The sequence below is a fragment of the Neofelis nebulosa genome, chromosome 1 (assembly GCF_028018385.1).
Source record: "Neofelis nebulosa isolate mNeoNeb1 chromosome 1, mNeoNeb1.pri, whole genome shotgun sequence".
In the NCBI taxonomy this organism is placed as follows: domain Eukaryota; kingdom Metazoa; phylum Chordata; class Mammalia; order Carnivora; family Felidae; genus Neofelis; species Neofelis nebulosa.
The window spans coordinates 66555000-66612415 of NC_080782.1; the positions used below are offsets into that span (position 1 = coordinate 66555000).

At 46.6% G+C, this 57416-nt stretch overlaps 2 protein-coding genes across 10 annotated transcripts; both read left to right on the forward strand.

Annotated features, from left to right (window-relative positions):
- Positions 1 to 490: 490 nt before the first annotated feature.
- ZNF346 (zinc finger protein 346) lies at positions 491 to 31935 on the forward strand. 6 transcript variants are annotated; one of them, XR_009260242.1, is made up of 8 exons: positions 491 to 712; positions 12799 to 12902; positions 13468 to 13560; positions 15313 to 15457; positions 19304 to 19537; positions 25152 to 25242; positions 26246 to 26339; positions 28794 to 28869. XR_009260242.1 is itself a non-coding variant. In XM_058724241.1 (7 exons), exons 1-7 carry the CDS (start codon positions 538 to 540, stop codon positions 28879 to 28881), a joined length of 933 nt encoding a protein of 310 aa, XP_058580224.1. In that variant the 5' UTR covers positions 491 to 537; the 3' UTR covers positions 28882 to 31935. The 6 variants fall into 6 exon arrangements, 5 of the variants coding, with proteins under 5 accessions (XP_058580224.1, XP_058580232.1, XP_058580241.1 ...); XM_058724241.1 differs by lacking the exon at positions 25152 to 25242 and having other exon boundaries at positions 28794 to 31935; XM_058724249.1 differs by lacking the exon at positions 25152 to 25242 and having other exon boundaries at positions 19352 to 19537; positions 28794 to 31935.
- A 13186-nt stretch (positions 31936 to 45121) lies between these two features.
- Positions 45122 to 55626, forward strand: FGFR4 (fibroblast growth factor receptor 4). Of its 4 annotated transcripts, none has more exons than XM_058724287.1 (18): positions 45129 to 45304; positions 47316 to 47847; positions 48532 to 48795; positions 48887 to 48967; positions 49091 to 49257; positions 49825 to 49948; positions 50452 to 50642; positions 50775 to 50913; positions 51237 to 51430; positions 51539 to 51684; positions 51771 to 51892; positions 53059 to 53169; positions 53256 to 53446; positions 53845 to 53967; positions 54057 to 54127; positions 54351 to 54488; positions 54737 to 54842; positions 54941 to 55626. In XM_058724287.1, exons 2-18 carry the CDS (start codon positions 47670 to 47672, stop codon positions 55085 to 55087), a joined length of 2493 nt encoding a protein of 830 aa, XP_058580270.1. In that variant the 5' UTR covers positions 45129 to 45304; positions 47316 to 47669; the 3' UTR covers positions 55088 to 55626. The 4 variants fall into 4 exon arrangements, with proteins under 4 accessions (XP_058580298.1, XP_058580290.1, XP_058580270.1 ...); XM_058724297.1 differs by having other exon boundaries at positions 47704 to 47847; XM_058724315.1 differs by having other exon boundaries at positions 45122 to 47847; positions 51237 to 51276; positions 51539 to 51634.
- Positions 55627 to 57416: the final 1790 nt, after the last annotated feature.

Consider the following 57416-nt stretch of genomic DNA (forward strand, 5'->3'; position numbering starts at 1 on the left):
GGGGATGGAAGATAAAATTTCAGGTTGGACAGTTGCATTGAGAGTTTAAGGGGTGGGGGTGGGGGGGGGGGGTGGGGTCTGGGCTAGGAGTTAGAAGTTGAAACTCAACTGGTATTTATTACGGAGATGGAGTCCTGGCTCTACTACATTCTGGTGGCAAACTTGAGTAAACTATTTTTAGGTTCTAGGCCTCAGTTTCCCTAACAGTAAAACGGAGAAAATATTCCCACGTAACAGGGCCTTCAAGGTAACTATTTCTAAGTGTCAAAGGCTGATGGTGAGCAAGGTGAGAACCTGCACGAACCTGTATCAGAGTAAGGGGGCTACTGTGAAACCAGCGACTAACTTTCAGTTCCACGGAACACGCTCCGAGGCTCACCAGCGATCAAAGGGAAGCACCAAGGCCCGCATTGCAACGCTGGCTGCAGCTCCCAAACCTCGCGAGACTTGTTGGCCCGGCAAAGTCACCCTCCCACCCACATCTCGCGAGACCAAGGTTTATGAGCGGCTATCTGCCGGTTACGGCTTGCAGGAAAGATGGAGTATACTGCGTTGGGCACCGTGGAGGCCGCGGACAGCGGAGGGGCCCTGCCATACAACAGCTCGGAGGAGCGAGAAGGCCGGGAACCGGACGGACTGCGCTTCGACCGCGAGAGGGCGCGCCGCCTGTGGGAAGCAGTGTCCGGGGCCCAACCAGTGGGGAGGGAGGAAGGTGAGTCCGAGGACCTCAGAGGCAGTAAGTCCCTCGCCCACCCGCTCGTTTCGCTGGGAGCGGAGGAAGCGTGGGTTGGGAACGCGGACCAGCCCCCGGGTCTCCGGTCACACCCCCTGGCGCCCGGCCCGCCCCCTTGCGTGACGCGCCCGGGACTCCTTGACTCGTGCAGCCCAGCAGGGCCTGGGTACCGTGGGCCAGCTCCACGGAAAATTGAGGCCGCCGCACCCAGCGAATCAGGTCTCCGCTCTCCAGTAGTCAAGGGCCTTCTCATGCTCACACCGTTGGGGGTGGGGGTTCCCCCGCCTTTCTCATCCACCAGAGCGCAGCTCTTCCCTAAACTCGAGGACTGTAATTCCTATTCGTGCCTTCTCGGAGACCCACAGAACCTTCTCCGCCAGACTTCTATCTCCCCACCATTTTCCCCTGACTCTCCATTGTCCCAGTCTCCAAGTTCCCCCACCCCTAGTGTATCTTGCCTCCCTTCTCTCATGCCCCACACTTCCAAGAACTCCAGAAGGCCTTCTTACCCCATGTTCTTCCTGGCCTTGGTGACTAACCTGGTTTACCCCTGTTTCTATTTGTCGAGTCTCTACTACCTGGGTCCTTTTTATGCGATGGGGGCCAGGAGCCTGAAAAACTGGCCAGGGTATACTTTGGTCCAACTTCTTTGTATCGTAGGCTTGTCCCGAAGTTGTGAAGAACAGGGTACACTGGGGGGCACTTCTGGGCTGAAGCTTCCTAGCTTGCTCTGCATTTGACCTGGCACTGGGTAAGATGGAGATAGAGGAGGATGGAAAGGGCTGGCCTGACCTGGTTGTGTGACTCCCTTCATGGTCCTTACCACTAGCTGCTTAACTCCAGTCCGGAAGTACAAGAACCGTCTGGCCTTCTGTGCTAATCCTGTCAAGTAATCTGCTCGGAAATCAGGTTGGTTTGTTTGCTGAGCAGACTAATCATGGAAAGTTTAATATGTTGCTTGTGAACTGATTGTCCTGGGATAAAATGGACTTTTTGACCACATCCAAAGAAGATATGTTTAAATTTGGGGTCTGTGGTACACAGACCTATACCCTTGTGTGTACTTCTCCAGTTTGAAAACTAGTCTAGTCTGACTCCTACTAAATTAATATGGGCCTTCTGTCTCCCTCATAATTTCAAACTTGTTTGGTACAAATCCCCCCAAACGCACCCCAATTTTCCTTTCACTAATTTGACAATCATTGATGTATGCTCAGTTCCTAGGACTGGCTGGGCATCAGAGCTACAGAGATGAGGAAGATACTGTCCTTCCCCCTGGGAGGGTTTATAGTCTAATCCAGGAAGCAGACACCAAAACAGTTTCAGTATAATGTAATGGGTGCAGTAAAGAGGAATGCGTAAGAATTGGTTGTGCACAAAGAGGAAGTGACCTTTGTCCTTGAGGGACAGGGAAGGCATCTGCTGGACCTTGAAGCAGAGAACACAGCAGCTTTGCTCTAAAAAGTGAATTGCTTATGTATGTGTGAATGTACAATGTCACTTAGGACCCAGTTCATTTCCCTACTGTCCTCACTTTCCAGTATTTATATGAGGTCTAGATAGATACCTGTAACACCAGGTTCTACTCATCTTGGTTTTTGTTTTGTTTTTCTCTTAGCACTTTTATTGAGTTATAATTTATATACCATAAAATTCACCCATTCTAACTGTACAATGCAGTGATTTTTTGCTAAAAGTATAGAGTTGTGTAGCCACAATTCTGTTTTAGAATATTTCCGTCACTCCAGTTAGTTCCTTTCTGCTTCTTTACATTAAATCTCCACTCTTACCTCCTGCCCTGGGCTACCACTGTCTCTAAAATTTGCCTTTTCTGAACATTTCATATAAATAAAATCATACAATATGAATGCATTTGGCTTCTCTCAGCATGTTTTTGAGGTTCAGCCACGTTGTACCGTGCATTCATTATGGGCTTCATTATGTTTTGTTGCTAATAGAATCCCATTGTATAGATCTTGCTTTTTATCCTTTGACAGTCTCTGGCTTTTGAGTGGGCTGTTTAGACTGTTTGCATTTAATTTAATTATTGATAATGGCTAGATTTACATTTTCTATTTTGCTATTTATCTCCTTTTCATTTTGTTCTTCCTTTTCTCCTTTACTGACTTCCTTTGTGGTTAGTATTTTTTAGTGGACCATTTTACTTCCTCTGTCAATTTTTTATACTTTTTTTTTTTTTAATGTATTTATTTTTGAGAAAGAGAGCACAAGCAGAGAAGGGGCAGAGTGAGAGGGAGACAGGATCTGAAGCAGGCTTTGTGCTGATAGCAGAGCCCGATGTGGAGCTCAAATCCATGAACCGTGAGATTGTGACCTAAAAGCTGAAGTCAGACTCTCAACCAAGACACCCAGGTGCCCTTTTTTTTTTTTTTTTTTTTTACTTTTTAATTGTATTTTCTTAGTGCTCGAGGGACTATATGATGCATCTTAACTCATCACAGTCTACTTCAAATTAATACTAACTTAAATCTGATAAAATGTATAAAAACATTCCTCTAATAGTGCTCCATTCCTCACCCTCCTTTGTACTATTATTGTCATATTTGTTACATTGATATATGTTATAAACCTAATTATTCAGTGTCATCATTATTGATTTATACAATATCTCTTCTAAAGAAGCGAAGAGAAGTTATTTAAAAAAGTATATTTATGGGGCACCTGGGTGGCTCAGTCAGTTAACCCTCCGACTTCAGCTCAGGTCATGATCTCACACTTTGTGGATTTGAGTGCCTCATCTGGCTCTGTGCTGACAGCTCAGAGCCTGGAGCCTGCTTTGGATTCTGTGTCTCCCTCTTTGTCTACCCCTCCCCTACTCACACTCTGTCTCTCTCTCTCTTTCAAAAAAAATACCAAAAAATTTTTTGGGGTGGGCGCCTGGGTGGCTCAGTCGGTTAAGCATCCAACTTCAGCTCAGGTCACGAACTCACGTTTCGTGAGTTCAAGCGCCGTGTTGGACTCTGTGCTGACAGCCAGAGCCTGGAGCCTGCTTCAGATTCTGTGTCTCCGTCTGTCTCTGCCCCTACCCTTCCCCTATACTCTGTCTCTCTCTTTCTTAAAAGTAAATAAAGATTAAAAATTTTTTTATTGATTTATTTATTGATTTTATTTAAAGATTAAAAAAATATTAAAAAATATTTATAATGTCTTTTATATTGGCATACATATTTACCATTTCTGGTGTTCTTTTTTCTTCCTCTGGATTCATTACCACTTAGTACCACTTCCTTTCAGCTAGCAGGGCTTTCTTTAGTATTTCTTGCAAGGCAAACCTGCTAACAGTGAATTCTCTCAGTCTTTATCTGGGAATGTCTTTATTGTGTTTTCAGTCTTAAAGTATATATATATATATTTTTTTTTTTTATTAAAAAAATTTTTTTTAATGTTTATTTATTTTTGAGAGAGGGGGAGAGACAGAGTGTGAGCAGGGGAGGGGCAGAGAGAGAGGGAGACACAGAATCTGAAGCAGGCTCCAGGCTCTGAGCTGTCAGCACAGACCCCGACGCCAGACTCAAACTCACGAACCACGAGATCATGACCTGAGCCAAAGTCGGACGCTCAGCCAACTGAGCCACCCAGGCTCCCCAAAGTATATATTTTTTAAAATAACATCTTTATTGATACATAATTCATATACCATAAAATGCACCTTTGTAAAATATATAAGTTAGTGGTTTTTAGTATATTCACAGAATTGTACAACCATCACCACTATCTAATTTTAGAACATTTTCATCACCCCAGAAAGAAACCCTACACCCATTAGCAGTCACCTCTGACAATTGTTTATCTCCTTTCTGTTCCTATAGATTTGCTTATTCTGGATGTTTCATGTAAATTGAATTGTATAATATGTGGCCTTTTGTGACTGGCTTCTGTCACTTAGCATACTGTTTGAAGGATAGTTTTACTGGACATGGAATTATTAGTTGACAGTGTTGATCTTTCTCACTAATTTGAATATGTTATTCCACTGATCTCTGGCTTTCATTGTTACAGATAAGAAGTAAGTCATTAATCAAATTATTCCACTGTACACGATGAGTCATCTTTCTCTTGCTGCTTTAAAGAGTTTCTATCTTTCAGTAGTTTGACTATGATGTATCTAGGTGTAGATCTCTTGGTATTTATCATATTTTGAGTACCTTGAGGCTTTTAGCTGTATGGATTAATGTTTTTCTTTGATCAAATATGGGAAGTTTTCAGACATTGTTTCTTCAAATATGTGGGTTTTTTTCCCATTCCTTTCTCTTCTGAGATTCCCCATATATATGTTTGGTATGTATTTGTTTGGTATGCTTGATGTATCCCACATGTATCTGTGGCTCTGTTCATTATCAATTTTCTTTTTCTCTTTTCTTCAGTTTGAGTATTTCTGTTGATCTATCTGCAAGTTCACTGATTCTTCTGCCACTTAGAAACTGATACTGATTTTTTCTAGTGGTTTTTTCATTTCATTTATTGTGCTTTCAGCTCAACTCTGTGTTATACGTATTTTAAGTAGAAAACTTTTTAACACCACATCATCAATGCCATTACATTTGTTTTCTTCATGACTTTTTTGTATAATAAAATTTGAGTTTTTACACACCATCAACAGTATGGATTCACAAAATAGAAGTGCTGAAGCTAAATAACCTTAACGGGGCTAATGTCCAATTCATTCTTGTAGACCACCCTGCCTGTTAGACTACACTGCCTAAACAGTCTGACCCACTGGTAGATTATGTCCAGCTTGCTTTTACTAGGATCTTTTGTTGTTTACTGCTTTCTAACTATAGCTGTACCTAGAAATCCACTACCTCCTAATAAGCAATAAGAAGCAGGGTTCTAAATAGGTTATATCTATCCCTGAGAACCAACTTCAGACAACTGATGAATTTCTGTGGAGCTGAGTTGAGATTCTAAGGCCCAAGCAATAGTAAGTCATGGGGCGCCTGGGTGGCTCATTTGGTTAAGTGTCGACTCTGTGTTTCAACTCAGGTCACGATCTCACAGTTTGTGGGTTTGAGCCCCACGTTGAGCTCCTTGCTGGAAGTGTGGAACCTGCTTGGGATTCTCTCTCTCTCCCTCTCCCTCTCCCTCTCCCTCTCCCTCCCTCCCTCCCTCCCTCCCTCCCTCTTTCTACCCCTCTCTAGCTTGCTCTCTCTCTGTCAAAGTACATAAATAAACTTAAAAAAAAAAAAGGAATAGTAAGTCATTATAGATTAGCGGTGTTCACCATTAATTGGAATATTGGAGATGGTTTAGTCATGCCAGCTATTCTGGCCCTAAGTATCCTAAGGCAACTTAAGGCACATTAAGTCACCCAAAGACAATTGTAACTTGAATTGAGGTGTCACGATAATTTTCTCCCCCAAATACTACTTTCCCTAGATTCCTTAAGTTTATGAATTATCTTGCTTCTCTACACCAGCTGTCTCTGTCCATACTTCACTGACCCTGTGAAAATCAGCCCTATGCCAGATCTCAGTCTCTTCCCCATACATCTAGTTGGCTACAGTATGGATACAAATTAAATCCTGCCAATCATGTCTTATCATAATATAGGGAAGACACAAATGCAGTGAAGACCATATTCGTATGGCTGTTGGCTATTGTTATGGTCAATAAAGGTCATGGAGGGGTGCCTGGATGACTCAGTCGGTTGAGCGGCTGACCCTTTGGCTCAGGTCATGATCCCAGCATCATGGGATCAAGCCCCATGTCAGGCTTTGTGCTGAGTATGGAGCCTATTAAGATATTCTCTCTCTCCCTCCCTCCCTCCCTCCCTCCCTCCCTCCCTCCCTCCCTCCCTCCCTCTTCCCCTCCCTCCCTCTGATCCTCTCCCCCACTCATGCTCTCTCTCCCTCTCTCTAAAATAGGGGGGGAAAAAAGAAAGAAAGAAAAGAAAGAAAGAAAGATCATTGGATTATGAGATCATCCTACATCAGTGTTTCAGCATCAGCATCCTTTATCCAGCTTTATGGGCTGAGATGTAGGGTCATTGACAATGGAAGCTTCTTACTTCCAGCAAGGCTGTGATGGAAGCCTCAGACACTATAGATCTTCTGTTGAAACAGTCATATATTGTTCCTAGAGACATTTGTGGAGGCCCAACCTAGTACCTTCAGCCTGTCCAATGTTGTTGTTGTTTTTTTTTTTAAGTTTACTTATTTTGAGAGAGAGAGAGAGAGAGAGAAATCATGAGTGGGGGAGGGACAGAGAAAGAGGAGAGAGAGAATCCCAAGTAGACTCCATGCTGTCAGCATAGAGCCCAATGCAAAGCTTGAACTACCAACTGTGAGATCATGACCTGAAGTTGGACACTTAACCAACTGAGCTACCCAGGCACCCCTCCAATGATTTTTCTAAGCATCAGATTTCTTATATCAAATCTGACCAATTTTGGAGAGGTAGTAGTGTTATGTGTGGATATCAGGGCAACCGAGATCCACATTCAGGCCACCTTCTCAAAATTCTGATAATTTATGAAGTTCTTTTTCCCAATGTGGATCTTAGCTTCCTCCAACCTTGTGAACCTTTCATGGTTTTTATGGGTCAGGAATTTAGGAAAGGCTTAGCTGGACAGTTCTCTCTCAGGGTTTGAAAGGCTCTAAGACTCTATCACAGGGCCTCCTTCCTTTTCCATCTACACTAGGCATTCTTTTCTAGCCCATAGCCTTATTTATGATTGATATATTGATGATTCTCAACTTATATCTCCAGTTCTGACCTCTCCCTTGAGCTCCAGACTTGAATCTTCAACTGACTACTTGATATCTCTACACATATATCTGATAGACCACTCATGTTTAACATAGCCAAAGAAAAGTCTTAAATTCTCCTCCAAGGCTGTCTTCCTCCAGTTTTCATCTCATCTCAGTTTAGTTGCTCAAATTCAAAACCTAGGAGTTACCCTTGACTCCTTCCTTCATTCTCTCACATCAAATCAAAGAAATTGTGTATCAGATCTACTTCTAGAACGTAATTCCAAATCCATGCACTTTTCTCTGTCTCCATTGCCAACCTCCATTGCCATCTCCATACAGTCTACTGACACAATGATCAGAGTATTCTTTCCAAAACATAAGCCAGATCTTATTGCCTCTCCTTGCACTGAAAACAAAATCCATAGTTCAAATCATGGCTTCTGAGGCCTTGTATTCATCCAAAATGATCTTGTAGGCCTCACACTGCCTCTCCAGCTTTATTTCCTACCACTTTTGTCTCATTCACCATACTCATGCCACATTGACTTCCTTTCCCTTCCTTGAATATGCCAAACTCATCCCTGCCTCAGAGATTTGGCACTGTCTCAGGCTGTAATACTATTTCCCCCAGACCTCCTTGTGGCTGATGTCTCCTAAGATGGTCTTCATTGACTGTGTTGCCCCCATCATTCTCTAGCACTGATTTTGTTTTCATAGCATTTCTCCCTCTCTGTCACTATTTTGCTTTTTATTTACTTTGTACTGTGTTTTGTTGATATGGCCCCAGTGCTGGCACATAGAATGTATTCTGAATATATATTTGTGGACTGTGTGGATATACTCTGAGGCCAGAGAGGTGCCTCTTTATTCATTTAGTAGTTATTTACCAAGCTCCTGCTATGGGTCAGGTATCATACTAGATACTGGGGATACAAAGTCATAAACAACATGGTCTCTGCCCTGTTTAGTCTTTGGAAGTCAGATTCTGAATATCTTTGAAAAAGAATTTCATTGGGGCACCTGGGTGGCTCAGTCAGTTAAGCTTCAGATCAGGTCATGATCTCGCGGTTTGCAGGTTCGAGCCCCGCATCGGGCTCTCTTCTGTCGGTGCGAAGCCTGCTTCAGATCCTCTGTCCCCTCTCTCTCTGCTGCTCCCTCTCTCTTTCTCCCTCGAAAATAAATAAACATTAACAAATTATTTTAAAAAAAGAAATAAACTTAAAACAGTAAAAGAATTTCATCTTTAATTAAAAAAAAAGAAAGAAAGAAATCCAGCATCTCCAGGTCTGGAGAGGATGGCTGGACTCTTACTCCTGGGTACCATCTCCCCCTTGTGGGCTTTGCAATCCTTTTTTTTTTTTTTTTTTTTTTTTTAAGTTTATTTATTTTGAGAGAGAGAGAGAGAGAGAGAGAGAGAGAATCCCAAGCAGACTCTGTGCTGTCAGCACAGAGCCCAACGTAGGGCTCAATCTCAGGAACTGTGATACCATGACTTGAGCCAAAATCAAGAGTTGGACACTAAACCAATTGAGCCACCCAGGTGCTCTGAGCTTTGCATTCTGAGTAGCCTCTCAATCTCCCTTTAAAATAAAAGTTCTGGGACAGAACATCCGAGTCTTGATACCAGCTTAGGTCTTGATCTCAGGGTTGTTAGTTCAAGCCTCAAATTTGGCTCCACACCCAGTGTGGGGCCTACTTAAAAATTAATTAATTAATTAATTAATTAACTCTGGCCCAGATATGTTGACAGATCCACTTTCCTTGGTTTCTCTGAACCCAGATGAGCCTGGCAAGGTCTTTCACAAAAATTTACCAATCACCACAGGAGAAAAATGTGGAAATAAACAGATTCTAAGGGGCAGAAGAAATACAGCCAGACAATAGCCTTTCTGCCCAAAAGGGCTGGCATAGATAAACTAGATCTTGTAGAGTAGGGAAAGTCACCTTAAAAGTTTCCTACCAAGAATCTCCCTCCAAGGCATCTTGGCCATGTTTTGCTCCAGAGTGAAAAATACAAAACGTGGGCTTGCTGTCCCCTCATGGTTTTCTGAACTCTGCCCTGCCTCAGATTATTGGTGTCATTATAGAACTCATGCCTTGGGTGAAATTTTACTTCTCCCCAAAGGTAAGGCTTAGTTCTCTGGGCCCAGTGATTAAAAACAAGCTAATATGGGGGCGCCTGGGTGGTTCAGTCAGTTGAGCATCCGACTCTTGGTTTTGGTAGGGTCATGATCTCGTGGTTTCTTTCTCTCTCTCTTTCCCCCTCCCCCCCTCCCCCTCCACCACTCACGTTCTCTCCCTCTCTCTCCCTCTCTCTCCCTCTCTCTCCCTCCCTCCCTCCCTCCCTCTCTCTCCCACACTTTCCTTTCCCTCTCTCCCTCTTCTCTCTCTCTCTCTCTCTCTCTCTCTCAAAATAAACTTAAAAAAAAGAACAGGTTAATATCATAGGTACCTACAGTGTAGAACTTGTGTAATATGTTAGCTGATTTTAGGTGTTTCAAAGTCAGATCAAGAACAGTGAGAAAAATTTTAACACATATCAAGTTATAGAATAAGAAATACCCTGGAGGGGCTCCTGGCTGGCTCATTCGGTTAAGTGTCCAACTTCAGCTCAGGTCATGATCTCACAGCTTGTGAGTTCGAGCCATGCATCAGGCTCTGTGCTGACAGTTCAGAGCCTGGAGCCTGCTTCGGATTCTGTCTCTTCCTCTCTCTCTCTCTCTCTCTCTCTCTCTCTCTCTCTCTCTCTCTCTCTCTCAAAAATAAATAAACATTAAAAAATTAAAAAAAAGAAATATCCTGGAGCATCTAGCTGACTTAGTTGGTGGAGCATGCAACTCTTGATCTTGGGCTTCAAGCCCCATGTTGGGCATAAAGATTACTTAAAATAAAATCTTTAAAAAAAAAAAAAACCTTCACAGGTACAACATAGAAAATAATTAATTTGCTTAGAACCACAGGACCCGAAAAAGAATTTGACATATAACACTGACAGTGAGCATGCACTAAGCAGACATTGCACTGCTTTGTATGGAAGAACCACAAGGAGAATACATTCAATGAGATACAAGTTACTAGTACAGTAGTCTCCTTTATTTATGGGGGATATATTCCAAGACCCCTACTGAATTCCTAAAACCACAGATGGTACCAAACCCTATATACACTGTGTTTTTTCCTATATACATACATACCTATGATAAAGTTTAATTTAGAAATTAGGCACAGTAATAAGAGATTGACAACAATAACTTAGTAAAATAAAACAATTATAACGATATACTGTGGGGCGCCTGGGTGGCTCAGTTGGTTGAGCGACCGACTTCGGCTCAGGTCATGATCTCACAGTTTGTGAGTTCGAGCCCCGCGTCGGGCTCTGTGCTTACCGCTCGGAACTTGGAGCCTGCTTCGGATTCTGTGTCTCCCCCTCTCTCTGCCCTTCCCCTGCTCATGCTCTGTGTGTCTCTCTCTCTCAATAATAAATAAACGTTAAAAAAAAATTAAAAATAAAAATATATATACTGTAATAAAATTCATGTGAATGTGGTATCTCTCTTTCTCTCTCAAAATATCTTACTGTGCTGTACTTACCCTGTGGTAACGTGAAATGATAAAATACCTATATGGTGAGATAAAGTGAGGTGAATGACGTAGGCATTGTGACACAGCGTTAGGCTACTATATTGATGTGTAAGAAAGATCATCTGCTTCCAGACTGCGGTTAACTGAAATCACAGGAAGTGAAACTCCAGATGAGGCAGGACTTCTGTATCCTCATTTTAAACAAAGGAAAACCACAGGAGGAGATTAAGTAATTTCTATAAAATCACACAGTAACAGTAAGTAACAGCGGCAGGATTTGAACCCAAGTCAGCATGCCTGGGGAACCCAAGATCCTAACCGTGGTTTGTACCATACACATTTAACTGGTATTAGATTATAGTTTATGTTTACTATATAATAACAGGATTAATTTACCTTTTTTCCTGAAGGTAAAAGATTATCCAGCAGCATCTTCTAATTGATACTTATCCTCCAAAACTTCTTTTCAAATCTTCTGATTTATTCAAAAGAAACCAATTTTAATGTTTCCCTAATAAACACATTATTTCCATACAAAAAGAATGTTCTAGTCTTTTAATAACTAAACCCCAATGCAATTTTCTAACCAATTCTGTATGTACAGTTATACCAATGTAAATTCTTAAAATCAGAAAATGTGGGGCACCTAGCTGGCTCAGTAGGCAGAGTATGTATGTAACACTTGATGTTGGGGTTGTGAGTTTGAGCCCCACATGGGGTGTAGAGATTACATAAAATATTTTAAAAATAAAATACAATAAAATAGTAAAATCAGCAAATGCTGTTGATCTTCTAGTGGAATAAATTTGGGGGTGGCTTCATTTTTAATTCCACAGAAAATGTTCACAAATAATAAAAAGATAAAGAATTTATCATTACAATTTTTTTACAAAGAATGAAAAAATGATTCCCTTTTCAAGTCTTTCAATCTTTCTGATTCTATCTGGGAAGAAGTCTCAGGTGCTGCCATGTCTCAACACCTCTCTTCATAGTTGCTGCTCTCTTATTCTTTTAAGGGAGAGCTCCAAGCCTGTCACCAGTGTCTGGCTAGAATTATTTCATTTTTATTGGTATCTAGTTTAAGTTTATGATCTAAAGATTCATTTTTTTAAAAAGAAAGAAAAGAAAAAAAAAACAGGAGGGGAGAGGCACAGAGAGAAGGAGAAAGAGAATTCCAAGCAGGCTCCACACTGAGCCCCAACACAGGGCTTAATCCCACAACCCTGGGATCATGACCCGAACCATAATCAAGAGTCATACGCTTAACCAACTGAGCCACCCAGGTGTCCTTAAAGATTCCTTTTTAAAAGAACTTATAGCATGGTGATTATAGTTAATGCTGTATTGTATATTTGAAAGTTGCTAAGAGAGTAAATCTGAAAAGTTCTCATCACAAGAAAAAGATTTATAACTATGTATGGTGACAGATGTTAACTAGATCTATCATGGTGACCATTTTGTAATATATACAAATATCAAATCATTATATTGTATACCTGAAACTAATACAATGTTATATGTCAATTATATTTCAAAAAAAATTACTTAGTAAAGAAAACTGCCTTACACAAAGTTGTAAAGTAAGTAATTAGGTAAGTGATGTGAGAACATAGCATGCGTCATGAAAACATAGGTGAGGAGTGACAAAGCTTTGCCGAGATATGATGGTATGGCATTCCGTTACTCAGTGCCTGTGTTTGAGAGGGTTCAAAGATGGCACTGTTGAAGCAGGTTTTTAACTCAAAGATTTTTTTATTTTCCTCTCTGTAGTGGAGCACATGATCCAGAAGAACCAGTGTCTCTTTACCAATACTCAGTGTAAGGTTTGCTGCGCCTTGCTAATTTCTGAGTCCCAGAAGCTGGCACACTACCAGGTATGCCACTGTACCTTTGAATACTTTACTCCCCCCGCCACACACACACACCAAAAAAAAAGTTTACTTTCCACACTCCGTGCCACGCCCTCACTTCCTTCTTAGCCACCCAGACATCACCTCCATGCATGTTGACTGTGACTTGAAGATTGACTTAATTTTTTGCATCTCATTTCTCCCGTCCAAATCAAGATCATTATACTTACGTCTTCCTTCTCAGCTTAATGTAGTAGAAAGTATGCACTTTGGCTTTAAATAGACCGAGTTAGAATCACAGCTCTGCTGCTCATCTTGGGCAAGAAACCTCACGATCTTCAGCCTTAGTTTCCTTATCAGTACGACAGAGATGATGATAATTTTCTCATAGATTGCTGTGAAGATTAGATTTGATAGCATTTAAAGTGCTTTAAACAGAGTAGGAACTCAATAAACTAGGTTTCTTCTCCCACCCTCTCCTCAAAATTTTTGTGAGGATGAATCAAATGAAAATCTAGTGTTTTTGAGTGCCTTGTTAGATATGAAATGGCATTTGGCTATCTTTGATCTTTTTCCTGGGTTCTTGCAGAGCAAAAAACATGCCAACAAAGTGAAGAGATACCTAGCAATCCATGGAATGGAGACATTAAAGGGGGAAACGAAGAAGCTAGACTCAGATCAGGTAATCCAGCTGCCATGTTGAGACCACTCGCTTCCTGATGAAGCCAGCAGGCAGGTTGGTGTGGTGGAAAGAATGTGGGCTTTGAGTCAGACTAAATTGGCTTCAAATCCTAGCCATGTTGTGTGACTTGGACAAGTGTTGTTACTTCTCTGAGCCTTGATTTCTTCCTCCATAAAAATGAGGATGTTAATATCAACATTTTAGGATTTTTCCAACCTAAAATGAGGGAAAATTTATCAAAAGCACCAAACACACAGCGGCTCAGTATATGGAGCCATTGTTATGCATTACCACCCAGTGGTTTATTGGAGCAGGACTAAAAGCTTCTCATTTACTACTCAAGGAGAAAAAGTGGAAGGAAGCCAGGCTGCTTGCTTTCTTGAAATGGGAGGGAAAGAGCTGAGTTCAGCACTTGAATGTTTTGAATAAACAGGTGGAAGAAACAACTTTCCAAATGCCTGTTCTGATTGAGGTGTAAATACATTGCTTTTTGGCTTAGAAATACTGTGAGAATTATGCTGAAACAATCCTAATCCCTCAAGGGTACCATTAATTTTGTTTTATGGGAGGTTGTTCAAATGTCATGGGATGAGAAGTAGCAGACTAGGGCCCTATACTAGCTCTGCAACTTATTGGTTTGATGACTTTGGGCAAATCACTTAATCTCTCTGTACTTTATTCATAAAATGGAGATAATAATTCCTACCTTTTAAGGGTATTGTAAGGTAAAATTACAATTCTTGATGGATGCTCAATGAATGAAAATTTACAGATAGCCTCCTATTACAGTGTTCACAGGCGTGGAAGGGCCTTGCTCATCCCTTCTCCAAATTCACTGGACCCATCCCCTAGTTGCCCTTCTGCTTATGATTTAGAATTCAGAGAGACAAGATCAACTCTGGGACCCTAGACAAGTCACTTCACCTCTTTGTATCTTGATTACTTCAACTCTCAGGGTGGCCCAGTAGTTCAAATGAAGTGACTGACTTTCTTCTTCCTCTGCAACAAAGAATTATTTACTCCAAAATGTCAATAGTGCCAGGATTAAAAAATCCTCTTAGAATGAATACTTTATTCAGAGATCAGACCTCAGAGAGAGGCTGGGAGCTCTTAACATAGGCTTGAAATACATTGTTTTCTGGTGTAATCACAATCAACAAATAATATCTGCTTGTTCAACAAATCCTGAGTATCTACTATGTGTCAGACTCCAGCAGAGTGCTAAGGATAGGAAACAAGGATGAGTCCAATGGTCCATACCCAAACACTGCACTTTGGTTCACAGAAGTCTCCTAAGCTATGACACTGTCAGTTTGGGTGACAAGTGCTATGATAGAAATCTGTTTAATGTACTCTAGGCATGCAGAGGAGGAACAAGATTAATTATTTTCTGAATACTCACACAAAGCAGCTCAATAATTGTGTACTGAGTTGAGTAAAAGTCTCCCAGAAGAAGTGACATATATATATGAGTCTTGAAGGCTAAGCAGATATATGCCAGGCAGGAAAAAAGGAAGATCATTCTAGGAGCAAGAATGACCTAAACAAAGCAAGGAAGTAACAGGGAATAAAGTGGGGAATGGTGAGTAGAGCCTAAAATGAAGTAGCTGGAGAAGGATCCAGAAAGGTAGGTTGGGGTTAGTGTGTGAAGGGGGCCTTGAATGCCCATTCTTCTGTGGGCAATGGGGAACCATGGAAGATTTTCTGGCTGGGCAGTGGCGTGATCAGACCTGTGTTCTTTCTCCCAACCAGAAGAACAGCAGAAGCAAAGACAAGAACCAGTGCTGCCCCATCTGTAACATGACCTTTTCCTCCCCTGTCGTGGCCCAGTCGCACTACCTGGGGAAGACCCACGCAAAGAACTTAAAGCTGAAGCAGCAATCCACTAAGGTGGAAGGTACTGGTTTTCCTGAGTAGTGCTGTATCGGTACCCCTCCCATCCTCAGGGCACCAATGCCAATGTCCAGAATGCAATGCCTAGGGCCACAGACTTGGAGAGGTCGAACTTTTGAGAGTCCTTAAAAATACCAAAGTAGGCCCAGCTAGATTGAAATGCAGTCTCAGAGTTGTGCTCACCTAACTCCCTTTCTTTGGTTACATCAGTTTTTCTTTGTAGAAGTGTCTTAGCCCTGAGCTTTTGTCCTGATGAATAATTATAATCGAGAGTGTCAAAGTCCTCCAGGCCATGCATACCATGAGAGCATTCTATCTCTTACCTCTCCCACTTAGATTTTTCCCTCCCAGCATTCACCTGCCATTATTACCATGTGTTCCAAGTTGAAAGCTAAATCCTTGTCTTTTTCGTGTGCTCAGGTTATGCCCTGTTCTCTTTAATCCTCAAAGCTGCCTGTTCTCCTCAAGACAGGGACTTGCTTTTCAAAGCTGAATACTTGAATGCTGCCACTACTGCCCAGCAAGCCATGTTTGCAACTGCCATGAATTCATTCCAGTGCGTTGACTTCTAAAATAGTCCCCTTTATCTTGTCACCACTGTTGCTCAACCCTCGCTTTCATCTCATTAACTCCTGACTTTCTGGGATTTTTAACCTCCACTAACTGCAGTTAGTTGAGAATGAAAGTTCTTTGATTTTTATGTCTTTTTTTTTTTTTTTTTTTTTTGTAATTTTTGCTTCTTTATCTTGGACCAGGAAGTAGACTGACTATACTATTTATAATACTTATTCTTTTTTGTAATACTGTATCATGAAAACAAGACAACAATGTTTTAGAAGACTTTGAAGATAAGGTGAAAAATTACTCATAATTATACCCTCTTAACACACCCAAATTTGGTTATTCATGCTATGAAACAACAGAATATGGACTTTGAAGCCACAGACATGCAGGTTTAAATCCTGATGCTGCTGTTTACTATCTATATGACTTAACTTCTTTGTGCCTAAGTTTCCTCACCTGTAAGATGTTAATAATACTATCTATAGGTTGTGAGGATGAAATGTATTTAAGGAATCTAGGACATAATAGATGCTTAGTAAATGACAGCTGCTATCATTAGTATTATCACTGTCATTAAGATAGCCCACAAGTGGAATCCCCTTATAAAATGAAGTATTTGGTGAGGCATCTACCACCTGGAGCATGTCATTGGCCTTGCTTATGGTTTGTTCATCATTAAGTTATACTAGTACTGATTGCTTTTGTTTGAAGTCGGTGTTGGGGGGTGCCTGTCTGGCTCAGTCAGTGGAACATACAACTCTTGATCTTGTGGTCATGAGTTCGAGCCCCATGCTGTGTGTAGAGATTACTAAAAAAAATAGAACTTAAAAAAAATAATAAAGTCAGTGTTGGTACCATTCATGGTACCAAAAAGATTAAAACATTAGGCCAAGAGAAAATAGCTTAAGAACAAAAACTTTATAAGGTTATTTGTCTTTATATGGATTGATCTTTTCTATAAATGGGAAAATTCCCTGGTATATGCCAGGTCCCAAAGATTCCATACTTAAGAGGTTATTTTCCGTATTCATTTTCAGCCTTTGCCACGTACAGATATGCTTTTATATGGTTGTAATCATAGTGCATGTACTGTTTGTATCCTGCTTTTACTTTTCATTGAATTTTGTAGTTTAAGCACATTTCTATGTTTTTACATGAGTTTATAACTATATTTATGAAGTTAAACATGTTTCTAATGTGAAAGTAATAGAAGCATGTTGTAGAAAATATGGAAAATACAGATATATGAAAAGAAAAAGTACGCATAATTTTGCCATTCAGAGGTAACCACTGTTAATATTTTGGAGTATTGTTTTTCCTATAATCTTTTGTTATGTGTATGTGTGTATATCTGTGTGTATAGTTTTATGTATGTACAGATTAAATCCATATATACGTGCATATAAACATAGAATACTTTAAATAACCTTATATTTATAAAAATGATGCATACTCATTATGAATAATTCTAGCTGAAATGATGCAAAAAAGTACAAAGAAGAAAGTAAAATATCCCCCAAATCCTACCACAGAGAAACACTGTTAATATATTAGTGACATTTCAAAATGCTACTACCCACATATGATTGTGCATATATCTTTTAACAATGATAACATCATATTGTGTGTAATTTTCTTTTATACTCTTTCTGTTTAATATAACATTTGTATTTCCCCATGTTATTAAAAACTTTTTCATAAACATTTTAATGACTTTATAATATCCTATCATAACACCATTCCTCTAATGTTGAACATTTTCTCCCTCCCCTTTTTTGATATTTATAAATAACAGTACAGCAAACATCCCTGTAGAAAACTCTTCCCATATTTCAAGCTATTTCCTGAGAGAAGACTCCCATAGTTATTTTTTGGATGTCCATGAAGCGGTTCCTCCAACTTAACCGTTCACCTCTGATGCTTCAGTATCTTTTAAAGAATGGCCTTTTATGTCTTTTTTTTTTTTTTTTTGCCTTTTATGTTTTAACGACCATTATTATCTCTTTTCTGATGTCAGAAGTCTATATTCATTATAGAAAAGTTGGATATTACTGAAAAGCACCCTTTTACTCTATGCTTTTGGCCTTTTTTCCATGCATCACCAGTATGTTTTTTCGTTTGTTTTACAAAATTGAGGACATAAGAAACAGATTTCTGTATAACCTGCTTTCTTTTTAATGTAACACCACATATTGAATGTTTTCTCATATTATCAAATATTCTACAACATGTGCATTACTTTTCAAGCAACTTGCTGAGCAAGCATCTGAGCCATCTGTCTGAGTGCTGCTGAGCCCCACTCCTCTTCCACTATTGGTGGGGGGTCTAGGCCACATTTTTAAAACAGTGGTTACTGGGTTGACACCATTCTAGCCACATGGACTCATTTGTGAGTCTTGGCATCCACTTTATAAAGCAGCTGTGTGGCCTGCCAGGAGTATCAGGACATTTGTTGACCGACCCACAGGGAACTCATAACACACTCTGATTACCTGAATTCATTGACCAGAACCAAGGATGTTTTCTGAAGGTAAAAGCATGGACTATAGCCCTCCCTCAGGTTTCCCTACCACACTCTGGCAGCCTGGCCTAGCGAAGAGGGCATAGTCTTTAGGGTCACGCAGATGGATTCACTCACTACCAGGGTAATCTTGGGCAAGTCACTTTACCCATCTGAGCCTTGATTTTTCTCTATAATGTGGTAAGATGATATTTATCTCATGGGGTAGTTCTGAGGACCAAAGGAGGAAATATATGTACAAAGCATGTAACTTAACGTCAGTATCATCCTCTCTTTCTCCTACTCAGCCTAGAAGACAGTGTAACCCAAAAGGCCTCCTAGTACGGTTACCTTTTCTAAATGACCCTCCCAATCCTCAGGCTCTCAATTACTACATCTGTGCATTGGCTCCCAGTTTTTTGTCCCACTTGCTGTGAAGCTCTGGGGAATTCTGAAGGATAAAAGAACTAGAAACATGTACATTTCTAGACTGTTATAATTTGACAACTGGATAGCAGAAGTGCAGAACCTCCTCAGAATATGAGGAAATCAGGATTCATGCCCAAAGTAGTGAAAACTGCTGACCAAAGTAGCTGGTCTTTGAGCTCTCCCAAATCTTGCCAGTTTTCCCAATTAGATAAGACTTTCACTGTGTGATTCACACAGGCAGTGCTACATCTGCAAGTGTGACTAGTGACCCAGCCTTTCTTTTCATTCAGCATACTCGAAAGCTTGGCACCTTCTGGGTCTTTTTTCATTGTTTCTGTTTGAACTCTCTCACCGCAGCTCTGTCGAAACGCCTTACAAACCCTTTCCTTGTGGCCTCCACCTTAGCCTTGCACCAGAATAGAGAAATGATAGACCCAGACAAGTTCTGCAGCCTCTGCCATGCGACTTTCAACGACCCTGTCATGGCTCAACAACATTATGTGGGCAAGAAACACAGGAAACAGGAAACCAAGCTCAAACTCATGGCACACTATGGGCGGCTGGCCGACCCTGCTGTCACTGACTCATCAGGTAAGGGGGCCCAGCTCACACCGAGAGCTGGATCAGGGCTTGAGCACTAGAGTTCTCCAGACTACCAATGCTGTCTTTTCCTCCTTACATCTCCCCTCGCAGGCATTGCACCCTCAAATGCCTGCAGAAACCAGATAGGAAATAAAAATAAGTAAATGAGCATGACCAGCTGAAGAGTGCATGCCTCTCCTAGCCAGCTCCAGTTAGTTATTACCATATCTTTCAGTTTTTCAAGGAATCTAGAAAGTCAGATTTGTTTAAGAATTCCCCTCATTTTTGAGGCACCTGAATGGCTCAATCAGTTAAGTGTCTGACTTTGGCTCAGGCTATGATCTCATAGTTCGTGAGTTCAAGCCCCACATTGGGGTCTGTGCTAACAGAGCCTAGAGCCTGCTTCGGAATCTGTGTCTCTCTGTCTCTCTCTTTGCCCCTCCTCTACTTACATTCTGTCTGTCTGTCTCTCTCTCAAAAATAAATAAACATTAAAAAAATTTTTGAAAAAAAAAGAATTTCCCTAATTTTTAGGGGTCCTGGCTGGCTCAGTCGGTAGAGTATGCAACTCTTGGTCTCAGGGCTGTGAGTTGAAATCCCGTGTCGGATGTAGAGATTACTTAAAAATAATCTTAAAAAAAAAAAATAGAATTCCTCTCCATTTTAAATGTGCTACTAAATTTAAAAAATGTTAAACCATGTATGAGCCAAATCTGTCTGCAAGCCAGATTTGGGCCAAGGGCCACCAGTTTGCAACCTCTGATTTAAGCTCCCTGTCATCCACATTCCTTGTGTGAAGGCCCTCAGCAGCCTCTGCCAGGTATTAGAGTGTCCTCAGGGCCCCTCACTTCTCAGCAGTTGAGGCCTGCCCATACCCCACTCTGACTCAGAGAATATTAGCTTTTACCCTGACTTCTAGATGTCAGTCAACATCACAGGAGTAAGTATTCATAAAGAGTTAAGAGCCCTTCCCATCACATTAACTTCTCAGGGCTTATAATAAGAGTGGAGGAGGGGAGATTATTATTTTCTCCTTCATTCAGTCAGTAAATATTTATTGAGTACCTACTGTGTACCCTCTTTGGGGTACAGTGGTGACTTAGACTGACACAGTGCCTGTCTCATGGAGCCTACATTCGTATGAGTCCTCAGGGTTTCCACTCAGGCCATGGAGATGCAGCACCAGTCAACACTTGAGGTCCCCATGGTATCCAAGTACAAACAACTTGGCCTCAGGGAACCTGCTACTTGGAGTCATCTGTGCTCTTGCCACAGTCTTAGAAAGGTGAACACCCAGATACTGTAGATGTTCCAGACCACATATGGGCAAGGGAGATCATGCCTCTCTATCGATCCCCAAACCCAAAGCAGCCTTATAACACAGGTTGTCCTTGAGCAATACTGACACAGATGAGATGGGTGCAAAATAGTGGCTATGAAATAAGGGAAGGTCCCTTTAGCAGGGTGCCAAGGAGTGCTCTTCCAATGCCACTGAAGGACCCTGCTTTATAAACCTCTTCAAAATTAAGTGCTTGGTGTTCCCATATGCAGGCAGTGCCTTCCTCTTTAACAGGATCAGCCCCATATGCTGAGAAATACGGGAACTTCAGAACCAAGCTCCTCAGAACCCTCTGTGACACCCTCCTATTTTGGCCTGAGACTGATAGGGACAACACAGTATCCAGCTGGCATGACCCAGGGTTCTCTTGCAGCCGACTCTTCTTTGCTCCAGCTCTTGGCCATCTTTATTTGGCCCTGCTCTGGTCATATCCTCATTCTCTCTTGTCCACTAGCAGGACTCAGGCACTGCCATGTTTAATTTTTTTTTTTTTTAATGTTTATTTATTTTTAAGAGAGAGCATGAGTGCGTGAGGGGCAGAGAGAGAGGAGGACAAAGAATCTGAAGCAGGCTCCAGGCTCCATGCTGTCAGCACAGAGTCCAATGAGGGGCTCAAACCCACCAACCGCGAGATTATGACCTGAGCTGAAGTCCAAAGCTTAACCGACTGAGCCACCCAGGCCCCTCCCCTTTTTTTTAATGTTTGGCACTGCCATATTTTAGGCTGCTTGTCTTAACTTGTACCCGTTCTATTCTTTTTATTTTTTAAGTTTATTTATTTTGAGAGAAAGAAAGTGTGAGTGGGAAAGGGGCAGAGAGAAAGGGAGAGAGACAATCCCAAGCAGGCCCTGCACTGTCAGCATGGAGCCCAATGCGAGGCTTGAACCCACGAACTGGGAGATCATGACCTGAGCGGAAGTCTGATGCAAGTCAAATGCTTAACCGACTGAGCCACCCAGGCACTCCCCCATTCTATACTTTTATCTCAAGCCAAAGTCTCCTTCCTATATCTACTCCTCCCTTTGCCTAAGGCTGATTACCAAACTTAATCCTAGAACTGTATCCTGGATGCTTTTTTCTTGCTTAAGGCATCTGACTGCTTTACAGATCAGCCACAATTTTTCATGAAAACCTAGGCAGGGGGCAGGGGCATCACACGCCTTTTGATATTAATATATACATTATAATTTAATTCCCACAGCATTCCTAAAAATAGGTATGATTTTCGCATTTTACAGATAAAGAAGTTGAGACTCAGAGTGACTTGCTCAAGGTCATAGAGCTGATAGGACCTGATGTTGATAAGTGAGAACATCAATATGTGTCTCTAGCTCTGTCTGGCTCCAAAATTTACACTCCTTCCTCCTGCCTCCAGCTCTGAGTGTACTTGGCAGGAGGCTTTCCAACTATAGGACATCAGAGGCATTGAACTCATTTTGACCCCCTTCTTACCCACAGAGGTGGAATGTTGACCTAGGATATGCAGGCAGTGACTTCAGCTAACAGGGCTTCCACCTTAGCAAAGGTTTAAGGTTTGTTAGCAGCTTAACTTTTCCCTGCTGGCCTCTGTTGAAGCTTGTTCATTCATTCAGTCAGTCAGTCATCCTATACTTACCTGTGGCTGTTACAGTCCAGACCTTAGGCTAGGTACTGTCACATGTAATTGCCAGATTTAATCCTCACAGCAGCTCTGCTGTGCAAGTTTGATTGTCCCCATTTTACAAATGAGGTCATTAGGATCAGAAAGATGAGGTGATTTTTCCTGGGTCTCACACTAGGCAGCACCTGAGCCACATTGAAATTTGGGTTAAATTCTATAGTGGGTCCAGAGAATAGTTTCCATGGGGCTCCTGTCAGAGTGTCTCATGACAAGTATGGGTCAAATGTGAGATGATCCAGAGTGTCCAGATCTCTTCCCCAAGGGGAAGATGCAGCGTCTACCAAGCAGATCAAATACTTGAAATTTGCTTTATATTCCTGGCTCACATTTCTCTCATTTATCCAAGAATGCTAAAACTAAAGCCTGCATATCATTCAGGCAGCCAAATCCTTCCAACTGTCAGAGCATTCAACACTCACCCCCAGGTTACTGGAATCCTCCTCTGCTTTACCCCATCACTTTCTTTCCCTGCTTAGGGCCTTGCCTCCTACATAGAACAGGGCTGCTTTCTCTGCCCCATGCTGATCCCCCGAGTCTCTTCAACTATGCTTAGGACAGGTTTTCAGGTTTTGTTAAGTTCATATATAGTCAAAGAGTGCCTGAGTGGCTCAGTCAGTATCCAACTCTTGATTTCAGTTCAGGTCATGATCCCAAGGTCATGGGATCAAGCCCTGTGTTGGAGCATGGAGCCTGCTTAAGATTCTCTCTCTCTTTCTCTCTCTCTCTCTCTCTCTCTTTCTCTCTCTCCCTTTCTCTCTCTCCCTCTCTCTCCCTTTCTCTCTCTCCCTCTCCCTTTCTCCCTTTCTCCCTTTCTCCCTCTCTCCCTCTCTCCCTCTCCCTCTGCCCCCCTCCCCCGCTCAGGCACGCACTCACTCGCGCGCACTCTCTCTCAAAACAAAAAATCATATATAGTCAAGAAATATTTGCTAAGTTCTTTCCTAATATTTGTCAGGCATTGTATATATGATAGTAAACAAGACAGGTGTTGTCCATGTTCTCATGAAGCTTAGAGTTTAGTAGAAAAGACAGGCATTGAGCAAATAACTGCAAGTGTGACAAGCTTTAGAAAAGGAAACAAATGGGGCACATGGCTGACTCAGTTGGCAGAGCACACAGTTCTTGATCTCAGGGTTGTAAGTTCAAGCCCCATGTTAGGTGTAGAAATTACTTAAAAATAAAATCTTAAAAAAAAAAAAGGAAAGGAAACAAATGGGACAACTTAAATTGGAGCAGGGATCAGTGAAGGTTTCCCAGAGTGAAAGGAGGAGGATAATGTGGGGCAAAACGATCCTGGGGAGATGACAGAGCATCCAGTCCTGGTATTGTTGGTCATGTTAGGGATTTGGGCCTTTAACCTAAAAGCATTGGGAAGCCAATGACAATTTAAGCATTATTAGATCATTCTGCTTACAAAGTGGAGAATGGGTTGGAAAAGGGAGGAAGAGGAGTGGGGAGACCCCAGCAATGAGGGTATTGTAATTCATACTAGAGAGGATGGGAGCTTGGACTAAGTAAGGTAGCAGTGGAGGAGATAGACAGAAGTAGATGGATTCAAGAGCTATGTAGGAAGTGGAATTGTCAGGATTTAGGGGCGTCTGGGTGGCTCAGTTAAACATCCAACTCTTGATTTCAGCTCGGGTCATGATGTCACAGTTTGTAAGATTGAGCCCTACATCCAGCTCCGTGCTGTCAGTGTGGAGCCTGCTGGGGATTCTCTCTCCCCCTCTCTCTCTCTGCACCCTTGCTCGCACTCTCCCTCTCTCACTCAAATCAATGAACTTCAAAAAGAAAAAAGAATTGTCTGGATTTGGCCATCAAATGTGGGAGGTGAGGGGGGCCTGGCTGGGTCAGCCTTCAGAGCGTGCAATTCTTGATCTCGGGATTGTGAGTTCAAGCCCTACATTGGGTGTAGAGATGACATAAAAATAAGATCTTTACCAAAAAAAAAAAAAAAAAAATGTGGGAGGTGAAGGAGAGGGAATAGTCGAAGATGATAACCAGATTTAGTCTTAAGCAATTAGGTGGATAGCCAGGTTTTGTCAGCTTGGAGTTAAGATGCCCATGAGATATCGAAGTAGGCAGTTGGATATATAGGTCTAGAACTCAAATGAGAGGTCTGGGTTAGAGATATTGCCATTTTGGTAGGTCAGTAATTGTTAAATATTAGTGGTTTCATATATTTTAGGTGGTAATGAAAGTCAGCAGAATGAATGAAACCCCTAGAGAGTTTAGAAAGAGAAGAGCTGAGGGTCTAAGATCAAGCCTTCTGCAAATGCTGGCCATAAATGTCTAAAATGGACCTGAATTCTGATTGCAGTAATATTCCCCTTAAATGCTCTAAAGGGGTGTGTCTTCCAGGAAATACCTGAAGATACAAAGGAACATCAGCTAGCTAATTGGAGTAGAGGAGATCATTGGTGTTCTCAGCTATAGCTGCCATAGAAGGCTGGTTAAAAGATACTCTCCACCTCTTTGCCAGACTGATGCATGGAGCCCATAAGAGTGAAATAATACTAGTAATAAGAGCTCACATTTGTTGAGCACTTACTATGTGTCAAATGCTTTTATTTAAATCATTACAGTAACTTTATGAGGTTGATACTAATATTAACCTCATTTTATAGGTAAGGAACCTGAGTCTCAGAGAAGCCCCACTTTTACAAATGAGGAAACCAAATCTCAGAGAGGTTAAGTAACTGGCCTGTGGTCCTACAGGTAAGAAATGATAGAGCTGGGATTTGAGCCTAGGTGATCTCACTCCAGAGCTGTGAAACTTTAGGGTGGCAGATGGTTAGAAGAGTGTCAGAACCAGAGGGCTCTTGAAGTCATGTGTACAGCTGCCTTTCTTGTACAGCTAACATCTGTCATGCTAGAATAAGTACAGCCTTTGTGGTCAGCCAAGCCTGAGTTTGCCACTTACTAACACTGTGTTCTTAGACATGTGACTTTGCCTTATTTTCCTTTGTAAAATAATGATAATGATTTTCCCAGGAAAATCATTATGAGGGCCAAGCAAAATTATATAGCGTGCATGGCCTATATCAGGTACTTGGTTAATGATACTGGTTTTTATTATAAGTATTATGGTTATAAGTTATGGTATAATTGACTTACAGTTGAGAAAAGCTGAGGATCAGAAAGGGGAAGGGGTTTAGTCAAGATCACATGAAGGCAGAGCCAGGAGTCCAGCTCCATATCTTGGCCATGTGGACAAAGGCCACTTTGTCATTGGATCAGCCCTGGTAGTAAGAGTGTCTGTGAGCCCCAAGGTAGAAAGACTAGATTAATTTTCATAGCAGGCATTCTCATTAATTACTGTTATTGCAAGCCTAGGGAGAGTGGCAGTTTCCCAGAGATCTCTCAGTGAAGGGCATCCTTAATGAGGCCACTTAGCACAGTCCAGGTAAAAAGATACACCAAATGTCACCTCTTTGTTCTGTCAATCTTTTATTTACTCAACAGACAGCTACTGTAGACCAGGTTCGATTCTGGGACTTGGGGGTACAGAGGGGAGTGAGGAGGTTCCCAACCCCAGAAAGCACATAGGCACACAGCCAGTGTCCCCTGAGCATTGAGGCCTCTGGGATTCTCATCAGGGCCAACCGCCTAATCTTACCCCACCATCCATCCTCAGAAGGGCATTTACTGTCAAAAGCAGCAGTCCCCAGGTCCCTTGTTCCTGGATAACTAAGTATCTTGACTTTTATGTGTGTTTCAGCTGGGAAGGGTTACCCCTGCAAGACGTGTAAGATAGTGCTGAACTCCATAGAACAGTATCAAGCTCATGTCAGCGGCTTCAAACACAAGAACCAGTGAGTAATCTTCCTTTGAAATTCAAGGGTCTGCTACAAGAACTCAAGGCTTCTAAATCAAAACAAAGCCAGGTACTACTTTGCTAAAATGGAATCCTGGCAGCCTTTTCTCAGTCAACAGAAAATCAATCAGTTAACAAAAGTGTCTCCTCTGTAAGTTTTTCCTCCCATCAGCTTCTCCGCAGCCTTTGGACCTGCCACTGAAGGTTTGAGTAGAGAAACTTAAGACACTTTCCTTGGCGGTCTCCTAAAAGTACTTAGATTTCCTGCCCTATAGCAGTCTGACTAGGGAAGTTTCCCTTCCCTCAAGCCTGTCACTGGCCTAAGAACCTAGTCTCTGCTGCCATCAGTTCTATGGCAAAAGCTCCCTCTCCAGGTTATTACCAAATATGACCAGATTTGTTCATTCATTGGTCAAGTATTTATTGAACACCCTCTGGGTGGTGGCCAAAACAGATCCCGTCCCTGCTCTTGTGACCTTACGTTCTGATGGGAGGAGACAAACAATAAACGAGTAAACAACCAATAATTACAAATTCTGATAAGTGCTTTGAAGGGAAGAGGTAAACACAGTCATCTGTTCATGATAACCTTGAAAATGACTAACACTCTTTGAACCCCTGTTCTGTTGCAGGGCATATGCCAAGCAAATCCTCTCAGGTAATCCACACAACAACCCTAGGAAGAAGGTATTATTATTATAGACAGAGGCAACCACCATTCAAGTGATACTATGAGACAGAGCCTATAATTCAAACTGAGTCTTGTCTGGCTCACAGCATGCTTTTCTAGGAGGGCATCATGCTAACAAGGAGGTTATGGCACCATGTGATATGAGGAGGCTAGGGCCTGGTAAGGGGAGGGCTTATGCAGTTGTCTCTTCCTCTCAGAAGGGAACTGGGTAGTGTGGACAGTGTGCTACAACATAACTTTCTGAGATGAGAATATACTCATTTTACAGATAAGGAAATTGAGTTTCAGGCAACCAAGTCTACTAAACTGATTTCTTTGACTTAAATGGTAGGTTCTGCATTGTTCACAGAGCTGAATTAACTAAAGGTGGTGGAAACACAAAATATTAGTCAAAATGTCCTTGGTCCTCTCCACTCTGACTGAAGTTTCCCCTCCCACATTGCAGCAGATCTGAGGACTTTTGAGGCTTCTTTTAGATATGGACTTGAGACAAGCCTGCACAGTCCAGCCTGGGGCTCACTCCCATTTCAGCACATCTCCCTTGCAGCTTGACTGGTGGCAGTTTCAGCATACAACCTGGAGACAACCAGAGCCCTACCCTGGGGGTACCCAGTCTTGAAAATGCTAGTATTTACTCTTTTCTTTCTATATTTTCAGCTATGTGACTTTGGGTGAGTCAGTAAACTTCTCTGAGCCTCTACTTCCTCTTCTGTAAGATTATAGCTACTATTTGTTGAACACCTAAGTTAATTTCATCTAATTCACAGTAGCAGCTCTGAATTAAGACACACACACACACACACACACCCCTTTACGACCTGAGGAAACCCAATGTCAGGTAGGTTAAGTGACTTGCCCAAGCCACTTAGTTACTTGGAGTTAGACCTAGAATTCAAACCTTTTGATTCCAAAGTACATTTATTTTGCTCTGCCATTGCATATGGCTCGTTATCCTCACCTTATGGGATGACCTGAGAGTTAAAGTATGTGAAATGCTGGTACCAGAAAAGGGAACTATTAGAGGTAAGCTTTCATTCATTCAACAAATATTTATTGAGTACCTACTATGTGCCAGGTCCTATATGGAGCACTAGGGCTACAGTAGGAACCAGGATCAATGCTGTTCCCTGATTTTTTGGATCCCCATCTAGTGGTAGAAGCAGATCCTAAACAAATCCATAAACAAATAAGACAATATCAGTTATTACTAGGTACGCAGAAAGTGGGATAGAGTGACTGGAGAGCCACTTTTGACTCAGTGTGAGGGAAAGAATGATCAGTCTGTACTATCCAGGTCATATAGGGCCCTATAGGCAGAATAAATGGTTTGGTAGTGGAGAGATGTGGGCTGCTGTCCTGAACCTACACACTTTTAAAAAGCTTAAGGGTGGAAGGATGGTCAACAACAACAACAACAACATAATTATGTAATTTTAAAAATTAAAAAAAAAACAAAACAGAAAACAACAATAAAAAGCCTACTGGGGTCAGGTGACTTAGACTTTCTGAACTTTAGTTTCCTTATATACAAAACAGGGGTACTATCCCCGCCTTGTAGAATTGCCATGAAGATGAAATAGGATGCTAGAAGCAAAGCACCCAGCATTGTGCCTAGCATGCAGTGACCCTCAGTAAAGGAGACCTGGTCACCTTATTACTCCAAGGCCCTGGAAGAGCTGTACTATCTTTAGAAAATTACCTGGAGCACCATCATAACCACCACAAACTGACCCTGTGTGTTTATTCCTTCTCAAACTACAGGTCACCAAAAACAATGGCATCACCCCTGGGCCAGATTCCAATGCAAAGGCAGCCCATTCAGAAAGACTCAGCCACCTTGGAAGACTAGAGGTGTTTCTGTCCAGCACCCCAGGTTGAACCAGCCGTGAGCCAGCTTCCCGTGACCATGGTCAGCCCTTGGCTCCCTCTTCCTCCTTTCTTATACCTGGAGAACACATAGGCCTTAGGCAGGAGTGGGCCACAGATAGCCTCTGATTGGTCCAGGCTAATCCACCCGTGCTCTTCCCCTTTGGAATGGGCCCTCTAGGTCAGGACAAGGGAAGGGGGTGGATCTTGAAAGGACTTGGGGCCTCACAGAATAGTAGTTTGGAGGATGGCCTTTCCCCTTCCCCAGCCTCTTTGGGCCATATGTCATGAGCCCCAGGCCTGTCTTTCCTTTGCAGGCCATTTTTGAACCAGTCTCTGCGGCTAAAGAACTGAGCTGTCCCTGGGCTCCAGGCAGCTCCAGTGAAACCTGGAGCTTTCACACCAGAGTTCTGCCTAGGTAGGAAAGGGCAGATGGAAGTGGCTGCCCTATGGGAGCTTGGAGCTAACATGACACACTCCCTTTCCCCAAAAAGTGCAGGCTTTCCTGAGCCTGAGACCAGATGCTGGCCAGTTACACAGTTTTCTGCCCACTGTGAAGTCTCCTCCTGGAGCAATGACACAGTCCTGGCAGAGCAGTGCTGTCCTTCTGCCTCTTCTCCACAGTTCCTGAATGGTGCTAAGGATATGCATCAGCTGGGGAAAAGCTAGAGCTGGAGGAGGCCTCGGTATCCAGTGGGATTATGAAAGCTCTAAGGGGGGGGGGCTTTTCCCTTCCTCCATCAGAGAGGTGCTCTGACCCAGGGTCATGTGGGAAAGCCCCCACATGCAAGTTTTCTTGATGATTCTGTGCCCTTAAAAGGTGAACTATCTCATGCCAGCCAGCTCAAAGGTCCATTGCTGCTCCTTGGCTCTACTAGCCCTCTCCTCCTCATGTAGGAGACCACCTGTCCAGGTTGCTGTGGTGCTAGCCCTCTTCCATTATCCACCAGGAGATTCCTGGGTACCAGGGAAAGAAAGGAGAGCCAGTGCAGGTTTCTGCAGTGAGGAAACAGGTGTTCCCCAGGCCCCAAACCTAGATATTTCCAACTCTGCTGTGTTTTACGGCCTGGGATTTCACTGGGAGTGGATATTTCCTTGTAGCTTTCAAGCGGAAATTCCAAGGAGTGTCACCATCATAGGCCCCCTTTCATTGAGTCAAAGAAGCCCCTAGCTGCTCTCGTGGCCTCTTCCCCCCCCCCCCCCCCCGCCCCATTGCCTATCCCTTTGCCTGTGAAATGCCTTTATGTATTGTGTATGGGTGTGTGTGTGCGCGTGCTTATGCTCTGTCTCTTGGTCACTGAAGCATCTAAATAAAGAATTTCTCCCATGAGCCAGACTGCAACTTAACAAACCTGGGATTTGGGGCCATATTACCGTTGGATCTAGTATGTGTGTCTTGACCCCTCACCCTCAACCCTCTCATACTCCCAGGGCTCTAAATACTGATCTAAGAAGGTGGGACAAAGATAAACTTTTAATTATTTGGCAACCTGTGGGAGACTTCCCAGGTGCCCTAAACTTAATACAACGTCATCCACTTATCCATCTCCCCCTGTCACAGAGGGTCTCATGGAGGTCGTTAGAAGGTTTAAGATGAGAATCTACTTTGTTTGAGAGGATCATTCTGGCTGTTAGGTGGAGAAGGAATGCAGGGGAGCAGGATAAGAGATAGATAAGGAAGCCAAAATGGAGGTTGTGTCCAGTCTGGCTCTCTCCAGGCTAATGCCTTCAGGACAGAGACCTAACCTTTTTCATCTCAACTTCTGTAATGTGGAGTGGTGTGTCATGAAGTGTTTGTTGAATGAATGAATGAATGAGTATGAGGAAAGATGGCCTTTTCCCTCACAGCTCTTACTCAGCACTAGGTTTGTTCCATGGACTTAGAGGCCTAGAGATTCTTGCAGGAAGCTTTTCTATGACCCAGAAATGAGCTAGGGAAGGAGTGAGTGTGATGGCCTCAGGAGCCTTTTGTCCAACCTTAGTTTCAGACAGCCAGACCTGAGGAAGGTTCCCAGGCAGCCTCAGCTCCCATTCTTCACTCAGCAAGCCTTTCTTGGGTACCTGCTCTTGACCAGCTGGGAAAGGCCCTACGTGGCCCTCATGGTGGGTTCTCAGCTCTCAGCTTCCAAAGCCCAGACTGTCTCAGCAATTTCCCTGCAATCCTTCTAATTTATCCAGGATGTCTGAATCAGCCTCATCTATCACGCAAGGAAATGAAGGGCAGAAGGGTGGGTGGGCTGCTGTATCATGAACCTTGGCCTGCAAGACCTTAGTCTGGATTCAGGAGTCCCTGTTAGCCGCGTGCCCAGCCCTTTCGGCAAGAGGGCACAGGGATGAACACTTTCTTGCTCTTGGGAAGCTCACATACTTGTTAAAGATCATTATGGCAATGGTCAGAGGGTCCTACAGAGCCCAGCAAGAATGCCCAGGATAACGGTCTTAACTCACCTCAGGGTATGAAAAAGCTGGAGAAGTTGGGAAACTTGCATTTGATCTGCATAACAGCCTTTTGAGCTAGGTAATGATACTCCATTTTATAGAAAAGGGTCAAAGTGATGTACTATGTTATCCAAGGTCCTGGCACTAAGAAGCAACAAAATGGAGAGTAGAATCCAGTTCTCTAGATTCCTCATCCAGAACCCTTTCCAAAAAGGACCAGAATCCTTCTGATATAACCCCTGGGCCTGCCTCACCTACCATCTGGCAGGGCCATGGGCTCATAGAGCAAGCAGCCACAAAACAGATTGGACAAGGGTCAGTGGTTATTTTTTATTCCAAGCTCCCCCATATTTCTCATAATTTTACCCAAGATTCCCAGTTTATTAGACTCCAGTTTATAACTGTAAGAAACTGATGGGATGCCTGAGTGGCTCAGTTGGCTAAGTGTCCGACTTTGGCTTAGGTCATGATCTCACAGTTCGTGAGTTCGAGCCCCGAGTCCAGCTCTGTGCTGACAGCTCAGAACCTGGAGCCTGCTTCGGATTCTGTGTCTCCCTCTTTTTCTGCCCCTCCCCTGCTTGTACTCTGTCTGTCTCTCTCTCAAAAATAAACATTAAAATATACTGAAATCAAAGTGGTTAGCTAAAAAAGGAAATTTATTGATTCACCTAATGAAAAATTTCAGTACAGGGATGGCTAGATCCAGGTTCTGACACACTGTCATCAGGAAGAATTTAATCTCACTCTGCTTTCCTCTGTGTGGCCTCTTTCTCAGGCCAACTCTCTCCAGAAGGTAGCAAGATGGCCACTGGCAGCTCCAGGCTTGTCTCCTGATGGAGAGGCAACTACATTGGAAAGATCATCTTTTCCTACTAGTTCCACCAAAAAAATTCTGGGATTCATTCATTAACCAGCTTGGCCCTGTTCCAGTTATTAAACCAATCACTGCGACTAGGCCCCTGATTTGGGGACTGAGAAAGAGTGAGCTACACCTAAAACACATTGACTGAAACAGAAAAGAGGAAAGTGTGGGGCTCCTTTCAGACTAAGGGAGAAGAATGGATGTGGGTAGGCAAAAATAGCTTGTCAGCCATACCCAGAAGTTGTCTGCATTTGAAATACCACTTTTTCCCTAACTTTTTGAGATATATTTAGTAATGTGCTCCAGTTTTTAGAGCACAATTTGATGAATCCTTACATGTATGTGTACATCTGGGTGGTCACCCTCCAGATCAAGATACAGAACATTGCCAGCTCCCCAGAAGTTTCCTTTGTTTCCCTTCCTAGTTATTATCTCCCAGAAGTAAACACTATTTTCATCTCTATCCCCCTAAATTAGTTTTGCTTGCTCTTGAATTCTATAAAAATGGAATCACATCCTCTTTTGCTCAATATTATGTCTGTGAGATTCATCCGTTTGTGTGTGTATGTGTGTCAGAAGTTTTTTTTTTTTTTTTTCATGCTCTGTAGTAGTAGTCCGTTATATGAATACACCACAATTTAGCCATTCTGTTGATGGACAATTGGGTTATTTCTAGTTTTGAACTATTATAAATAAAGCTCTTCTGAAAAATTTTGTATGTGTCATTTGGTGTGCATGTGCACACATATATCCAGGAGTAGAATCACTGCATTATAGGATAGATGTATGTTTAATTTGTCTAGATACTACCAAATGGTTTTCCACAGTGGTTCTACCAACTTACCAGCGTTTGGTATTGTCAGTGTTTCTAATTTTGGACATTCTGGTGGCACATGGGAATTTGAACCCAAGGGTTCATATTGACTTCATATCAGAGCTCCTCTTACTCTAAGCATTCCTGAGATCAGGTTTGAATTTCTCTAGCCTGGAATGGTCTCTGATGTCAGTGCCCAGGACCCACAATACACAAGCCAGCAGGTAAACATCAGAGGGAGCTCCTGCTCATGGCTCTTGTGGCTAAGGAAGGTCTCATGGCGGGAGAGGCAGTCTAGTGTACAGCAAAAAAAACAGGCTCTGGAACCAGGCAGCTGCAGTTCAGATCTTAGCTCTGTGGGGCTGTGTGATCCTGATGAGCTAACCTGTACTTAAGGGTGAAACACTAGTACCTACCGTATGGGTTATTGTGGGAATGAAAAGAATAGATACATACGAAACAATTACAGTACCTGACATATGGTAGATACTATGTAAATGATGACTGCCGCTCCTTCTATTACTGGCCTGAAGTAATCTCTGGGTCTTCCTGGGGAGGTGAGTCTGGAGGCAGATGGCATCTGGCACAGAGTCCTGTATTAAGTCTCAATGAGTTATGAAATGCCAGAAACCTAATTCAATCTGATGAGAGGAGGGGGGCAACATGCTGGCCAGAGGTGGTTCTTCCCTGGGCTCCAGCAAGAAGCCACCTTTCACTGCTAGGGAACCTCATCTTATCCCAGGAACCTCAGGGGCACCTCAGGTTCTGCAGCCAATGACACCTGAGGAGAATTATGCATGTAAAGCTCTTAGCCCTGAGCTGGATGAAAAGCAGGTGTTGGGATGTAATAACCCGTAAGTGCAGACATAGAGCTATGTATGTAGACATACAGCAGCCATGAAGTGTGTCACAGGGGACACTACTCTGGGATTCAGGGTTCTTGGGTGTTGGTCTTGCACCCTGCCATCAGCTTCATGTGACTTGAAGCCTCCTATTTTCTGTCTGGCTCAGAAGTTGTAAGAAATCACAGTTTGAGCCCAAGTACTACAGAGGCAGTGATGGGCAGCTAGGGGTTCTTCCCAAAGCAGGTAACAAAGAAACCCTTCACCAAAGCCTCTACCAGATGAGCTATTCCCATCCCTATCCAGACCTTCTAATCAGCCGTCATTAGTGTCAAATAGGATAGGAAAAAACAGTTTCTCCTTCTGACCATCTGTCCACCTAACAACCTCACCTACTCTGCCCCATGCAAGTCCACATTACAGAAAGGGCAGGCATATCCCTGTTCTGACACTCGCAGGCTCACTGTCCTCCACAAATTCTGCTTCATCTGTCCAGGGGCTCACAAGAAACCTTAGAGGGTTCTGTAAATGGGTCAATGCTACAGCACGGTGACCCTGATGGCCACTAGGTGGAGAACGCTTTTTTTTTTTTTTTTTTTTTTTTTTACTGGGCAAAGTAGACCTACGCCAGGACCTTACTATTTGAATACTGAAGAGAATAGGATGACTTCTGAGCTCCTGTATTTGATATTTCATTTAGCCCTCAAGACAACCTGAAAAAGGCTTGATTTCACAGCAGAAATTCAGAGGTAAAACCTTGCAGAGCTTACACAACCAAGAAGTAATCATGGAGGGATTTGACCCCCGTGTTCCCAAGTCTTTGTTAGCACACCTCTACTTCCAAAGGCCATCTTGCCCTTCCCTCAGAACATTTCCTTCCAGAGGACACTGAAGACTGTAATTTAGTCAGCTGCTTGGGAGGACACCTGATGTTGGCCCTACTCATCAGCCTTTCTTTCACTCTTTAACTTGGGTAACATCTCTCTTCCATTCTTCTATCCTGTAGTTCTGAGAGACTGACCCCAGTCCCTAGTTCCAGGGATGAACTTGTGACCCAAGCCTGGGCAATCAGAATAATTCTGGAGCTGTTAGTAGTCATCTTTGCCACTACATAAAGACAATCTGTGTGAAAATTAAATCATCACAGGAGAAAACAGCTGAGAGTTGGGAAGAGACTGGTTTCTGATGAACACCTGGATCTAACGAGGCCTGAAGCTAATACTCTCAGGACTTTTTAGTTACCAGTCAATACTCTTTTTAAGTCAACTTAAGTTGGATTTCTATCATAACCAGGAGTACTGTTGCCCCCCACCCCAGGAGTACTAATACATGTTTCAGCTTCTTCATCAACCCAGTGACCTCCACTTACCTAAGAAGATATATATGCCACCAGCATAAACAACCTCAGAAGAGACTAGCCAGAGAACTGCCAAGCTGAGCCCACCTAATCCACAGAATTTTGACAAATAGTAAATGTTTCAAATCACTATGTGTGGGAATGGTTTATTTTGCAGAAAGGCTTCCAGAATCACACCTAGTAACCATACCTTGTTTTGGTCTCCTGGTATCTATTTACCTTTCTTCTTCCTTGAGGAATCCCACCCTCAGCTGATGTGGTCTGGCTCGAGATGACCTCCACCCCCCTGGCTTCTGCTAGAACAATTGGGAAAGAGTTGCTAACTGGGAAGGTTTTGAGCACAGAGCTGTTGGTTAGCCTTCTTTGTTCCTTCTTGGGAAGCACCTGCCACAGAATGGAGCCAGAGGAAAGAAAGAAAAAGAGTCTTGGTCTAGCTGTTCCTAAAGCCTGATCCACCTCTGGACTTTAAAATTGCATAAGCCAGGGGCACCTGGTTGACCCAGTTGGTTAAGCGTCCAATTCTTGATATCAGTTCAGGTCATGATCTCACGATTCATGAATTCAAGCCCCACATAGGGCTCTGCGCTGACAGCACGGAGCCTGCTTGGGATTTTCTCTTTCTTGCTCGCTCTCTGCCCCTCCCCCACTCATGCTCGCTCTCTCTCAAAATAAATAAACCAACATTTTTAAATTGCTTAAGTCAATAAACTCACTATTTTTTGTAAGTCCATTTGAGTTGGGATATCTTACTCGCACCTGAATGAAAATATTCCTTGAAAGTCAGGAAATTTAATAGAGGCTGAGCAGTGCCTGGCAGAGGGCTATTAAGATAGGACAGAGGTCCCTAGAGAGGTGGGAAGGGAAATTTATTTTTCCTTAGCCCCCACTGTATGCTAGAACCCTGGAATGAGACACAGTTTCATGTCATAGAGGACCTCATTCCAACTGTGATAAAATGCTGCAAAGGAAAATGCCAATGTAGACGAAGCATAAAATAGAAGGACTGAGCCTAAGCTGGGGGCAGGGCAGGGCAGGTGACATGCAAGCTGAAACTTGAAGGCTGAATAGGAATTAGTCCATGGGTAAGTAGAGAGAGGTGGGGAGAGGATGTTCCAGGTAGAGGGAACAGCATCTGCTAAGGCCCTACGGCAAGATGATGCCTAGCACCTTGAAAGAGGGAGAATATGTCACCAGATAAGAAAGACTGGGGAAGCCAGGTCCCTCAGGGTGTATCAAGATTTTCAGCAGAAAGCAAAAGAAGCAAACTCTAGCAAGTTTAAGTTCACAGAACTACCAAAAACACTAAAGAATGAGGCATGGGCTATAAGACCAGCATCCTGCCTGTGTCACATCACAGAATGGAAGGACAGGACCATGGAGGAAGGACACCATTATCTCTACCAACACTAAAATGCTGGACTCTGCTGCCTGTGCCACTAGCGCAGCCAATCCAGATACTGATCAAGAAATCACTGCCCTGTGCCCAAGAGCTCAGTCTTGTTACCACAGCCCCCACCAGAGAACATTCCTCTTGGGCCTTCCAAGCCCTATACCTGGGCATCACTGGCTCTCTGCAATGGATGTTATGAATTTGCAGAACTTAGGCCTCAGCTGGAAGAGAAACTGGGGGAATAGCTAACATTTTCAGCTTCTATTGTGAAAGGTGAATGCTGCTACATGAAATGGGGATATTCCCCAAACCCAGAAAAGGGTTCATATGACAAACATGAACAAACAAACAAAAGGGTTCATATCCCTCTACAGGTTGTTCTAGGACAGGGTATGATGGCCTTGTGGTTGTTCTAAAATATGTCTACAAATTTCTTACATTCCTCTCCTCAAAAGGTCAAGTTTAATCTCTCTCCCCCTACTACACCACCTACTCCTAGGGAACTAAGTGACTCACTTCAGACAAATAGAAGAAAGCAGAAATGAGGGGTACCTGGGTGGCTCAGTCAGTTAAGCAACCAACTCTTGATCTCAGCTCAGGTCTTGATCTCAGGGTCGTGAGTTCAAGCCCTGCATTGGGCTCCACACTGGGCATGAAGCCTACTTAAATTTAAAAAAATAATAAAAGCAGAAATGATGAAGTGTGACTTCTGTGTGTAAGTTATAAAAGACATTGCAGTGTTAGTCTTTTTGTCTTGACTCACTGGCTCTGAGGGAAACCAGCTGACATGTCATGAAGATGCTCATGCAGCCTTGTGGAGAGGCTTGTGTGGAGAGAAATGGAAGTCTCCTGCCAACAGCCAGCCAAATATTTGTTACCTAAAGCCTTAAGTTTTGGGGTAATTTGTTATGCAGCAACAGATAACTAATACAGGTCCTAAAAGCAACAGGAAGCTGTTGAAAGATTTTAAACAGGCACCTGAGTGGCTCAGTCTGTTGAGCAACCGACTTTGGCTCAGGTCATGATCTCACAGTTTGTGAGTTCAAGCCCCACATCCAGCTCACTGCTGTCAGTGCAGGGCCCCCTTCGGATCCTCTTTCCCCTTCCCTCTCTGCCCCTCCTCCCCCCCGCCTCTCAAAAATAACAAACATTAAAAAAAAAAAAAGATTTTAAACGAATAGGAGCAATGACATGATGAATTCACTGACATGTGAACAGGTGAATGGGATGGCGTGGGAGCCAACAGAGGATAGTGGAGACACAATGGAGGGAGGAGTCATTTCTTTTGCTTTTTTTATAAATTTTTTTTAATGTTTACTTCAGAGAGAGACAGACAGAGGGTGAACAGAGGAGGGGCAGAGAGAGATGGAGACACAGAATCCGAAGCAGGCTCCAGGCTCCATGCTCCAGGCTCTGAGCTGTCAGCATAGAGCCCAATGTGGGACTCCAACTCACTGTAAGATCATGAGCTGAGCCAAAGTCAGAGGCTTAACTTGACTGAGCCACCCAGGTGCTCCATGGGAGAGGAGTCATTTCTACTGGGGAGGGGGCCTTTCATTTATAAAGAGTAAAAAAAAAAAGAAAAAGGCAAATTAGCTTAAGAAAAATTATTTGTCTCACATTAATGAGACAAAGTAGTAATTTTTGCCTTTAGACATAGCTAAATCCAGGCATGTTCCATCTCTTGGCCTTCTTGTTTCCTGTGTTGGCCTCATTCATAAGCAGCCTCTCTCAAGAAGTTCTAGGCTTCCATATTCACGCCTCAGTAATCTCTGAGAGTGTTAGTTTCCCATTAGTTCCAATAAAAGACCCAGGCTGGCTCTCATTAGCCCTGCTTGGGTCACATCCTCATCCCTGACCCAATAATAATAGCCTGGGGGATGGAATATTCTCATTAGCCAAGTCCAGGGGCACATGCCCACCACAGGAACCAGGGAGAAGTTGGCTCCACCCAAATCCTGGTTGGCCTGGGAGTAGAGGAAGTCTAGGACTTCAAAGAAAATGGAAGAGCTGTCTTCAGAGAGAGGAAGTGTGTTTGAATGTCCAGTTCAAGGTGGTCAGGAAGGTTCTCAGAGAAGAGGGAAGTCCTGAGAGGAGTCAGAAAGCTGAATGGCAGGCATCTGATGTTATGGCCGGAGGGAAGAGAGGAGGGGAGGTAGGACCAAGGAAGTGATACTCCCAGCAACAAGAGCAGCAAGTGCAAAGGCACCAAAGTGTATGAACCAACCAGACACCTTCGGGAGGGCTTGCCTGGAGTTCAGTGCGGCCGGAACACAGAACCCATATCTCTGGTGAGAGGGGAGATAGGACAGGAGAGAGCAGTAGAGGCCAGTCTTGAAGGACACTGAGGGCTAGGCTGAGGAGCTGGGGATGCCACTGGGAGGTAGGAAGAGAGTAAAGCTGAGGAGTAAGTTAGTTAAATCTGTGTTTTATTTTTTAATGTTTATTTTTGAGAGAATGTGCATGGGGCTGGGGGGCTGGTGCACAGAGCAGGGAGGTTGGGTGGCAGAGAGAGGGAGACAGAGGATCTGAAGTAGGCTCCAAGCTATCAGGGCAGAGCCTGATGTGGGGCTGGAACTCACGAATCATGCTATCTTGACCCAAGCCAAAGTCAGACGCTTAACCAACTGAGCCACTCAAGTGCCCCTAAATCTGTGTTTTCAAAAAGTCATTTTGTTGGGGTTCCTGGATGGCTCAGTCAGTGGAGTATGCAACTCATGATCTCTGAATCATGAGTTCAAGCCCCCATCAGGGAGGGGATAGAAGTTTTAAAAAACGATAAATAAAAAAAATAGGAGCACCTAGGTGGCTCAGTCAGTTAAGCATCTGACTTTGGCTCAGGTCATGATCTCACGGTTCATAAGTTCATAAGTGCATCCTGTGAGCTTGAGTCCCACTTCAGGTGAGCACAAGCCCTGCTTCTCTCACTCTCTCTCTCTCTTCCCCACTTCCCCCTCTCTGCCCCTCATGGGATTCTCTCTCTCTCCCTCCTTTTCTCCTCTCTCTCTCTCTGCCCTTCACTTACTTGTGCTCTGAAAGAAAGAAAGAAAGAAAGAAAGAAAGAAAGAAAGAAAGAGAAAAAAAGTCATTTTGGTGCTGAAGAGTGATGATACAGAGACTATGAGCTACCTGCCCAATTCTCAGTCACCCCTTCTTTTTAGCAGACCTTCCTGACCTCCACTGTAGTTAGGGGTGCCCATGTGTCACAGTCTGGCCAAAGAAATAAGATCAGAAGTTGCTGGATATAGATTCAACTCTTTGTGGCTTCTTTTTAACTCTGCGTAAACACAGATGTGATGGCAGGAGCTGAAGCCACCATCTTGCCACCATTAGGGGAAGGTGTAGAGAATTTAAGAGACCTCAACCCTGATTTCAGACCAGCCTTCACCCATCTCCAGACTTGGGAGACCTGGGACTAATAGGGATGAATTAACCTGTTTTGTTTAAGCCCTTGACATTTAGGTTTTCTGTGTTTTGTTTTGTTTTGTTTTGTTTTGTTTTGTTTTGTTTTGTTTTATGTCCAAACAAAATCCTACATGGTCCAGGTGGACATCAGGCAAGGTGGAGGAGGTTGAGGGCCCCTCTGAGGCTTCTTTCCTGATTCCTTTCAGACTATCAACCCTCTAACCCTGCATGCCCAGCTTCTGCCTGGCTGTCACAGCTGTCCTGGCCCTCTCTCTCCTCCAAAAATATGTGCCTGTCAAGCCCCAGTAGGTATGACGTTTGTAGGCCCAAGTCTAGAGAGAGCTGAGTCTGGCAAACCCTGAAAGCCTCCCAAGACATGGATCCACAGTGTCGGGGACCAACTGACAAGGGGGCCAAGGGTGCTGCTGAGATTCTGGGAAGCACCAGAATATCCCAGAAAGAGCGTCAGCTTCCTCCTAGCCCATTCCCCTCTATCTGGCTTCATCCGAGGGACCTCCCCAAGAGCTCTCTAAGGCTGCCAACATCAGCGCCAGGTTCCCTGCCTCTACCATAATGTTCCGGGCAGCTTGCAATTCCTGGCTTTGTTGTCTCCCATAGAAATTGGACATAGATGTGCTGAAAGAGTGGGGAATGAGGAGATATAAGGGCTGGAGGAGGGGTGACCCTAACAGTCCCTCCCTCTTGGTCACAAAAGTAGGTTACCCATACATTTGGGTAGGTCCTACCTAGACCCATAGCTACTAATATGAATATTGGCCACTTTTTACTGAGCATGGGCTATGTGCCAGGCGTTGGCATAAGGCTTAATACATCACTACATTGAGTCCTCACAGAAAAGTTACTATTCCCATTTTACAGAAAATGAAACTGAGGTTTAATATTAAGTGACTTGTCAAAGGTCACAAGCTTTCAGGATTCAAACCTGCATCAGTCTGGCTCTAACACCCAACCTCTCACCACTCAGTTGCTGTCAGTGTCACCTCCATTCTGACAAGCCAATCCAGACCTCCCTGGAGTCTGTGGGAGAAGCCAGGGTGAAAAAGGGTTGGAAAAAATGGTAAAGTAATAACAATTGTCAATTCTGAGTAGCAAGTATATGATATAACCCTGTGCATTTTTTCTATATTTTAAAACTTTCTCAAAATAAACCTCATTTTAAAGGAAAGAAATAAAGGAAAGAAGACAAGAAAGCACAGGACTGGCTCAGGGGCCAGGGCTTGGGCCAGGCCTGGGCTGGAATGGGGCCTGGGCAGGGGCTCAGGGCAGCTCTTCCGCACAAGAGCCCCAGTGTTCCCTGGGTCCGGCTACCATCCAAGAGCAACATGGTCGGCACCAGGCAACGTCTGCCCCCTCCCCCCAACTCTGCTCCCAGGCAGGTGGGGGGCAGGGCCTGGCCTCAGGAGTCCCTCCTGGCCTAGCCTTGCACTTCAGGAGCCCAGAGTCTGCAAACCCCTGCCTAGGGCCTGGTACTTCGTACGTGTCCCATCAGTATTAGCCAAATGGACAGGGAGATCAGTGCCCAGCCCCAGCTCCCTCTCAAACTCACCTTCAGGTGAATCTGTATCTTCCAGGGCTGAAGTTAAGAATGGGGGCAGAAAGCAGGCTGATTCAGTAGCATCAAAAGTCCCAGCTCTGTGGAGAGTCACCCTGAGATCTCTCTCTTTGTCCCAGAAGATCAATGTTCAAGTCTCAGTTCTGTTGTTCACTTGCTTTGTGACTTTATTTTTTTTTATTATTTTTTTAAGCTCTAATGGGGCTTGAACTCATGACCCTGAGATCAAGAATTGCATACTCAACTGAGCATGCAACTCTTGATCTGTAGAGTTGTATCATGTAGCCAGCCAGCTACCCTGCTACATGACTTTAGACAAGTCATTCCATCTGCCTGAGCTTCTGTTTCCTTACCTGCAAAATGGAGCTAAGGATTCCAACCCCCATTTGGCTTACGGGAAGTCAAAGGATATAATGCATATATAACACCTAGCTTAGCATATCACTTGGCAGATAGTGGGAGCTGATCCAAGACAAGAGCTTCCTCCCCTACTTCCTGTTTTGATGAAACCCAGTCCCATCTCTTAATTCATTCACTTCCTCCAACATCCCTGGGGCAAAGGAAGCAGGAGTGTGCCCATTTTCTGGATGGAGAAACTAAGGCAGAGGCAGGCTAAAGGCAGGATCTTAGGACATCAGGCTTCTGAGCCCCTGCTAGGCGTGTGTGTGTGTGTGTGTGTGTGTGTATGTGTGTGTGTGTGTGTGTGTGTGTGTGTGGTTGTGTTTGAAAGGTTTTGAGGGAAAGACTGCAAATGTAACTGGTGGAAGATTGTTACCAAGAGAGTGAGGCCGTGATGAGGAGACAGGCTTGGATGCCTCTCCCAGACTCCCTCAGCATGTCTCCTTCTGTGCTTTGTTTACATATCTATCTCTCCCTACTACAGTGTCAGCAGCTCCTTGAAGGGGAGAGGTTGGGTCGGATTACTGCTTTATCCCCACGATTTGGAACAGTGCATACCATATAGTGAACCTTTAATTGACACCTGGCAAATGAATGTGTGTATGAATGAACGACGTGAAAGAGCATCACATGCCACAGAGGGTCAGTGTGAGAGGTCGTTGAGTGTGGGATGGGAGGCAAACAGGGCATGTGCAGACTCAGGGGGTGTGGGGTATAGGGTTGCCAGTCTAAGGGACTTGGGCATCTCAGGTGGCAAGGAGTATGCACAGGCTGGGCTATGAAAACCTTTCCTGTGCCTTTGGCTCCAGTAAACCTGAGAAGTGCCTGAAGTTGAATGAAAGCTGTGTGGGGTCCATCTCCTGCTGGCAGCTCACCCCAACCCCAAACAACCACATTCACTAAGGGGAGCCAGCAGAGGACCAGAGTTGGGGAGCTGAGTCACTCCAGGAGTCTGGGAGGTCTGGTGAGGCCCCTCTGGGCAGGAGGCTTCCATTTGCTGGGCGACCCCAGTGCCAGGAGCTTTATCCTTTCCAGGTGTTCCAGCAAGGAAGGACCCTGAGAAGGAATCAGAACCAGTTGGTTTTAAAAGATAGCCAAGGGGCACCTGGGTGGCTCAGCAGGTTGATTGTCTGACTTCAGCTCAGGTCATGATCTCACAGTTCTAGTTTGAGCCCCACATTGGGCATGCTGCTGTCAGCACGGAGCCTGCTTTGGATCCTCTGTCCCCTTCTTTCTCTCTGCCCCTGCCCCACTTGGGTTCTCTCTCTCTCAAAAATAAATAAACAAAAAACAAAAAAAGATAGCCAATTATTTTCTGATTAATCTTTGGGAGGAGACCATTATTTTTTTGAGAAGGAAAAAAAATCTCTTTGATGGGCTTTTTAGTTATGCAAAGGAAAGACTCTATTCCATTGGGGGTAATGTTAATGAGAGCTAGACTCCTTCGCATAACAATGGAAAAGAAAGCTGGTTCCCCTGGGGCAAGTCTCCACCTGCCAGAGGAATTGGGAAGTGAGTCTGAGACCCCAGCTAAGGGGTTTTCTTCTCCTTAGGAGTGGAGGGCTTAGACTTCAGGTGAGGACGGGGCAGAAGACAAAGGTCAGCTGACCTCCTCATTTGGCCACCATCTAGATGCTCAAGAGGAGGGGTACTTACAAGCGAGGCAGACCTGAGCAAGGTGGAGCAGCACCTACTGCGTGCAGGTGTTGAAGTCTGTAGGCAGTTCCTGGCTTCTATTTACACAACTGTTTTAGTTACAATTCTGGAATGTTCCATGAAGTTGAAAGAGTAACACGTCCTAAATAATCATAGTGAACATTACAAAGCAAATGTTACACACCAGGCAATGTTCTAAAGGCTTACACATGTTTACTTTTCACAAAAAATTCATGAGGATGATACTATCATTATACTTACTTTACTGTTGAGAAAATGAAAACACAGGGATGGACTAACCTGCCTAGGTTACTCCAAGTGTGATGGCACTGAGATTTGAGTCCTGAAATCTGTGCTTTACTTCCTGTCTCTTTCTCCATGCCCACAGGACAGAAGGCATCTAAGTGGAGCCTGACAGGTCCAGAGGGCTTCTCTGAGGAAGTGAGCTGACATCTAAGAATGAAATGGAATCAACCAGACCTAGAGGGGAAAGATCATTCCAGGAAGAAGGAATCATATGTGCAAAGGCCCAGAGGTAGAGTGGGAGCAAGGAAGAAATAAAGAATTCATCAGGAGATGTGGATAGGGGCCTGGTCATGCCAAGAATCATTATAGAAAACTGCCAGAAAGTTTTTTGGGTTTTTTTTTTCAACGTTTTTAATTTATTTTTGGGACAGAGAGAGACAGAGCATGAACGGGGGAGGGGCAGAGACAGAGGGAGACACAGAATCGGAAACAGGCTCCAGGCTCTGAGCCATCAGCCCAGAGCCTGACGCGGGGCTCGAACTCACGGACCGCGAGATCGTGACCTGGCTGAAGTCGGACGCTTAACCGACTGCGCCACCCAGGCGCCCCAACTGCCAGAAAGTTTTAAAGGGGTGATGGATACATTCAGATTTGTATTTTTTTTTAAAGATTTTTTTAAAGTTTATTTAAGCAATCTCCACACCCAACGTGAGGCTTGAACTCACAACCGCGAGATCAAGAGCCCCATGCTCCACCTACTGAGCCAGCCAGCAGCCCCCAGATTTGTTTTGCAAATATCACCCTGAGAGTTGTGCAGAGAACGGACAGAGTGGGTTGGGGGCAGAGGGGATCTCCCAGCCACTTACAGAAGACAGAAGTAGGCAGGCAGGACCAAGGTCTGTGGAGGCTGGCTGTTCAGGACTGCTGGGTCTTGTTGTCTAAGGGGTGACTAGCAGAGGATAGAGCAAATAACTAGAACTTGGAAGCCTGGTCTGGGTGCATCGAAAAGAGGCGGAGTCTGATGGGGTGTGCAGCAACCTGGGGCGGGGCCCCGGGATTGGGCTGACCCAGATGGCCACTCGGCTCTGTTGGGTTTGGGGACTGATGTCCAAGCGGACGGGACACTGTACTTCCCGCAGCTTTGGCTGTGGTCCTGATAGTGCTGATCCAGGAGGGGCGGGCCCAAGGTGGGCGGGGCCTTGGGTTGTCCCCTGCCAAGTCGCTGTCAGGTTAGAGCTGGTCCAGGAGGGGCGGGGCCCAAGGTGGGCGGGACGCTGGGCCTCCAGCGGCCACGCCACTGTCGCGGGTGCATTCCTGGCTCTCTGGCCCGGGGCGGAGGAGCGCCCTGGCTGAGTCTGCAGTCCCCACTAGGAGCGGGTGTCGGGGCTGGCCGGAGCTGGGAGCGCGGCCGCGGAGGACCCAGGTGAGCTGGGACCCTGTGCCTGGAGAGGGACCACGGAGGCTCGAAGTGAGCCGGGACCCTTGAGGACCCAGGTTGCGCTCTCAGCCGCCAGGGGGCGAGCGGCGGCGGGGCTCAGGGACTGCCCCCTCCCAGCACTGGGGACCTGGGCGTCCTCTCGGAACGGGGGTGGAGGGGACGGTAAATCAGTAACCCGCAGCGCACACAGGGCCTTTTGTCCCGCTCCGTCCAAAGAGCACCCTGGCCGCGGAGCTGGTTACTCATTGCCCACCGGGGCGGGGGCGGGCCGGCTGTCTCTGCTGCTCTCCTCTGGACCTGCCTGTTTGCACCTCCCCCCAGGGTGGCCGGGTAGGGGGGGAGGAAGAAAAACGCGCGCTGGTCCCTTGGCCGCGCGCGCTGGACTGTCTGCGCTCTCGGAGTAGAGATGAGGAAGCGGAGGATCTGAGACGTGCAGTCATTTGCCCCGGGTCCCCCAAAGCTTTAGTGCGGAAAGCTGAAGGAGAACCCAGGACTGTCTGATGACAGTGTCAGGCCCTTCAGCCCCTGAACAAGGCAGCGGGTCGGTCTGTCTGCCGCCGCGTGTGATCCGACTAAGTGTCCTGAGGTCACAAGATCAGGGCAGCCCGGAATGGGAATAAAAACCTGGGCCTCCCCACTCCTTTCCCAACTAGAGCTGTGGACCCTGAGAGCCGCACTCCCTGCAGAGCAGAGCAGGGTGGAGGGATTTTGTGGAGGAGAGCCATAGAAACTGGGGGTGTGTGCAGGGACAGTGGCATCTGAGTCCGATGAAGAAGAGAAATGGGGACGCAGAGGTGTGTATGTGCAAGAGAGAAGATATGCCCAGTTTTGAAAGTCAGTGGTTTCAGTGCTGAAGAGGCTGAAGGAGCAGACTGTGCAACCAAAGAGGATTGACAAGGGCAAGGAGGGCGGCTTGGGATGCTGGATAAACTGTAGATTGGATCCTACTGGACAAGGGCAGCCATTAAGAGTTTGAAAGCTGAGGGGGTGTGGGGTGGTGACATGGCAAATATTTGTAATTTTTAAAGCCCTGCTGGAGAGTGGAGGCTGGAGAGTCAAGGGAGATGTCTGCAAAGGCCCAAGCTAGAGATGACTATGGCCTGCCCTGGGTCCAAGCAACGGTGATGGGATGGACCACAGAAGGATTGAGGAGGCAGATGGACTGGAGGTGGAGGAGGGGTGAGGGGGCATGAGATGAGATGATACCCCAGCTTCAGGGGCAACCCAGGGAAGGAGCAGTTTGAAGGGGGAGATAATGGCTTTGGCCAAGACAAACTAAGTGCCCCCTGCCTCAGAGCCAGAGCTGGAAGGGGGGCAGCAGCTGATGAGAAGGGTGCAGTTGGCTTCCTGGGCAAGGTAAATTCAGAGACACCAGTGCCTAGTGACTGTTATTCAGCCCCAGGTAATAGCCAGTAGCCCCTGGGACTATACTGGTCGCCAAGGATGCAGACATCCTTGGTGGCATATGGAGGAGGATAACCAGATAGGGTGGGTGTGTACATCACACCTGATCTGCACCAGAATCAGAGGTGATTGGCCAAGGGCAGACCCAGAATGACAGTCGTGGGGAGGAAGGGGGAGGAGAACATTCCAACATCCTGTGCTCCCTGTGTTCCCTACATATGTTCTCTTTTATCCTCAAAGCAGTCCTGTGAGGACAGCACCCAGAGAGGGACTGGAACTTGCAAGTTGGTTAGAGTCAGGATTTGAACTTCACTTTGTTGGACGCAAGAGCCCGTGTTGCCTCAAATAGAGTTGTGAGGACACAAAAAGCAGAGGTATTCCCAGCATGCATTTCTGGTTCAGCATGAGGAAGAACTGCCTGCCATGGAATGTACTGCCTTGTCAGTAGTGAGCGCCCTGCCACCAGAGCTATTCAAAGCTGGTCACGAAAATGTCAGTAATGCTATAAGAAGTGTGGGTCAGATCAGATAACATCCAGATGCTGAGGTTTGGCCTTGTATTGTATTTCATTTTTTTTTTTTTTGTTCTCCAGCAACAAATTCATTTATTCAGCAAAAAAAAAAATGATGTGTGCTGAGAGTGAGCAGAAGATCTGTCTCCGTTCTCTGCTTTCCTCCAAGGAAAGAATCCCCAAACTGCCCTTTCTGTGAACTTGTGCCAAGGTCTCAGCAGGACCGGAGGAGAGCAGGAAGCCCAGCCCTGCCCCCCTGCACAACCTACTGTGAAGAAGCTTTGGGCTCTGGCAACAGCAAAGCTACTTCCAGTCTCTGCCATGCTGCTGTGTGGTGGTGGTGGTGGGGGGGGGGGGGGTTGTACAAGACTTCTAACCACTTCCTGTCTCAGTTTCTTCATCTGCAAAATAGGGGAATAGTACCACCAAAGGTGCATGCATAGCAGGGGTTCTTCTCCCTCCTTTTCAGGAAGGCAGTTGGTGGGAAGCCCAGCCTGGGTCCTTGTGAGCAGCAGGAAGGATATGCAGCTGCTGTTGGCCCTGTTGGGGGTCCTGCTGGAGGTGCCTGGGACTCCAGCTTTGACCCTTGAGACCTCTGAGGAAATGGAGCTAGGTATGGCCTTTAAGGTGAGAGAGGATGGCAGGGGTGGGCACCTGGAGGGGACTACTAGCTGAGAAAAGCAGGAGAAGATCCTGGCCCAGTTCCTTGAAGAGGTGACAGCAGGGCAGGGCCCAACCATTTGAGACAAAGTGTCTGGCTCCCAGCGAGCATCCACCTATCTCTGTGTCCACGAGAGAGGACTGACCTTGCAGGGTGAAGGGTCCTGTGCTGGGCTGCAGAACTGGTGGTGAGCCCATCGGCTGTGTGTGTGTATGTGTGTGTGCGGGTGGGTGTGTGGGTGTGTGTGTGTTCTATGCACTGGGTTTGGGAGGCCCAGACAGCATGTATGGTATATGCACTGTGAGTGTGGTGTGCCTGGGAGATGTGGCATGTGCCCTGTATGTGGCATCTATAGCATGTGTTGTATGTGTGTGTGTATGTATGTGTCAGGCAATGGCATGACCAGTTCAGCATGTGTGCTCTGCACTGCGTGTGTGATGTGCACCAGAGGCGTGGTAATTGCCTTACACAGAGCATCTGTAGCATGTGATTATGCGTGTGTAAGTTGAGGAGCAGCAGGTGTCCAGCATGTGTCGAGAGGTGCTTGTGCCCTGCCTGTGCAGCATGTTCCCCATATCCAGGGGGCTCCCTCAGCTGGAGCTGTGGGGCTCACTGACCTCTGCCCTTGGCCCACAGAGCCCTGCCTGGCCCCCAGCCCAGAGCAGCAAGAGCAGGAGCTGACCGTGGCCCTTGGGCAGCCTGTGCGGTTATGCTGTGGGCGGGCTGAGCGTGGTGGCCACTGGTACAAGGAGGGCAGTCGCCTAGCACCTGCTGGCCGGGTACGAGGCTGGAGGGGCCGCTTGGAGATCGCCAGCTTCCTACCGGAGGATGCTGGCTGCTACCTCTGCCTGGCACGAGGCTCCATGCTTGTCCTGCACAATGTTACCTTGGTTGTGGATGGTAAGGGGGTCTAGAAGGGGCTAAAGGGTGCCTGGGGAGAGAGATCCTCCCCATACTAGACCTCAGACATCTCTTTTTATTCTTGACATAGACTCCTTGACCTCCAGCAATGGTAATGAGGACCCTAAGGCCCACAGGAACCCCTCGAATGGGCACATTTACCCCCAGCAAGGTCAGTATGAGTCCTCAAGGACTCATTTTCCTACTTCCCAGCTGGTCACTGAGAAGAAGAGACCTGTGTGGAAGCAGGTGGTCATCCTGGGGACACTAAGTTCTCTTTTCCCCTCCTCTCCAGCACCCTACTGGACACACCCTCAGCGCATGGAGAAGAAACTGCATGCAGTGCCTGCTGGGAACACTGTAAAGTTCCGCTGTCCAGCTGCAGGCAACCCCATGCCCACCATCCGCTGGCTCAAGGATGGAAAGGATTTCCACGGGGAACATCGCATTGGAGGCATTCGGGTGAGTCTCCAGGTTCCAAGACCATCTGTTCCTCCATTTTCACTCCCCTCTTGGTCCCCTCATACCTATAAGTCATTCCTTCTCTAATGAGGAAGGCAGCTGTGGGCCCTAGCAGCACTAAACTGTGGACTTGGACAGCTCTGATTCAAGTACCCACTCTGCCACCCTGCGGCAAATGACTTAATCTCGCAGCCTTAGCTTTCTGTGGGAAGTGGGAAGGATCAATAACTGGCAGGTACTGAGTTTCAGCAACTAATTCTCATGGTAAGACCCTGCAGAGCCTGCTCCAGGCTGTAGTGAGGAAGCTGAAACTGAGAGAGGGCAAAAACTGGCCCAAGGTGGTACAGCCAGGAAGAGCCCCTGCTAAAACTCAAAGACCCAGACCCAGGGCTCAGACACTTCCTGGAGCCTTCTCCTTCATCTCAGGGTCTCTGGCCTTGGCCTGGCTTCCCCAGGGCCTAGAAAGCTTGAGAAGACCCCTGTGAGCGGGATCTAGCCCCCTCATTCCCTTGACCCCTGGATGGGCACAGGTGAGTGGCCCCTCATGGACACTTCCCCTGTCCCCAGCTGCGCCACCAGCACTGGAGCCTGGTGATGGAAAGTGTGGTGCCCTCGGACCGTGGCACATACACTTGCCTCGTGGAGAACTCTATGGGCAGCATCCGCTACAGCTATCTGCTGGATGTGCTGGGTGAGCGGACGGGCAGGCAAGGCGGTATGGGGGTGGGAGCCCTGACACTGCCCTCGGGTACGGCCCAGTCTGGCAGGCAACATGGACTTGGTCTTAGATGGCTCAAGCTGCCCTAAGTGTCCTAGTGGGTCAGAGGGAAGCACAGGGGGTAATGTTGGCCTGGAGGAATAGGGTCAGCTGAGAGAAAAAGTGAGGAAGACATCCAGGCACAGGCTGAATAAAGGTCCTAGGTGTGACAAATACAATGCATTTGTGAAGAGCTGTATGCCTGGAGTGTGGCATGTAAGTAGGGAGCCATGTCGTGGAGGGCTTTAAATGCTAGACCATGAAGCTGTCCTTGACTGCAAAGGCAATGGGGAGCTATGGTAAGCAGGGGGTAGACAAGATCTGAGCTGCATATCAGGAAGTTCCTTCCCTGGAGCTGGGGGGAGGCAGGAGGTGGATGACCAGGGTGCTTCTGTGGGTGCCACTGGTCAGGGTTGACCGCCTGGCCCGGCCCCCAGAGCGGTCCCCGCACCGGCCCATCCTGCAGGCGGGGCTCCCAGCCAACACCACAGCTGTGGTAGGCAGCAACGTAGAGCTGCTGTGCAAGGTATACAGCGACGCCCAACCCCACATCCAGTGGCTGAAGCACATCGTCATCAATGGCAGCAGTTTCGGTGCTGACGGCTTCCCCTACGTGCAAGTCCTGAAGGTCTAACCCCCACCAGCACCTGAAGCCTACTACTCTCCCATGGGGTGTGGGGGGTTGGTCCCCAGCCTCCTTCCTACCCACAATATTGCCCTAGGCCCTGTGGTGACCCCTGATTATGTCCCCGGTCCCCAGACAGCAGACATCAATAGCTCAGAGGTGGAGGTCCTATACCTTCGGAACGTGTCAGCCGAGGACGCAGGCGAATACACCTGCCTGGCAGGCAACTCCATTGGCCTCTCCTACCAGTCAGCCTGGCTCACGGTGCTGCCAGGTGAGCACTTGAGGGGGCCAGGAGAGGCTGCAGGAACCCTGCTCTGATCCAGCAGTGGGCTGTGTCCTGTGGGGCTTGGGACATAGCATGCGGATTTGTGTGTTTGGTCCCTCATTAGCAGTCCTTCTGTGCATGTCCACATATGATTGCCTTGTGAGCCTCTGGGGTATGGGTGTGCAGGACTGGGTATAGCTCCAGCTTGTTTGTCAAATGTCCCCATGTGTGCTGGGAGCTGAGAGGGCCTGAGTTAGAAGATGTGGAGCTGGCCATCTGACCACTGACCTGTCAGTTTTCTGTCTATATATGTGTCTGTCTGTGGACAGAGGAGGACCTCACATGGACAGCACCAGCACCTGAAGCCAGGTACACGGACATCATCCTGTACGTGTCAGGCTCTCTGGCATTGGTTGTCCTCCTGCTGCTGGCCGGGCTATATCGAGGGCAGATACTCATCAGCCGGCACCCTCGGCGGCCCGCCACTGTGCAGAAGCTATCCCGCTTCCCTCTGGCCCGACAGGTACCTTGCTGTTACCCACGCCTTCCTGTGTCCCCATAGCGAGGCTCTTGGCCTGCCTTCCCAACCCAGCTCAGCTCCAGCAGGCTGACCAAGTCACCCACCTTACAGTTCTCCCTGGAGTCAGGTTCTTCAGCCAAGTCAAGCTCATCCTTGGTGCGGGGTGTTCGTCTCTCCTCCAGTGGCCCTCCCTTGCTCGCTGGCCTTGTGAGTCTAGACCTACCTCTCGACCCGCTGTGGGAGTTTCCCCGGGACAGGTATGCTGCATGGAGTGAGCATAAGGTTCAGGTTCCAGGCAGGAATGATGTTCATATGGCTGAGGCCTCGGCTTTCTAATTTCCAGGTTGGTGCTTGGGAAGCCCCTGGGTGAGGGCTGCTTCGGGCAGGTGGTGCGTGCAGAGGCCTTCGGCATGGACCCCGCCCGGCCTGACCAAGCCAGCACTGTGGCTGTCAAGATGCTCAAGGGTGAGTGGTGACGCCGGGGGAGGTGCTGTGGCCGTGAGACTAACAGAAGGGGCTCATGGTGCTACCAGTTGAGCACTGGTGGCCAGAAGGGCTGCAAGATGCCACTCTTGGGCCTAGGGCCCAACTCTGCTACCGACCCTGGCCAGCCATTTCTGAGACTGTTTCCTCACATGTCACATGGGGTAAACAATAGTTCCCAGGCTGAGGCTCGTGGCAAGTGCCTGGTACATAAAATCTTAACCACTTGAATGATGAGAACTACAAGGATTTGGGACGACTGGGGTTAGGCACCCCCACGTTAGCCCTGGCCCCACGTCAGCCTGGGTCTCAGATAACCATGTCAGCCTTACAGGCCATACCTTCAGCCTCCCCATCCGGGCCCTCCCCCAAGTCTCTCCCCGTGTCCACCACTCTAGAACAGCCCAAGCACCCGCCCCAAAGTGCCTAGGACACACCTGGGACCTGCCATTGGGGCTTCTCACTGCTATCCCCCACTTCCTCTACAAGAGCAGCCAAAACCATTGTTCTGCTCCCCCACCCCCTCCTCTCTGCACAGCTGGGGCCACCTGGTGCTTTCTGGGAGGCAGGGATTGAGAAATGTGCATTGTGAGGTTTGGCAGGGAGGGTATGTCATTGGCCAAGGGCCACAGGTCAGCCCTCGTCCTCAGCCTTCCCAAGAAGATCTGGAGCAGCTTTTTCTCAGCCTCCCCTAGCTGTACTTCACGGGCAGCTCCCTGAATTCTCAGGCCAAAAGGACACCAGGCCCCAGTCAGACAGGCCTCAGGGCGCCAGCCTGCTTCCCGCCCCCAGGAGCTCTTACCCCATCAAGAACGAATGCCAAACCTCCAGACACAGCGTCTTCCTGTTCAGAGTTCTTCCTCCTCTCCTCTGTTTCCTGGTCCCACTCACAGAGAGGCCTACCTCCTGTAGATCCTTGATCTTGTTTCATCCTTGCAACTGCTGTGAGAGGTAGGGCATGATCCACTGCCCCATTTTATACAAGATGATCCTGAGGTTCAGAGACGTTAGAAGACTTTTTAAAGGCCAGAGAGCCTAGCACGAATTCAGGCCCAGAGCTTCCTGACTCCAGGTCCAGCACTCAATGTCCTATATAGTCAACCCTGCACCTCCCCCACGTATAGTCACCCTGGATGTCACCCTTGCAGACAATGCCTCCGACAAGGACTTGGCAGACCTGGTCTCTGAGATGGAGGTGATGAAGCTGATCGGCCGACATAAGAACATTATCAACCTGTTGGGTGTCTGTACTCAGGAAGGTGGGTTCGAATGGGGCTAAGGACAGGGACAGTGGGGTATGGAGCCACAGCCTCAGCAGCCTCCCTGTCCATTCTCACCTCTACAGGGCCTCTGTATGTGATTGTGGAGTGTGCCGCCAAGGGAAACCTGCGGGAGTTCCTGCGGGCCCGGCGTCCCCCAGGCCCCGACCTCAGCCCTGATGGGCCAAGGAGCAGTGAAGGGCCACTTTCCTTCCCTGCTCTGGTTTCCTGTGCCTACCAGGTGGCCAGAGGCATGCAGTATCTGGAGTCAAGGAAGGTATGGGCAGTGGGCAGCACTCTGGACCATTCTAACTGCTCCACCTGCGTACTTTCCTGCCACTGGCACTGAATGTCCCCATCCTCTCCCTCTTTCCCCTTTTCCATTATCCTGTCTAAATGTTCCCAAGTCCTTCTGTACCCCCCATCCATACACAGTTGACACTGCATGTCCCTATTCCTTCCTTACACAATCCCTAACTCATCGGGCAAGGGAAGAGACCATGCAAGAGAGAGGTGGGGCCCTGAAGTTAGCTTTGGTTTCCCCCTCTCTGCATCTTGACGTCTTCATTCGTAGAATGAGTGGATGATGCCTACCCCAGGGTTACTGTGAAGTGCAGTGTGCCCAGCATCCAGCCATGTGTCCTAATAAACCTAAGTCCCCTGCCCTGCCCCTAGTGCATCCACCGGGACCTGGCTGCCCGAAACGTACTGGTGACAGAGGACAATGTGATGAAGATAGCAGACTTTGGGCTGGCCCGTGGCGTCCACCACATTGACTACTACAAGAAAACCAGCAACGTGAGGGAGGCAGGGCAAAGCTGGAAAGGGGGTGGGGGGCACCAGGACCTATGGGACTTGGCATCAATGCCCCCACTTCTCCCATCCAGGGCCGCCTGCCTGTAAAGTGGATGGCACCTGAGGCCTTGTTTGACCGAGTCTATACACACCAGAGTGACGTGTGAGTCCTGGAGGTTGGGGGTCTGGAGTAGCTGCCAGCAATCATTGTCCTACCCCACAAAAGGGGCAAAGCACTTGCCCAAGGTCACACAACCCTAGGACCTGAGTGGGCACAGACTCCAATCCCCACCCTCCATGGTGGATCATGCCTGTGAGGCCCCCCATCCCAGCCCCAGGAGTAGGGAGCAAAGCTCTGCTCTGCTGAGCACTATTCTTGCCTCTAGGTGGTCGTTTGGGATCTTGCTGTGGGAGATCTTCACTCTCGGGGGTTCCCCATACCCTGGCATCCCTGTGGAGGAGCTGTTCTCACTTCTGCGGGAAGGGCATCGGATGGACCGGCCCCCAAACTGTCCCCCAGAGCTGTGAGACCTCACTCCCTTCTCTCCCACTTTACAGTCCTCATCCTCTGCTCTGACCTTGTCCTTAGGACTTGGTCCCCTAACTCACTGTCACCATCTGAGGGGAGATCCTGGCCTAGTTTCTGTGACCCTTCCCCTGAGTAGCCCCACCTAACCCTTATCAAACTCTGCCCCTTTATCATACCCTTGCCATAAGGTCTCCCCCCACATTCAGTCCTGAGACTCTTCTGCCCCTCCACCCTCTCCACCAGGTATGGGCTGATGCGTGAATGCTGGCACGCAGCACCTTCTCAGAGGCCTACTTTCAAGCAGCTGGTGGAGGCACTGGACAAGGTCCTGCTGGCCGTCTCTGAGGAGGTACTGCTCTCCTCTTGTCCCATGACCTCCCTCTGCCCTCCCCCCTCTGGGCCTCATCTCAGCCGACTACCTGGACTGACCAGCACTGTTCCCCATAGTACCTGGACCTCCGCCTGACCTTTGGACCCTACTCCCCTGCTGGAGGGGATGCCAGCAGCACCTGCTCCTCCAACGACTCTGTCTTCTGCCATGACCCCCTGCCACTGGGGCCCAGCTCCTTCTCCTTCCCTGGAGTGCAGACATGAGCAGGGCCACAAGGTTGTTACAGGCAGGCAAGCCAGCAGCCTTCAGCCTCCTGGTTTAGCGGCAACCTGGCAGTGCTTGACCTTGGCAGCCTCAGGCCCCAATCTTAGGGTAGTGTCCCAGATCTTTAGTTCTGCCTTGGGGAGGTCTGTCCTTGTTCCGGGGGCCCCTCGATGAGGCTTCCAGCTCTGGCCTCAGATTCCCAAACCAGACTTCAACCCCAGTCTTTGGACACGTGACCCAGGTGTCCTAGTGGCCTGAGTGTTAGTGTTCTGCCTGGCCTCCTGGCCCTTAGCACTTAGTCCAGGGGTTTGGCTGGACCTGGCTGTAGACCTGTCCTAAACCTTCCTGCTTCCCTGCACCAAGAGAGGTCTTGGGCCTCCGAACCCCATTTCCCCAGGCCTCCCCTGCCTCTCCTTTGCTGTTTGTCCCAGCATCTTGGTGGCAAGAGCATTGGCCCCTGTGCTCCCAGCTGAGTGGCTGGAAGCCTGCCGAAAACACAGAAGCAAATGATCTTTTATAAATTATTTTTTGAAATAAACCTCTGTGTTCCTGGTGTCTTCCCTGCAGTGGATGGAGGGGAAACAGGGTGGAGGGACCCCCAAGCTGGGAGTCTTGCCTGCCAGGCCTTGGGTTTGCATCCACTTCCGGCTACCTCAGGGCAAACCCAGGAACCTGTGTGCACCTCTGACTTGGTCTGTCTTGCCCCATCTTATGCACGTGATGGTGTGAACGAGTGCTAATGGCAGAGGTGTCCACATGGCACCATCCACTGGATGGAACTCTTATACCCTCTGCACATGCATGTGCATGTGCCTGCCCTGGGACTGTCCCCAAGGGAGCTGGCAGCACCCCTCCCCCATCTGCTCAGCATTAACCAAGCTGACCGTTAACACAGCGTGAAAGCCTGAAACACAGCTTCAAGGCTGCTGTCTGCTCCCACGCTCTGCTGCTCAGGCTGGGGGCTTGTGGGGGCTGTGCCTGCCCCGCCTGCCCCACCCTGGCCAGTATCCCGGGCAGCAGCTGGTTGCCGCCCAGCTAGGCTGCAGCTGTCCCTGCCTGCCTGGTCCTCCCCTGGAGAGACCGTCATGGCCCTGTTCTCAAACACCCTCTGGGGAGGGGGTGAGGAGATCAGTTTCCCAGGGCTCTGAGCCTGGAACCTTCCCGGGGTCCATCCAGGCAGTTACTACTGCTCTCCGGCCCCTGAACCAGGGTGGAGTTACCTGACCCAGTGCCTGGTGCTCCCTCCTGCCCTGTCCTCCTGGGACAGGACAGACCCTTTGTGGAGGCCACCTGAATTGCCTCATGGCCTCCCAGGGGGTGGCAGCTGAAAATACATACAGGGTCAGAAGGGACAGGATGTAAGAATCTGGGGCTGGGAGCAGCCTGAGACTGAGCAGCAGCTTCTGGCCATGCTTCTCTTCCTGTTCCAAGTCTCTTCGCACTCCCACCAGTGCCCCCTCTGACTCACCATGTCCCAAACTGAACTACTCATCTTCCCACACAAAGCCACCTCCATGAGGACCCCTACCCCTCATCTCAGGGAAAGGCACCAGGCCAGAAAACAGGGAGTCATCCCTGACTACTTCCTTTCCGTTGGAACTCTATTCCCTAATGGAATGGAGAGAACACCAGACTTGGAGCCAGGAGGTTCAAAGCCTGCCACTTCCAGTGTCCCCAGGCCAATGCTATTATTTCTCTGATTGTCACTTTCTTCACCAGTGGGGTACGCCTACTCTGCCTACCTCCCAGGGCTAGGAGTTTACGATGAAATGAGTCTTGGATGAGCACATGCTTGGGAAAGGATGCCATGCAGAGTTCACATGGGTTTTGTTGAGCATTGCACTGAGAACTGGTACTTGGGCTTCACAGCAGCCCTGTGTGTCCTCCTCCTAAGTGACCCCCTCCCACCCCAAGGCCTCCTCCCCTTCTCTCCCATTCCCCTGCAGGTGGCTTGGGAGGCAGCTTCCACAAGCAGCTCTCGGCTTATGCTTCCCCTGCACTCAAGGACCCCTGCTAGCTTCCAGGAGCGTGCAAACTTTCTGAGCCCCGCTCCCAAACCCAGTCTTCCACAGGAGGTCACTATGCCTAGCCCAATCAATCACATGACAGGCAGGTCCCTAAGAACTCACCTGGGGGAGGAAAGTGTTGGGAGGCTAGAGTAGTGACAAAGACAGGGAATGATGTATGAGAACTCCCATTTTTCCACTTTCCCATTGTAAGCCCACGGCTGAGCTGGGCTCAGCCACTCACCACTGTCCCTCACTACAGCCTCACCAGACAAACACCAGCCTTCCCAATTTAATGATGGGGAAACTAAGAATGTGATAG

What these genes read in the sequence shown, in the direction of transcription:
- ZNF346 (XM_058724241.1), top strand. Translation starts at nt 538, where the DNA reads ATGGAGTATACTGCGTTGGGCACCGTGGAGGCCGCGGACAGCGGAGGG. An exon ending in GCAATCCACTAAGGTGGAAG is followed by an intron (nt 15,458 to 19,303) that starts GTACTGGTTTTC and finishes CTCTCACCGCAG; the next exon opens with CTCTGTCGAAACGCCTTACA. An exon ending in TGCTGTCACTGACTCATCAG is followed by an intron (nt 19,538 to 26,245) that starts GTAAGGGGGCCC and finishes TGTGTGTTTCAG; the next exon opens with CTGGGAAGGGTTACCCCTGC.
- FGFR4 (XM_058724287.1), top strand. Translation starts at nt 47,670, where the DNA reads ATGCATAGCAGGGGTTCTTCTCCCTCCTTTTCAGGAAGGCAGTTGGTG. An exon ending in CCAAACTGTCCCCCAGAGCT is followed by an intron (nt 54,489 to 54,736) that starts GTGAGACCTCAC and finishes CCTCTCCACCAG; the next exon opens with GTATGGGCTGATGCGTGAAT. An exon ending in TGCTGGCCGTCTCTGAGGAG is followed by an intron (nt 54,843 to 54,940) that starts GTACTGCTCTCC and finishes TGTTCCCCATAG; the next exon opens with TACCTGGACCTCCGCCTGAC.